Source organism: Astatotilapia calliptera, chromosome 3, assembly GCF_900246225.1.
Source record: "Astatotilapia calliptera chromosome 3, fAstCal1.2, whole genome shotgun sequence".
NCBI classification, from domain to species: domain Eukaryota; kingdom Metazoa; phylum Chordata; class Actinopteri; order Cichliformes; family Cichlidae; genus Astatotilapia; species Astatotilapia calliptera.
The window spans coordinates 25,863,104-25,924,051 of NC_039304.1; the positions used below are offsets into that span (position 1 = coordinate 25,863,104).

At 41.6% G+C, this 60,948-nt stretch overlaps 1 protein-coding gene and 2 long non-coding RNA genes across 4 annotated transcripts; 2 read left to right on the top strand and 1 right to left on the bottom strand.

Annotated features, from left to right (window-relative positions):
- Positions 1 to 24,120: 24,120 nt before the first annotated feature.
- On the top strand, positions 24,121 to 37,244 carry LOC113013843 (deleted in malignant brain tumors 1 protein-like). Its single transcript, XM_026155036.1, is given in 18 exon segments — positions 24,121 to 24,139; positions 25,511 to 25,822; positions 25,941 to 26,252; positions 26,371 to 26,682; positions 26,803 to 27,144; positions 27,218 to 27,550; positions 27,670 to 27,981; positions 29,462 to 30,205; positions 30,330 to 30,641; positions 30,762 to 31,073; positions 31,190 to 31,501; positions 31,623 to 31,934; positions 32,055 to 32,435; positions 32,485 to 32,796; positions 33,702 to 33,834; positions 35,803 to 36,062; positions 36,280 to 36,398; positions 36,914 to 37,244. Coding segments are annotated over 18 exon segments (5,448 nt in total). The 3' UTR covers positions 37,223 to 37,244.
- A 13,718-nt stretch (positions 37,245 to 50,962) lies between these two features.
- LOC113019083 (uncharacterized) lies at positions 50,963 to 56,263 on the top strand. 2 transcript variants are annotated; one of them, XR_003271935.1, is made up of 3 exons: positions 50,963 to 51,025; positions 55,627 to 55,784; positions 56,206 to 56,263. It is a non-coding gene; the product is annotated as an uncharacterized LOC113019083 (long non-coding RNA). The 2 variants fall into 2 exon arrangements; XR_003271936.1 differs by having other exon boundaries at positions 56,209 to 56,257.
- A 1,099-nt stretch (positions 56,264 to 57,362) lies between these two features.
- LOC113012828 (uncharacterized) lies at positions 57,363 to 58,830 on the bottom strand. Its single transcript, XR_003270756.1, has 3 exons — positions 58,295 to 58,830; positions 57,691 to 57,816; positions 57,363 to 57,438 (listed from the first exon to the last, which is right to left on the bottom strand). It is a non-coding gene; the product is annotated as an uncharacterized LOC113012828 (long non-coding RNA).
- Positions 58,831 to 60,948: the final 2,118 nt, after the last annotated feature.

Below are 60,948 nucleotides of genomic sequence, written 5' to 3' on the forward strand. Positions count from 1 at the left end.
TCCTGCATCCATGCTTCTATGGGTCTGACATGTTGTGGAAGCAAAACAACATATTTCCCAGTGTTTTTAGTTTTTCACATTTAACACAAAGAATATAAAGAATGTGCTCTTGGAGTGTATGAACACGGGCCTCAAGACATTTGACCTGTCGGCATTTTTTGGGACGGGGGGGGGGGGTGGGGGGTGGGGGGGTGGAGCTGAGCAAGTTTGCAGTGTTTAATACCTGTAGTCAAATGGAAACAGGGGTAGTTAGCGATGGCTCTTCAGTGGTTTGTGTGCTGTTTCTCTGTGATGATCATTTTCTTTTGCAAAGGTGAGAAAGAAATGTAAATATTATTAAACATTTGTCTTATTACTTAGCCTAAGAATGGAGGGAGTACAATGTTATTTGGAAGTTTACATTCATCTCTTTAAGCACTATGAATACTTAAAAATGTAATATTTGTATATATAATATCTTGGTACTGTCGCATGATGACACGCAAGATGAGTTTTGTAGAATGTGACACTCAATATAAAATGAGTTACCATTCCTGTACCAGGATAAGACATGTTTTTTTTTTAATTTTATATTTGTCACCTAAAGCAAATATGTTAACATGCCTGGATTGCTTGCAACCTATTATTTGAAACACCCTACATATTTTCGAATCTAACAAGCAAGTAATTGGCATCTGTTTTCTTTTTGTTTTTAATTTTAGTTATTATAACTTTGTTTATTATAACTGGTTTGTAAATCAGTAATGTTATCTGAATGATTGCTGTAAAGTTGGAATACTAAAAGTTTTCTCAATTAAGACTTGTTTAGACTTGGTTCATCTAAAATATTTCAATAGATATTATAATGCTGAAATTGGTATAATAGTAGTAATTTTAATAGAGTTTGTAAAATATTAATTAAAAAAAGGTTGCACTTTCTATTACAGCTCTGTAATAAAGAGGTAACAAAAAAAATCCCATAAAGTAATAACCACTTAATATCCATGTAATATCATGGTAGCAACACTGGTTACAGTTGAGTGATATTACCCTGATATTTATGAAATAGGATAATAAGAACCTAAAAACTGGTGGTTATAGTATAGGAATACAGCTCGGTAATAAAGTGATAATAGTTGGGTAACAAGGAAGAAAGAAAAACATCATAATATGGTAATTTTTAAAATGTTATTACCACTCAATTACCTTCTGTAACTTCTGTGTGATCAGCAGGAAAGTGCACTGCAAAGTACAAAACCGCCTGTTTCCATTTAATAACATATTAATTACCCATTAATGCTAACTTAAAGAAGTGTGGTTATTACCTGAAAATATCTCTGGTAGTTTCTGTGTAATAACCAGGAAACAGCTCTGCAAAATGCAAAAACGCCTGTTACGGCCCTTGCCGTAATTTGAGTCCTGTCTCAAGGGCAGATCTAGACAAATTTTCTTAGGGTGGCAAGGAAATCAAATGGAGTGGCAAAATCCAAGCCTTTTTTTATTTTAAACATACACAGGTGGTTTCATATGGTTAAAATGATTCAAATACAGTAAGTATACATGTTTTTCATATAAATATAGTCTATAAGTAATTATTTTGTGTAGCCAACATCATTAAACACTAGTTACATAAAACATGCAAATTCTGATTTTATGTACTGTATAGCCTGTATAATAAATAAATATGTAGCCCAATAAGTCTAAAATCTAGAAAGCTACACAACATGGGGTGGTTACTTAACAAAAACAAGTCTAATTGAAGTTTCACACTTTTGTTGTTAGAAGAAAAGTGTAAAATGCTTAAATTTACACAAAATGTCAGAAATCTTCACTGTCATAAACAAAAATTTAAACCTAATTTTTCACGATTTCTTTGCTTAACCCTCTGAGGTCCAAAATATAACTGGCCATTTTTGATTCCTTTTGATTGTACATTTGCATTTCACCTTCAAATTGTTTTATTTTATTTTATTTTTCCTTGCCTCGTTTGGTATCCTTCTTCAGCTCAGCCTCACGTGTCTGAATTTAGCTGTTTTCATTGACATACTGTGTTAACAAAACTGATCTGAAATCACACAAAAAACATAAAATCATAAAAGTATTTTTTTTGAGTAAAAGCCCACAGACATGTTGAGTAAATCATTTTTATTACTTGAAATGCAAATATAAATTGTACATTTTGAAATCGTATGCACACATTTAGTAAACATATACAACTATCTATCTAAAAATGATGCCAGTACACCTGACATTTGTTTTTTTGTTTTTTTAAATTTGGTACAGAAGAGAACAATCAGGTGTCACAATAAGATGCCCCACAAATTATTTGTGCCATTAAAAGGAGGTGTATCAGTCCTCTTATCCACCTAGAGAAAGTGTTTGCACTGCAATCTGCCTTTCTGACATTCATTGGTGCCCTCACCAACACACAAAACAAAACAACAACTACACAACACACTAACTACATAAGACAACACAACACACTAACTATACACTCCACACTAAACGTCACAAATCTCCCACATCTCAAAACTCTCTCTCACTCGCTTGCTCTGTCTCGCTGCTGTTATTGTCACTCCCAAAACCTTCCCCTCTTCCTAAACAACCAAATCCCACATGTTGACTTTTTTAAAAATTGGTTGACATGGTACATTTTTCAACCAATAGGAAAGAGGTGGCTTTTTTTCTTTCTTTACTGTTTTCACACTGTGCTTAAAAAATGCTTTCAAAACAAAACAAAGACAAAACAATAGTATTTAGAAAAAAGCATGGCTTATGTAAAAAAAAAAAAATTATCAGAACTCTGTCATTAAAATTTAAAAACTGATGTATACTGTGAAGTCTGAACTTTCAACAGGGGCTGAACAACGGCCAAGTTAAATTAAATGTTATTAAATAAAAACAGGGAGTTTTTCATTTTGCTGAGCTGTTGTTATCAAATTACATACATTTCAGCCTAATATTACTAAACTGTTACCAGTGTTGCTATAATGATATAAGTTGGATATTAAGTGGTTATTACTTTGGCAGTTGTAATAACTTAGAAATTACCACATTACTACATTCTTCCTTGTTACCCTACAATTACCCCTTTATTAGTACCAAGCTCTAATCGAAACTGCTCACAACAACAACAACAACAACAAAATCACTTTCGACAAGAGAGTAGGTCCAAGTTGAATTTTCACATATCTTTTTAAATATACTGGTTTATCATGTTTATCTTTGTGTTCCATTTTTCAGATGGTCATTCACAGAGCTCTGGTAAGCATCCAAGAACTATTTTGCAAGACTTTGCTAAATCTTGTTTGTTTCGTCTTGTATCTGTACCCATTTTTCTTTAAATTGCCTTTCTACACTACTGGGAGTGCTTATTCCTGCCTCAGTTAGACATCTCTTTTTTGTTGGAATACAATTAATGAGTAAAACAACTTGCAAAAAAATTATCACAGTGTATTGTTAGATTTGTTACAAATATAATGTTTGTTGGAATAAAATAAGAGCCAGAATGTACTTGAAAAACCATTACACCTAGCCAATATATCTGTCTAATGATCCAACTCTACAGTGTAAACAGACGTAATGTAGAGTTGTAAATTTGATTAATGACTTACTGATAGCTGCTGCATGCTTACTGCTGTTATGCAGCAGTAAGCATGCTGTTTACTGCTCTTTACTGCTGTTTTTACAGTAACTTTGTTTTTACTGTAACGTTTTTACAGCTTTTTTTCCCCCCAACGTCTACAGTAGCAAGATTTTTAGTATTTTTCATTTACTGTATTTTCATTTACAGAATTTTGAGTTTGTTAAAATACAGGGGTTTTTTTTATTTTATTTTTTTCTGGCATACTGGGCATGTACCTGGTAATAAGTGAGCACTGACATGAGCCAATTCGTTAATTTTTATTATTGAGACTGGAATTCCCAATCAAATCTCTTAATGGAAATGGCCTCTACCTTACCTTTGCTGTGCAATTAGGGTGCTCAGAAAATAGATGGCGACATACGGAAGGAAGAGATTCCATTAAAATAAATGACTACTTTGACTATGAGCTACTATTCCACCCAATGGTCACTGATGAGTGGTCTTTGATAAATTAATTGTGATCAATGCTCATGGACTCGCAGGCGATTGTTCGTCAGTGGTGCAAGTTTCAGTAATTGTGCAAGGGTACTGTTTACAAGGTTGGGCAACCTGCTGTCGTGTAAAATCTCATATAAAATTGCACCACCAGGTGAGCATGTCTTCTGAAGTTAGGTTAAAAAGAAAAGAAAAACACTGCAGTGGAGAAAAAGGTTCAGATCAAACCAGTTTTTCTGAGGAAAGACACTACCCTGAACCCTTTTACACCTCTTCAGTCTCTTCAGTCCAGCTCATCCTTGACCCTGTCCTAGTCTAAGACAGATCAACTGTCACCAACTGTCACCTCCTTTAGAACAGGATGTCTGGAGACCCTTAAGTCTTCAATGGGTTTGCTGTGAGAAGGCAATAAACCTTGTGGCCCACCCAATAACATTTTACATGCATACAACTGGTGTCAAGAGTGATTATTCTACATTGAGTTGAGAAAGCATTACTACTATTACTAAAGTGATGCGATTAATACATAAAATAAAGAGATTTCCAGTACAATTCCCCCCTTTGTGATAACAACCCCATCAAATCACAATATTAATCAAACATAGGAATTTCTTTCCCAACTTCTGTACATAACATCAACACCATTGTACTCTCAAAAGAGATTTCACAATGTGCATCATTCTATAGGTCAGGAAGGAAGAAAAAGAACCCCCCCCCCCCCCCCCCCCCACAAAAGCACAGATCAATTTCACACCTTAATGCTCATCTTCACTCTCACTAACCTCATCACTGTCCCTATCTTCAGCCTGAAATTTAGGAGTCTCATCCTCTTTTGTCAGCACAGTTGTGATCAACTTATGCACTATAGGGTGTGAAGGCACGGGATGAAACAACAGCCACAACACGTAAGTATGGCAGAAAATGTGGCTATGGACATCAACAAAGACACCACTATGGCTTTATACTTATCAAAATAATTGCAAAAAAAACCAACCAATAGTCATCCAAGGGATTATTTATACCAGAGTCCTCTATCATTTGGGTGGACAGTGTCCCCAACCCTTCCAGTGCCCTGGTTACAGAGCCGTCTGGAGCTGTGTTATTAGGGATGAAAGTACAACACAGAGGACCTGCCATAGTACAAACACCCTCCCTCTCAGCCAAAAGCATATACAAGGCCATCCTATTTTGCTGGGCCATCAGGGAAGTGGCGGCCAGCTGTTCAGATAGGTCCGCCACTGCATCCCGTGTCAAATTAGCCAGTCGCTGAATATTATAATGAACATATTTAATCCATCTACATTCTTAATAGGGGTTATCCATAGAAAAATGGACTCAAACCCTTCTGCAACCTGGTTGGCCAATTTATAGTCATCAGGAACACCTCTAGGAACACGTATAGCATCTATGTAAGTTGGGGAGTTTTTAGTTAAATCAAAATATTTTGATGTGGCTCTGTGGGTCCCACCCATATGGGGTCTCTGCAGTAGCATGAGATCACTATAGGGAGTGCCAATCTTACAATAGTACAAGCTCCTGACCAGCCACGTGGTAGGGTGTCCCTCAGAATCTTGTCACCACACCACCAGAACAGGTCACCACGAGCAACATTAATGCTGCTCATATTTGCCCATTCAGTAACATTTATCACCTTATCACACCATGACTCACCTGAATGCCTATTAGGGTAACACTTACCCTGGTCAAACATGTGTAGTTTCCGGCCCTAGGAGAAAACACAGGGGAAGTAACACTCTTCTTAACTACTGGGTAGAGGGTACTGAGACTACGTCCACACTAGCCCGGATAGATTTTCGTCTGAAAACGCTCCGCGTACACACTATCGTTTTCAGTTGTTTTCACAGAGTTGTGTGTCCACATTGACATGCTTACGTTCCAGTACTGCACATGCGTGAAGCGCAAGAAGATTCAACCTGCCCCATTTCTGTCAGCCATTTATTTATTTTCCGGCTCGTTGAAACATCGCGGCAAAAGATCGAGGAAGAGCACTGAGTTTTTTAAATGGACTAACAATGAGGTGGAGTTGTTGCTGCGAGTAACACAAAAGTACAAAGTTGCAAAAGTGTTAAAAATTAAATAATTTAAAGAAAAGCTATCTTGAGCATGTACAGACTGATATTAATCTTTAATAGGGCTGTCAAAATTGAGAGCAAAAACAAACAACTGCTGTATAATGCCCTCCAGCTATGTAATCCAGCCACACATTCTTAGCTACATAACCTGTCTCTTTTTGCACCACGTCCTCAGGTCCAGTTATGTTTAAATAAGTTACTAACTGATGTCCTGACAGCTCCACAGGTGCATGTGCTGAGGTTGCATTCTTGGTTACCTTTGCATTTGGTGTGGCCATCCCAAATTTCACACTGAACAACCCCAGTGGACCTGCACCCCTGACATCTACTGCCAAGTTGAAATAAGTCCATCCGCTGCTCTCACAACTTATGTCAAAACAAAGTTTTGTTGTGTTTGTTATTGTTAAAATCAATGGTTTTACCTTTCCTGTGGCTGCGTCTCCTCCCACCTCAGCCCTAGTCAGTGAGTAATACATCTACGCCCATGCATTGAAACTACCTACCCTGGGGGTCGCTGTCCAACCACCTGGTCCCATGCTCCAAATAACCCGATACCAGGTCGGAAACCAGTAATCAGAATTGCTAATCCTATGCTGCGGTATATGCCCGGTATTACACATATACACATTGTGGCCTCGCCAAAAACATTGGCGCTACCATAATATCCTATTACATCACACAAATCAAACTCTGCAACTGTCAATTGTTCTTTTACTGCGGTGACCACCACTTTGGTATGAGGTCTGCCGTTTCCTGCCGCTTGCGCTCGTCTGGGTTGAGAAGTCGCCTCCAGCTGCGGATCACCCCAGAGGCTCCACAACAGGGCGATCATCAGCCCAGTGAAGAGCAGCAGGGCCACTCCAATGATGAGCTGCTTCTCAGTATGATGCATTGTTGCAATTAGAGGCTGGACTGCGTACTGCCTGGATGAGGTGCGGGGATCATTCTGTTTCACCGTATGTTTCACCTGGTCGCTCTCCCGCCTCCCCAGGTGATTGCTCTGGAAACAGCTTACAGTGACTGGCGTGGATCCAGGTAACTCGTTCCCCAACCTTTACCGCTGTCTGCGTGGTCAGCAGAACTTGGAATGGACTGAGCCACCACCTTGCCTTCCAGTGCTTTCTCTTGAAATCTTTCACCAGCATCCAGTCGCCTGGCTTAAACGGGTGCAATGGTCCTTCTGCTGGTTTAGGCATGGCTGCCTTCACGTTTTGGTGTATCTGCGAGAGAGTCTTAGAGAGATTTTGACAATACACAATCATTTCACTGTCACACAGTTCTGTGGACATGGCTCACCACTTTGGAGGCTCTGCCCCCACTATAGCAGGGCACCCATACAACACCTCATAAGGGCTGAGATGTGTTGGAGGTCTGGCCCGCATGCGTATGTGCATTAACACAAGGGGGAGTGCTTTTGGCCATGAAAGTCCAGTTTCTTCACAGCACTTTGCCAATTTTGTTTTCAAAGAGCCATTCACTCTTTCCACGGCACCTCCGTATTGTGGGTGATATGCACAATGTGTTCGCAACCTAAACCTAAACTTGGAAAACATGTCCACCACCACTAAACAATACTTCTTTCCCTCTGATGGTGTTAGTTCAATAAAATCCATGTCTACATGGATGTCTACATGAGCTGTACGTCCCATATTATTGGTCATGCAAATGAGACACTTTATACAAAAAAAGTGTCCAGCTGCTGCAGAAAAGCCTTTTGTGAACCACAGCTTTGTTACTGCCTGCAGCATCCCCCCTTTGGACACATGGTCCAACCCATGTGCCCACTTAAGAAACCAAGGGAAAAAATGCTTAGGCAGGCATGGGCGGCTGTCAGAAAAATGCCAAACAGATAGCATCCGTGTGCAGCCAAATCTACACCAGAGATCTTTCTCTGCCTGAGAGGCAAAAGACTGCACTGCAGAAAGGTCAGTAAGGTCAGGAGTGGGCAATGAAGCTAAAACAAGCTGAAAAGACAGCCCCCCCCCCGAGGCAGCTGCCTTGGCATCAGCGGCAGCATTTCCCCTTGAGACACAGTCAGTATTACCTGTATGTGCTGCACACTTCACCACAGCAATGCGAGCAGGTAGAAGAAGGCATCCAGCAACGCTGCTACCTGGTCTGCATTCAGGATGGGCCATCCATTAGATTTCAGAAACTTCCTATGCCTCCACAGGGTGCCAAAGTCATGCACCACACCAAACGCATAGCGAGAATCAGTGTAGTTAGTGATAGAATGACCCTCAGCAAGTTTACAGGCTTCTGTCAATGTCAACCTCTCCAACGTGCCAGACGCCATCGAATGTGAGCATTTGCCCACACAAGTCTGTTACGGCGACGAGCTGGAGTCAGGTCAAGACCCCGATGAGGACGACGGGCATGCAGTTGAGCGTCCCTGAGACGGTTTCTGACAGTTTGTGCAGAAATTGTTTGGTTGTGCAAACCAATTGTTCCAGCAGCTGTCTGGGTGGCTGGTCTCAGACGATCTTGGAGGTGAACCTGCTGGATGTGGAGGTCCTGGGCTGGTGTGGTTACACGAGGTCTGCGGTTGTGAGGCCGGTTGGATGTGCTGCCATATTCTCTGAAATGCCTGTGGAGACGGCTTATGGTTGAGAAATGAACATTCAATGCACGGGCGACAGATCTGGTTGACATTCCTGCTGTCAGCATGCCAGTTGCATGCTCCCTCATTGCTTGTGGCATCTGTGGCATTTTGCTGTGAGACAAAACTGCACATTCCAGGGTGGCCTTTTGTTGTGGGCAGTCTGAGGTACACCTGTGCACTACTCATGATGTCAGATCAGCATCCTGATGTGGCACACCTGTGAGGTGGGATGGATTATCTCAATATAGCAGATGTGCCCACTACCACACATTTGGACTGATTTGTGACCACTGTTTGGGAGGGATGGTTATATTGTGTATCTGGAATGAATTTTAGGTCTCTACGTCCATCCCATGGGGAATGGGAGCAAAAACAAAAGTGTTGCGTTTATATTTTTGTTTAGTGTATGTACAGACATACAACTGTAAACTGCAGTAGCAAAGCAAACATTGGTCACAAGCAGAGATGAGCAGTAACGCGTTACTTGTAACGTTTTTTCAAGTAACGAGTAAAGTAAGGGATTACTATTGCAAAAACGGTAATTGGATTACCGTTACTTTCCCGTAGGCACGCTGCGTTACTAAAACCGTGATTTTTTGCGAGAATGTCTCACGACAGTGACGTAAGCGAGTGCGCCGTTAGTGACAACAGCTGTGTGCAGATCAACAATGGATCACATATAGAGTGCGGGAGAGAGTATGAGCGTGCAGCGTTTAAAGCGTGGAAGTACTGACCTTACTTTGAGTTTGATTCCATAAAAAGTGACAAAAACATTAGTGTCCATCGTGCGTGGGAAGAAAGCTTCTTTTTACAGCGAAAAAAACCCCTAAACTTCCGAGCAAGCACCGAGTGCGCAACGATGTAATGGGAAATTCACAGAGAAACTCGCGGATTCTTCCACTGACCGCATCACACCTGCACCAGGGTAAACCTCCGACTACCGCAGTCCTGCTTTACAGGTGAAAATAGAGCAACAGGACCGCTGAGTCTTTGACTTTATTTATTTTCTGCTGTGTTTTACTTGCATCTATTTGAAAGAGTGAGTGTAAACACAAAAAATATTTTATTTTATGTGCTGGAATGTGTAGAAAATAGGCTTAAATGTTAAACTAATTTATTCAAGTCAGAGAATGTTGCATATAATTAAATTTTTGTTTGATGCATAAAGTTAAAAGATTAAAACTGATAAAACAAGTTAAAAAAAAGAGACTTTTCCATTTGATTACATTTTGTATGATGGATTATGCAGAAAAAGTAGAATTGGGCTGAAAGATCTATCGCTTTATCTGTCATGGTCCTGGGTCGTTGACCCAGCGTTTTGTGTTTTGTGACTATTTCCCTCTGTTCTAGTTATTCTGTGTCCTCCCCCCTTGTGTCCGGTTCGGGTTCTAGATTTCCTGTTTTACTTTGTAGGTCTGTGTCTCGTTATGCCCATTAAGTTCCAGCTGTGTCCCCTCCTGTGTGCCATTTCCTCATTACCTGGTGTGTGTATTTATAGTTGGTGTCTGCCTGTGCTCGTCGTCGGCTCGTCTGCACTCATCCGTGTATTTCTGCGTTCATCCATGTATCACTGCGTTAATCTACATTCATCTGCGTTCTATGGTGTTCCTGTCTCTGCGTCTCTCTGCCCCGCACCCCTTTGTATGGTCCCAGGTTTGTCACTTAGTTTCTCCCAGTTTAGGTTTCCGTTTGTAATTACTCGTGCTTCATTGCCTGTTTTTGCCACTACCACCCTGTAAATAAAACGTCACTCGTATCATCAGTTTGCTGCATTTTGGGTCCTCCTCTTCCTCCACACCACACGGCTCCCTCCGCCAGCCGTGACAGTACGAGCCGACCAACATGGACCCAGCAGCATTCGCACCTACCCAGGAGTTTCGGGAGGAGGTAACCGACACGGTCGCAAGGTTGGTAAACCTGTGGCTCGAGCAGGAGGAAGAAGAGTTCCACCGCGCTGTAGAAGCCAGGCTACAGCAGCTACTCTCTGCACACTCCTGGCTGCTAGACTCGCTTCACCCGCTGGCACGGGACTTCCTCCTTCATGAGCTGCACCTTCGCCCTCCAGCCGCTACCGCTTCCCAACCCAGCCCGGCGGTGAAGATTTTGCCCGGCCCGCCGGAGGTTTTGCCCGGCCCGCCGGAGGTTTCGCCCGGGAGGAAGCGACGATCGCGCCGTTGGCGCGTCGCCCCACAACCGGAGAGTAGGACTTCGGAACTGCCGGCTGTGGTGAGTGGAAAAGACACTCCGTCTGTTTCGCCAGCTCGCATGACTGTTTATTCCGGGGCTGTGTTTGTTGAGCCAGCTGCCCAGCCGGTAGCTCGGTTAGCTGCCCTGCAGCCGCTACCTCAGTTAGCCACTCAATCTCCACCTCCATTACAGTCACAGCCAGACCTATTAGACACCTTGTTACAATCCGTGGCTCAGTCAATAGCTCAGTTGGCAAGAGACTCATCAGCGTTATTACCAGCTCAGCCACCATCTTCACCAGCTCCGCCTGTACTACAAGTCCAGTCCATCCAACCGGAAAAGCACTGTTTTTCACCTGTTCATGTCAAGCAGAGAGACACACCACATAACGCAGTAGTCAGTCCGCAACAGCTGGCCAGCCCAGAGACTGTGACGCACTCCAGGGCCTCCCCAGAGGCTGGGTCCCAGCCCCCGGCCGACTCTGGACCCCTGGAGGTTAAGAAGCCAGCTGAGGACTGCATCCGGCTGTCGCTGCCTGAGCTGAGTCGATGCTCTGTGCAGCTGCAGTCTGCTTTGTGTTTGCCAGAGGCCCGTGCGCCTGCTGGTTCTGACCCGTACCTGCCAGAGGCCCGTGCGCCTACTGGCTCTGTTCTGTGCCTGCCAGAGGCCCGTGCGCCTACTGGCTCTGTTCTGTGCCTGCCAGAGGCCCGTGCGCCTGCTGGCTCTGTTCTGTGCCTGCCAGAGGCCCGTGCGCCTGCTGGCTCTGACCTGTGTGTTCCAGGGGCCCCGGTGCCCACTGGTCCAGAGACTGTTTTCGCTGGGGGGCCCGAGGAGCCCATCCAGCCTCCTGCTTCGCCTGCTGGGGGGCCCGAGGAGCCCGTCCAGCCTCCTGTCTCGCCTGCTGGGGGGCCCGAGGAGCCCGTCCAGCCTCAAGACTCATCAGCTGGAGGTTCAGGAGAACCTAGCCAGCCTCCTGTCTCGTCAGCTGGGGGGCCCGAGGAGCCCGTCCAGCCCCAAGACCCATCATCGCCACCAGCTGCAGCCTCTGTGTCTCCATCCTCGCCAGCTGCAGCCTCTGTGTCTTCACCCACGCCTGGCCCGGCCTCTGCTTCTGCTTCACCCACGCCTGGCCCGGCCTCTGCTTCTGCTTCACCCACGCCTGGCCCGGCCTCTGCTTCTGCTTCACCCACGCCTGGCCCGGCCTCTGCTTCTGCTTCACCCACGCCTGGTCCAGCCTCTGCTTCTGCTTCATCCTCGCCTGGTCCGGCTCCAGCCTTCGTGTCTTCAGCATCGCCTGGCCCGGCTCCGGCATCCTCATCAGCATCGCCTGGTCCGGCTTCTGCTTCAGCTTCGCCTGGTCCGGCCTCTGCTTCAGCATCCTCATCAGCTGCCTCGTCTGGTCCAGCCTCTGCTTCGGTCTCGTCTGGTGCTGCGACGGCCACGCCACCTTCGGGTCCCAAACTGCCGCCTCGACATCGGCGGTCATCTGCCAGGCCGCTGGTGGAGCGTCATCGTCACTATGGATGACCTCCTAGAAGCCGCCGTTGCTGTCCGCACGGTCGGCCGCCTGAACTGTTTCCTCGTCACCGCCGTTGCTGTCCGCACGGTCGGCCGCCTGAACGGTTTCCTCGTCGCCGCCGCTGCCGTGTGCACGGTCGGCCCCCTGAACTGCCTCCGCTCCGCCACCGCTGCCTTCCACTCGGTCGGCTTTCGGAGCTGTGTCGCCGACGTGGCCGGCCTCAGAAGATAAACTGTCCTGGACTTCTGAGCTGTGAGCCTCTGGGCCGGCCTCCTGAACTGTGTTTTGTCCTGGTACTCCAGCATGTGTGTTTTTGTTTTGGACAATTCCCTCGGTCCACTGGAGCTTGTTTTGTTCGGTGTTGGTCCCTCCGTCCTGGGCCCCCGCCGCCCGCCCTGGGTTGGTCGTCTGTTTTTGTTTTGGGCTGTCTGGAGCCAGCCCTTGGAGGGGGGGTACTGTCATGGTCCTGGGTCGTTGACCCAGCGTTTTGTGTTTTGTGACTATTTCCCTCTGTTCTAGTTATTCTGTGTCCTCCCCCCTTGTGTCCGGTTCGGGTTCTAGATTTCCTGTTTTACTTTGTAGGTCTGTGTCTCGTTATGCCCATTAAGTTCCAGCTGTGTCCCCTCCTGTGTGCCATTTCCTCATTACCTGGTGTGTGTATTTATAGTTGGTGTCTGCCTGTGCTCGTCGTCGGCTCGTCTGCACTCATCCGTGTATTTCTGCGTTCATCCATGTATCACTGCGTTAATCTACATTCATCTGCGTTCTATGGTGTTCCTGTCTCTGCGTCTCTCTGCCCCGCACCCCTTTGTATGGTCCCAGGTTTGTCACTTAGTTTCTCCCAGTTTAGGTTTCCGTTTGTAATTACTCGTGCTTCATTGCCTGTTTTTGCCACTACCACCCTGTAAATAAAACGTCACTCGTATCATCAGTTTGCTGCATTTTGGGTCCTCCTTTTCCTCCACACCACACGGCTCCCTCCGCCAGCCGTGACATTATCACCTCTTCAGGTTGTAAATTGTGTTTTTAAAAAGTAACTAAGTAACTAAGTAATTAATTACTTTTGAAAATAAGTAATCAGTAAAGTAACGGGATTACTTTTTTGGGGAAGTAATCAGTAATTAGTTACTGATTACTTTTTTCAAGTAACTTGACCAACACTGGTCACAAGGCATGGGGACAGGAAAGAAAGAATAAATTTGGATGAGAAGATTTTCTAAGCTTTGACAGTTGTGGATTCAGCTTTATTTAATTTTGCAGTGGTATGTTCAAGATTAATGATACAGATAAGACATTTTATCCAGAATGATTCCATACAAACGTCAAGACTAAACCATTGCTTTGTAATTGTCCTGTTTGGGGATGTGAATCCGGTGAACATTTTGCATTTTATTTGTTTTAAGGAGATTTCAGAAGTGTCATTAAGGAGACAAAGACCAGGATTGGGAATATAAAAAACTTCCAGCACCTCAAATAACACAGAGTTAATAAAGACCCAAAAATTGGATATAACTGGACAGTCTCAAAACATGTGTAAGAATGTGCCTGGTGACAAATCATTGCATATGTGACAGTGATATGTAGCCCGTAGTTTCATCTGGAGTCTCTTATAGGGTGTAATGTAGGTTCTGTGGATGGTTTTGAAATGAATTTGTTGATGTGCCAAGTTCCCAGAAGTCAAACTCAGTTTAGACCACACTGTATCCCAGTCTATATTAAGCTGTAGTTCTCCCATTTCCTTGACCCAAATAGATTCAATGGGCAGGGGCTTTATACCATGTTCGGCTAATTTGTTGTAGATTTTGGAAACAGAGGGTCTGCCAGAGTTAGGCAAGATCCATTCCAGCATGGGATGAGAAGGGAGAGGAGAGTCCCAGGGGATACCATATGTTGTTAAAGCTGATCTGAGCTGCAGATACACAAAGTTGTTTCAGATGTGTTTCTTGAATTAGAGCAATGTCAGCCTTTTTGCGGTAAAGGTACTCAAGGACATATGTCCGCTTAATGGCGGAGTTAAGACCATTAACATTAAGTGGCAGAATAATCAATGGTAGCATCGGTGTGACAAATGTCCAAGAATGGTCCCAATGTGAAGATAGCAAGAGAGGAACGTTGATGTGCAGTAAAATATAAGGCCACCATATTCCTGCCAGATACTAGAACATAAACTTCTGATTGATTCGTGACCGGTCCTTCCACTCCAACACAAAAACTACAGTGTCAGATGTGCACACATAGTCAACAAAAATTAAGTGGGTAAGTATATGTAACCAGTATGTAACAAAATATATAAACAATGGGCAAATCAGAAGATTTCAGGAACGACAGGACCCCAGAGGATGGGTAACCACAATGAAACCACAACTGCAAATGATGAAGCAATGGTTCAACTATATTTGAAATTTGTGCACTGTATTGCATTTACAATAACAACCAAAATTGTGTGTGCGCGCACAGGTACCCAAAATAAAAAGAAAAGAATGTTAGACCAGGGTCTTTTAAAGTGTCAATAGGATCCAGATCAGGCCTGTTTGGTGATCTGGTGAGTTATTGGTGTGAGTTCAGTCCACGATCGATGTATGGTTTGCACTGTTTTGTCCTACCACAGTTCAGGCAACCAGACTTCAAGATTCAATTCCAAATGGGCTGTGGCTCGCCATCCATTGCAATGGAAAATTATTCCTTTTCTGCGGATTTCCACAAAGTCTGTAATCCAATGTTCTCCGAGGAATCTCGGCTCCTTTCTCCAACTCAAAAAAAACCTGACCTAAGAGTGAGGTCAGAATTACTTCAAATGAACATGGTTCACACTTAACTAACACTTCTGTTTAAAGTATAAATCATGAACAAAATGTGTTTCAATTTCTAATGTTGTACAACTAATCAAATTCTAAACGTTTTCATTACATGGCAATGTAGCTATCACCAATCAATAAAGCAATTCACACTGCTCATTAAAAGCAGCAAACTCAATATACTCTGCTCACTGTCAAGTAACAACAGTGGTGAATAAAAGTAACACAATAAAACATTTCAATACAACAGATAGACATACTGTTTTTTCCTTAACCTAACAACAGCTAATAAGTTCTCAACTAACGCTTAACAACGGGAGTGAGCGTTTAGCACACTCGCTAGCTATTAGCACACTCGCTAGCTACTTGCATAGTACCGTCACCATTAGCGTTTGTTTTTTGAAACAAACAACATTAACATTTCAGGATGCCGATCAGTGGCTATAACAGTTTCGTTAATCACCAGTGCAAAGCACTTCGTACTCATAAAACTAGCTTCGGCTATCCAAATCTGGCGGCTAATCAAGCAGACACCAACAGCTTTGCTGTTTCAACAGCTACCACGTTTTCCCCACAGGTACAGCTATGGCGCGTGTGTCTAAGCAGCCTTAGCAGCGCAACCAAACATGAAAACACAAGGCGGGACAAACAATCCCATTGGTTGGACTGCATTTGCATCCAGGTAAAAAAAAAAAAACCTTTGAGAAACAAAAATAAATAAATAACACAAATAATGCAATTCCATACAAAATAATTTGGATTTTTTCTTTAGAGTCTCTCTCCAATCATGAGTGTTTTTAACTGAACAGAATAAAAACCTTTAATAATAATTACAATAAACAGTCTCTAATTCCATCTGTTTGCCACTGGGCTACATATATCCTACACCCTTCCAATTGAGTGAAATTATCTTATAAAATGAGAAAATAAAATATACAAATATAGAAATAAGCAAAAAATAAAATAAAGTAATATAAACATATCCTATATATGTACAATAATATAGCAAGAAAATGTTGGACCATGATAGGCTGGTACTACACGGCGGGGTAAATGAGGAATGGTTCCAGGCCCATAGCCGTAACCTTCTTCATGACAGGAGAGAAACTCTTCCTCTTTGCTGTTGTAATCAGACTTGCTGATCTGTCCTGCCACCGTAGCAATCTGAAGATTAGGGTACGAGGCTTCTTGGTATTAGTATCGCGGCCGTCGTACACCCGATGCGCTCGTTCAATGTTGATATTGCGCCCCTCCAGTGACGGAATCCACTTGGGGAGATTATAGCCTTAATGTAGCCAACTGTATCGGAACCCTCCGTCATTGGCTGGTAAGCCAACAAGCCTGATGTTATTCCTGCGACCCCTGTCCTCAAGATCGGTGAGCTTTGTTGTGAGTAAGTCAAGTTGTTTCTTCAGATCGATAACCGATCATCTGTCCTCATGTGCGGCGTCTTGCACTGAATCCACTCGGTCTTGATTGAGTGTAGTCATTGCAGCTACTATTCGACCCGATTCTTTTATTCTTCTACTGGACAGAGACAACACGACTCAGTGTGTTCAAAGCTTTATAATTATTTTATTCAATCCTAAATATAATTAGAACTTATACAAGACTTTTCTGAATTCTTGGCAGGTATTCTACCAAAGTACGACAGTGTTTTAATCGTAGGGGATTTTAATATTCATGTTTGCTGTTTAAATATGGTAAATGGCCTATATTTGTATAGCGCTTTTCTAGGACCCCAAAGCACTTTACACAACCAGTCATCCACCCATTCACACACTGGTGATGGCAAGTGTGTACATTGTAGCCGTAGCCACATGGCGAGGCTGCCGGGCACTGGCGCCACCTGGCCCTCTGACCACCACCAGTAGGCAACGGGTGAAGTGTCTTGCCCAAGAACACAACGACCAAGACTGTCCAAGCCGGGGCTCGAACCGGCAACCTTCTGATTACAAGGCGAACTCCCAACTCTTGAGCCATGATCGCCTCGCTGACCAGTGTTTTTTTAAACCTTATAGACTCATTTAATCTTGTTCAGTCACTTCCCCTGTTCCTACAAAAATCAGTACCACTCATTCAACCACTGATAGTCTGCTTTCCCTGTTCAACTCAGCTTGTCTGGAAATACTGGATTCCAATGCTTCTTGTACCACTAGGTATGTACAACCTAAAACCCAACTGTGGTTATCAAGACATCACATATTTCCATAAGTGCTCTAATGTTTTCGGAGATGCCTCTTACCCACCAGCTGACCGGGTGGTCACTCGGGTTAAACATAATATATAATGCTGAACTCACAAAAAAATTGGCCTTTGAACTAAAACAAACGCTATTGTGACAGTGATGTACACTGTCTTGTTGGTATATATGTATGATTTGTATCACCTTCATGTTTCCCTCTCACCACATATCCAAACCAATATCATGACCAGCAGCTTTTACAGCTGTGGCTCCAGCAAACATCAGCTGATACTAGAAAGTAATATTCTAATAAATTCTAACAACAGCTTATCAAGCTTCAACGTGCTGCTGTTGTTTAGCGCAACATCCACTGGTTTCCTCTCTCTGGCGCAAAGTGGGCGATAAACAAACAAGAGAGACGATCAACTGATTATTGATCAGTTTCATGATGGAAGTAGCAACAGGAGAGAGAGGGGGAGAGAATGAGAGAAGAAGAGGCAGCTGAAAGCGTAAAGACAGAATATATCCAGCTTTGTGTCTTTTTTATTGTAGCTGAAGTCCGGGATGAATCGCGTTCCTTTTCCCCTCAATATGGATGTATTGTTATTGGTCCCGTCCAGAGTTGATCATGACCAATTGGCTAATCCTCACCTTTCATTGTTTATACCGTTACAAAGACAAACAAACAAACATAAAAATGAAAAATCACCATCGGCCCTCCGGGCAAATGTCCAGCTATGCGGTCAGCTGGTGGCTAACAGGCTACTCCGAAAACATTAGAGCACTTATGGAAATATGTGATGTCTTGATAAATCGAGTAGATATTTGAAGTTCAAACAGCACCATTCTCACATGAAAATATCTTAAAAGTTTATTTTGTGACCCAGAAAGAGTAAGGAGTATTTCAAACTCCGGCACTTTGTGTTCCTCCGCGACTACCTCGTTTGAGTTTTGAACAAAATGGATTGTAGGATATTGCATTTCATTATTTCGAGCTGATTGGAGATGAAAACAGTGATGTTTTTAATGAACACCTTTTATTTAGTGTAATGCACAAACACACCAACAGAGGGCAGTAATATCTCTTCAACACACATTGTAAAATTACTATTACAACACTCCCACTTAATTTTACCATGGAGTTCACTTACTTGACACCCATTGCTTATTTCTTTCAAAAAAAACATATGCACCTATATCACAGTGTTACTAGAAAATAAACATTTTCTCTTTTGTTTTGAACTCACAAAAAATGTACTGTGTCCATCTTAACATAAGCATAGTATAGGCATGTTAAGCATATGATAACTCTCTTAAACTGAACACAGTCCAATCTTCCCTCTGAGATACTCAAACTTTTGTCTAGGCAGCGGTTTGGTTAACATGTCAGCTTTCATGTTTTCTGTACAGCAGTACTTCATCTGGATTTGTCCATTTTGCACACATTCACGAATGTAGTGGTAACAAATGTCTATGTGCTTTGTTCTTGCATGATCGACTGGATTTTTTGCGATTGCAATTGCTCCTTGATTGTCCTCCAGGATCACTGTTGCTGTGGTCTCCATTCCAAGCTCAGTTAGTAGTCGTCTTAGCCAAACTCCTTCTTGTGCAGCTTGGCTCAAAGTAATATACTCAGCCTCTGCAGTTGAAAGTGCAACTGTTGCTTGTTTCTTGCTAAGCCAACTGACTGCACCTCCTGCAAGTAGAAAGATGTTTCCAGTTGTAGAACGTCGATCGTCCTGATCACCTGCCCAATCAGCATCTGAATACCCAACCAAGGTTCCTGTTTCTGTTCTTTGATATTTGAGCCCCAGATTTAGAGTTCCTTTCAAATATCTCAAGATTCTTTTCACAGCTGTCAGGTGCGTAGTGTTTGGGTTTGCATTGAACCTTGACACCACACTCACTGCTTGTGCAATATCTGGTCGTGTGGCCATGGCAGCATACAATAAACTTCCAACCATTGACTGATACATGCTTGGGTTTACAGGTTGACTGACATCATCACTCTTTCTCAATTTGACATTTGTGTCAGCTGGAGTTGCTACTGGATTGGCATTGTCCATTCCATATTTTTGTAGTATGTTTTCAATATACTGCCTCTGATGAAGCATAACATGGTTTTTGTCCTTGTCTTGGATCACTGAGATGCCCAGAATGTAGGATAGCTCACCCATGTCCTTCATTTTGTAGTGTTTCTTCAGAGTGTCCTTTAAGGTCTTCATGCTCTCTGCTGATTCTGTAATCAAAATCAGATCATCAACATACACATACAACTCCTGACCTGTTCTAACAAACACACACTGATCTGAAATACTCTGTGTAAAACCAATACTTTTCATGAACTCTGTAAAAGCTTTGCTCCAGCAACGTGGAGACTGCTTCAGTCCATATATTGACTTGTTTAGTTTGCACACTAGATGTTCCTGCCCAGGTTTGATGTAACCCTCTGGCTGCTCCATGTAGATTTCCTCTTCCAGGTGTCCATTCAAGAATGCAGTCACAACATCCATTTGAAGCACATTTAGATTGTTTTGCACAGCAAATGATAAAAATGTACGAATTGAACCAAATCGTACAACTGGAGAGAATGTTTCATCATAGTCTGCACCATAAATCTGTGAATAGCCTTTGGCAACAAGTCTGCACTTGTATCTTTCCACTTGTCCGTCACTGTGATGCTTAACTTTAAAGACCCACTTTGATCCAACTGCTTTGCGATCCTTTGGTAGATCCACTAAATCCCATGTGCCATTCTCCAGCAGTGATTCAAATTCCAAATCAGCTGCTTCTTTCCACTCCTTTGCATTTGGACTTGACATAGCCTCTTCCAGTGTATTTGGTTCTGTGACACAACAAATGTTTGCATAATGATCAACTGTAGCTTCATCAGCAAACTCCTCAAATCCATATCTCTTTGGAGGTCTTCTGATCCGCTGATCTCCTTTTGCTGCCTCACTGGCGACAGTCTCTTCAGTACTTGTTTGTCTTTCACCCGTGTGTAGTGTCACCTCATTCCCCAAACCGAGATCTTTTTCACTTTGTTTGCATTTAAACTCTGTTTCATTGAAGACCACATCTCGTCGTATCAGTATTTTTCCTTTTTCCGCATCCCATAGCCGGTAGCCTTTTGCATTGGTTGCATATCCCAGGAAACGAAGTTTCACTGCCTTTTTGTCCAGCTTCTTTCTCTCTGTGTCTGGAACATGAGCATAAGCAACACAAAAAAATACTTTCATATGGCTAATGTCTGTTTTTTTCCCATACCATCTCTGATAGGGTGTTTCATTCTTTAAAGCAGATGTTGGGAGCCTATTCTGTATGTAAGCTGCAGTAGCAACAGCTTCTGCCCAGAATGTGTTTAGCAACTTTGCATGTGATGGCATACTTCTAGCTGATTCCACTAGAGTTCTGTTTTTTCTCTCTGCAACACAATTTTGCTGTGGTGTATGTGGTACAGTCATTTCATGGTGGATGCCTTGAGCTTTCAAATATTCTTGAAACTCTTTAGATGTGTATTCCCCACCATTGTCAGTTCTGAGTCTTATTACTCCCTGTCCACATTCATTTGAGAAGATTCTTTCAAACTCTTTGAACTTGCTCAGGACCGTTTTTTCCCTTATAAAATAGACTTTACAACATCTGGAGTAGTGATCAATGAAAGTCACAAAGTACTTTTTTCCTCCTAGTGACTCAGTTTGAAAAGGACCACAAACGTCACTATGCACTAATTGCAACTTGCGTTTTGTTCGTATTTCTCCCACTGATTTGTAAGGTTTTCTTGATAATTTGCCCTCAACACAAGCTTCACAAAAAATGTCCTCCTCTTCATTTGTAAGGCTAACTCCTTTTATCAAGTTTTTTACTTTTTTCAGATTTGTAGTGTGACCTAGGCGCTGATGCCACATACTTGCTGGAACTGAAGCAGTTGACGCTCCATGACAGGTTGTGCAGTTTCCCTCAATATCCAGCTGATACAATCCGTCAGATCTTTGAGTTCCCATTCCATGGAGAGCTCCATTCTTTCCTCTTATGTAGCAATGAGTCCTTTTGAACTTCACTGTGTTTCCCTTCTTGGCAGCAGCTCCCACTGAGAAAAGGTTCATTGATAATTTGGGAACATACAGCACATCATACATTGTGACATCTTTTCCATTACTAACTCTGAATGACATTTTCATTGTTATGACCTAAAGCCTCAACCACTCTGCCATCACCGAGTTTCACTGTTTGTGGTTCTGAAAACTCTTGGTAGTTTTGTAGTGCTTCTTTATTCCATGTCATGTGTTTTGACGCTCCTGAATCAATTAACCATTCTTATTGTTGTGCATCACTTTTACGTGACTCATTTACAACAAAAGCTCCCTCATACCTCATATGAGTCCTCTTTGTCCTTATACACCACGCTTTTAGCCCTGTGGGCCTTGTATTTCTTTTTAATGCTTGGACAATCACGCTTGATATGTCCTTCCTTCCCACATTTGTAACATCTCCATGAGTCGGAGCTGTTTGCTCCCACTGTTTTTGATCCACTCTGTTCATTTCTATGCATCTGAGATGACATCGCTGATACACTACTGGACACAGTGGTGTTGTCAGTAAGCACTCGCTTTTGTTCCTCATTTATCAAGGCTTGTTGAACAAACTGTATTGTCAGACTGTCCATCTTTGTCTCCAAAGCAGTAACAACAGTTGCATAGCTGGGTGGCAAACTACCTAGAAGGGTGACAATTTGATCTTCCTCTTCAATTACAGAACCTATTGCCCCTAGCTGATCAGTAAGTTCCTTCATCCTTTTTAAATGACCATTGAGATGTTCTCCTTCCTTCATTTCACACCGGAAGTACTTCTTCTTCAGAAATAGCTTGTTAGCAACAGTATCTCTTTCAAACTGTGCTTTTAGCATATCCCATGCTTCTTTTGGGGTCTTACAGTTTGTTATCAAGTACAATTGGGGTGCACTTACATTCAGTACCAGCACTGAAAATGCCTTTTCTTCTTTCTGTTCAAATTCAGCTCGTGCTTGGGCATTAGCATCCGCGGCTAACTGCTCCGTCTCCGGTACCATACCCCACAGTCCTTTTGCCTTCAACAGGTGCTCCAGTTGAAATTTCCACGTTGCCCAATTCTCCGGTCCGCTCAGCTTGTCAATAAACAGTCTATCTTCCATTGTGAATCCCACAATTCTGTTTATGACTCCCAAAAGAAAACGTTTTAGCAGCTTCCCTTGGCGACCTCTGGGCCCATAACCTGATGTTTTCAACGAACACCTTTTTATTTAGTGTAATGCACAAACACACCAACAGAGGGCAGTAATATCCCTTCAACATACATTGTAAAATTACTATTACAACAAACAGCCAATCAGATTTATTTGCATTCAAGTCTGTGATTGGCTGGTTTTGTGGCACAAATATAACGGTGTACAGAAAGAGTTGAGCGCACTGGCAGAAATGTTGAGAGCACAAGCAACACATTGCGAGCGAGCGCAAATGCAAAAACTGAGCAAGAGGGGCTGCTATTATGTGTGTGTGTGGATAATAGCAAACACTAAATTACATTTTTTTGCACGCCGCAATGAATTTTGTTCACTCAAATTTATCTTTTCTTTGCTCGAAATAAATTTATCCTCAAAATGCAACACTTGCACCTGCAAACTTTTTTTACGCGCACTCAAATGTTTTTACATGTGCTCAGAATCAGTGGCGGTCCTAGCCTGTTTGGCGCCCTGGGCGAACACTCCCATTAATATTAAAATCTGTAACATAATGTATCTTTTGCTCGTTTCTCCTCCTTTTCTTTTCTCTTTTTTCTAAACTGAGCGCCTGATTGCTTTGAACTTTTTTTGTACATCTACCATTGGTTTTAATTTTGCACTCCAGTATGAACACAAATCCCCCAACCCGAGGATCACCACAACATAACCTAATAGACCTACACCTTAGTTCACAGATTCACTTTGTCTGGGTGTATTTCTGGGATTTCGCACAACCCAGGATTCAAATCATGAATATATAATGGGCTTGGATTTACATCATTATGAATGAAATGTGCTCTATTTGGAAGCAGCAGGGCCCCCTCCCATTTCGAAAGGTTGTGTGTGAGACTTTAAATCATTAAACTGTAAATTATAAATTTTAAATTGCTATTGATCCCTTTACCCCGAGTCCTAAAGTCCATATTTATTTTCTTAGTCTTCTTATATTTATTGTTTGTTTTCTTGCACTGCTGTAACTGGAGCCTCGTCGTCTCGTCTCTCTATATACTGGACTATATGAAGCGGAGATTACAATAAAGTTTACTTTGACTTTAGCAGCAAGCAGGCGCACCGAGGGCTCTCGCGCTCACTTTATAGAATTTCGAAAAAACATTGGTGCAAATTATAAGTCTGTATCATGATGTCTGGTGTTTTCGTGTTTGTTGGTTTGTTTTAATTTTGTTTTATTTTGCGAGTTGGTTATTAGATGCTGCTCCAGCCAGCCAGAGAACCCCCCGCTGCCCCGCCCTCTCCTCCCTGTGCCGCAAGCAGCAGGCGCACTTCGCAAACGGAGGGCGCCCTTACTCCCAGCAAATGAGCGGCACAAAGCCGATCGGTGCCTGGCATTACGTCGGGGCAGCATGAGTACGAGCAATTTTTTTTATTTTTCTATTTTTTTGCCGATGCCCGCCCCCCACCACAATGCCGCCCTGTGTCGCCTGTATCAAAAACCACTACTGCTCAAAATAGTGGCTCAAAAATAACGCCATAGTATTGGACCGATTCCGATATGTAATATCGGAATCGGTCCATCTCTGGGACGAGTCATTTGATGGGACGAGTCATGAGTTCTCAAAATGGGCTCATTGAATGGGCTTTCTTCTCCCATGTTATTAACATTATCCTTGCTCTCAATTCCGGTTTGTTTACTTCTGTTTCTTAATTCTATTTTCCGGTGCCAAGTTAGTGTTTTTGTTTCATGTTTGAGATTCTGGTTTGTTTTGTAATTGTAGCATGGATAAATTAACCAGCCCAGAACACAGAATATCTTTGGGGTTTATTTAATCTGAATTATAAAGTAAGCGCCCAGACGTAAATAGAAAGGTTGTAAAAATAAGGAAATAAAATTGGGACAGACAGTCCTCATCCAGTAACAGCTTTGTGCACTGGTAACCCATTGCTACTGCAGGTTATTATCCCCACTTTTCAGGGTTTGGAAGCCAAAGATGTCTAATTTCAATTTGTGACTGATATAAACCCATACAAAAACAAAAACTTAGCAATGTAAAATTAAAACATAATTAAAGCTCCTTTATAGCAATTGTGTGAATAGAGTTCACCATCATGTAGGCACCAGCTTGATAAGTGTGTCATGACCTTGAACAAAACTTATGATTAGTTTTCTTTTCTGATCTTTACAGTCATTCTCTGCTCAAGTAAGTTACAAAGTTACATCTACATACCAACAGTACACTGAGGTTAAATGAGGTGAAACACAAATTTTCGATAGCATCAGGGTGCTGTGAGCTTCCCATCATACATTGAGCATCTTTACCCTAGATGTTTATATATACCTTATATACTTTGTTAAATACCTTGTTCCTTACCATTAACTTTAATCTTCTTTCACCCATACTTGTTGTTTTTTTCTTTAAACCCTATTCTTTTCCCTTCAACCCCCAACTGTTTGCATCAGATGACTGCCTCTCCCTACCTCTTTTTTTGTTGCATGTTTCATCCTGTTAAAAGGGATTTTTTTCATTCCCACCATTGCCTAGTGCCTGATCATAGGGGATCATCGAATTGTTGCAGTTTTCTCTGTCATACGTTAGGAGCTTTACATTGCGGTATAAAGTGCAATGTGGTGATTGTTGCAGTAATCTGGGGTTGTTTGCATGAAACTGAATCGAAAGTTGAGTTGAACTGTGTTCTGTTTTCATCTGTTTACAGATGCATGAAACATTAGAATAGCTGGGCATGGATCAGCTGATGCAGAGATCAGATGCAGAGTGTTCTTGTGTCATCCATTTAGTATTGTTTTTAAATGTAAAAAACAAATAAAAACATAGTTGACTTTTTTTGTGCTTAAAAGGTGAGACCAGATTATCTGGATCTGGATCAACTCGATGCTCTGGCAGAGTTGAAATTTACTACAATAACAGCTGGGGAACAGTCTGTGATGATCGCTGGGACTTAAATGATGCTGAGGTGGTTTGCAGACAGATAAACTGTGGGTCGGCACTACAAGCTCCTCGATCAGCTCACTTTGGTGCAGGAACTGGACAGATTTGGCTTGATGACGTGAGCTGTTCAGGAAGTGAAAGTTCTTTAATTGAGTGTCAACACAGTGGATTTGGATCAAACAGATGTGAACATGGTCAGGATGCTGCTGTCATCTGTTCAGGTGAGATACATTTTTAGATAGTGAAAAATTGCAATGCAGTCTGTTCTTGTATCTTGTACATTCCTTTTTTTTATTTAAATAAACTATCAAACCATAGTTCTTGTCATTTAACTGATAGGTCCGATCAGATTAGCTGGGCCTGGATCAACTCGGTGCTCTGGCAGAGTTGAAGTTTATCACAATAACAGCTGGGGAACAGTCTGTGATTATGGCTGGGACTTAAATGATGCTGAGGTGGTTTGCAGACAGATAAACTGTGGGACAGCACTCGGGGCTCTTCATTCAGCTCACTTTGGTGCAGGAACTGGACAGATTTGGCTTGATGAGGTGACCTGTTTAGGAAGTGAAAGTTCTCTTATTGGGTGTCAACACAGTGGATTTGGATCAAACAGATGTGAACATGGTCAGGATGCTGGTGTCATCTGTTCAGGTGAGATACATTTTTAGATAGTGAAAAATTGCAATGCAGTCTGTTCTTGTATCTTGTACATTCCTTTTTTTTATTTAAATAAACTATCAAACCGTAGTTCTTGTCATTTAACTGATAGGTCCGATCAGATTAGCTGGGCCTGGATCAACTCGGTGCTCTGGCAGAGTTGAAGTTTATCACAGTAAGAGCTGGGGAACAGTCTGTGATGATGGCTGGGACTTAAATGATGCTGAGGTGGTTTGCAGACAGATAAACTGTGGGTCGGCACTGGAAGTTCCTCAATCAGCTCACTTTGGTGCAGGAACTGGACCGATTTGGCTTGATGATGTGAGCTGTTCAGGTAGTGAAAGTTCTCTTATTGGGTGTCAACACAGTGGATTTGGAACACACAACTGTGGACATGATGAGGATGCTGGTGTCATCTGTTCAGGTAAAATAACCTGAAATACTAGAAGACACTGCAGATCAGTCTTTTCTTGTGCGTTTTACATGGATTCCTATAATTAGTGCAATGGAAATTTTAAAATATCTTTCATCTGTTATGTGATAGATGCAATCAAATTAGTTGGATCTGGATCAACTCGATGCTCTGGCAGAGTTGAAATTTACTACAATAACATCTGGGGAACAGTCTGTGACAATGACTGGGACTTAAATGATGCTGAGGTGGTTTGCAGACAGATAAACTGTGGGTCGGCACTACAAGCTCCTCGATCAGCTCACTTTGGTGCAGGAACTGGACAGATTTGGCTTGATGATGTGACCTGTTCAGGAAATGAAAGTTCGCTAACTACGTGTGTACACAATCAATTTGGATCACACGACTGTGTTCACTGGGAGGATGCTGGTGTCATCTGTTCAGGTGAGATACATTTTTAGATAGTGAAAAATTGCAATGCAGTCTATTCTTGTATCTCGTACATTCCTGTTTTTTTATTTTATTTAAATAAACTATCAAACCATAGTTCTTGTCATTTAACTGATAGGTCCGATCAGATTAGCTGGGCCTGGATCAACTCGGTGCTCTGGCAGAGTTGAAGTTTATCACAGTAAGAGCTGGGGAACAGTCTGTGATGATGGCTGGGACTTAAATGATGCTGAAGTGGTTTGCAGACAGATAAACTGTGGGACAGCACTCGGGGCTCTTCATTCAGCTCACTTTGGTGCAGGAACTGGACCGATTTGGCTTGATGATGTGAGCTGTTCAGGAAGTGAAAGTTCTCTTATTGGGTGTCAACACAGTGGATTTGGAACACACGACTGTGAACATGATGAGGATGCTGGTGTCATCTGTTCAGGTAAAATAACCTGAAATACTGAAGACATTGCACTTCAGTCTTTTCTTGTGCGTTTTACATGGAGTCCTATAATTAGTGCAATGGAAATTTTAAAATATCTTTCATCTGTTATGTGATAGATGCAATCAAATTAGTTGGATCTGGATCAACTCGATGCTCTGGCAGAGTTGAAATTTACTACAATAACAGCTGGGGAACAGTCTGTGATGATGGCTGGGACTTAAATGATGCTGAGGTGGTTTGCAGACAGATAAACTGTGGGTCGGCACTACAAGCTCCTCCGTCAGCTCACTTTGGTGCAGGAACTGGACAGATTTGGCTTGATGATGTGACCTGTTCAGGAAATGAAAGTTCGCTAACTACGTGTGTACACAATCAATTTGGATCACACGACTGTGATCACAGGGAGGATGCTGGTGTCATCTGTTCAGGTGAGATACATTTTTAGATAGTGAAAAATTGCAATGCAGTCTGTTCTTGTACACTCAACAAAAATATAAACGCAACACCTTTGTTACTGCTCCCATTCCCCATGGGATGGACGTAGAGACCTAAAATTCATTCCAGATACACAATATAACCATCCCTCCCAAACAGTGGTCACAAATCAGTCCAAATGTGTGGTAGTGGGCACATCTGCCATATTGAGATAATCCATCCCACCTCACAGGTGTGACACATCAGGATGCTGATCTGACATCATGAGTAGTGCACAGGTGTACCTCAGACTGCCCACAACAAAAGGCCACCCTGGAATGTGCAGTTTTTTGCGCTATTGGGGGTCTGGGGACCCAGAACCGGTCAGTATCTGGTGTGACCACCATTTGCCTCATGCAGTGCAACACATCGTCGCATGGAGTCTATCAGATTGTCAATTGTGGCCTGTGGAATGTTGGTCCACTCCACTTCAATGGCTGTGCGAGGTTGTTGGATATTCGTGGGAACTGGTACACGCTGTCGTATACGCCGGTCAAGCACATCCCGAACATGCTCAATGGGTGATATGTCCGGTGAGTATGCTGGCCATGCAAGAACTGGGACATTCTCAGCTGCCATCTGCCCTGAACAATGTGAACCATGATTCATCCGTGAAGCGCACACCTCCCCAACGTGCCAGACGCCATCGAATGTGAGCATTTGCCCACACAAGTCTGTTACGGCGACGAGCTGGAGTCAGGTCAAGACCCCGATGAGGACGACGGGCATGCAGTTGAGCGTCCCTGAGACGGTTTCTGACAGTTTGTGCAGAAATTGTTTGGTTGTGCAAACCAATTGTTCCAGCAGCTGTCTGGGTGGCTGGTCTCAGACGATCTTGGAGGTGAACCTGCTGGATGTGGAGGTCCTGGGCTGGTGTGGTTACACGAGGTCTGCGGTTGTGAGGCCGGTTGGATGTGCTGCCATATTCTCTGAAACGCCTGTGGAGACGGCTTATGGTTGAGAAATGAACATTCAATGCACGGGCGACAGATCTGGTTGACATTCCTGCTGTCAGCATGCCAATTGCACGCTCCCTCATTGCTTGTGGCATCTGTGGCATTTTGCTGTGAGACAAAACTGCACATTCCAGGGTGGCCTTTTGTTGTGGGCAGTCTGAGGTACACCTGTGCACTACTCATGATGTCAGATCAGCATCCTGATGTGGCACACCTGTGAGGTGGGATGGATTATCTCAATATAGCAGATGTGCCCACTACCACACATTTGGACTGATTTGTGACCACTGTTTGGGAGGGATGGTTATATTGTGTATCTGGAATGAATTTTAGGTCTCTACGTCCATCCCATGGGGAATGGGAGCAGTAACAAAGGTGTTGCGTTTATATTTTTGTTGAGTGTATCTTGTACATTCCTTTTTTTTTTTTTTAATTTAAATAAACTATCAAACCATAGTTCTTGTCATTTAACTGATAGGTCCGATCAGATTAGCTGGGCCTGGATCGACTCGGTGCTCTGGCAGAGTTGAAGTTCATCACAGTAACAGATGGGGAACAGTCTGTGATTATAACTGGGATTTAAATGATGCTCAGGTGGTTTGCAGACAGATAAACTGTGGGTCTGCACTACAAGCTCCTCGATCAGCTCACTTTGGTGCAGGAACTGGACAGATTTGGCTCAGTGGTGTGAGCTGTTCAGGAAGTGAAAATTCTCTAACTGAGTGTCAGCACAGTGGATTTGGATCAAACAGATGTGAACATGGTCAGGATGCTGCTGTCATCTGTTCAGGTGAGACACACTGAAATACTAGAAGACATTGCAGATCAGTCTTTTCTTGTGCATTTTACATGGAGTCCTTTAATTAGTGCAATGGAAATTTTAAAATATCTTTCATCTGTTATGAGATAGATGCAATCAGACTAGTTGGATCTGGATCAACTCGATGCTCTGGCAGAGTTGAAGTTTATCACAATAACAGCTGGGGAACAGTCTGTGATGATCGCTGGGACTTAAATGATGCTGAGGTGGTTTGCAGACAGATAAACTGTGGGTCGGCACTGGAAGCTCCTCAATCAGCTCACTTTGGTGCAGGAACTGGACAGATTTGGCTTGATGAGGTGACCTGTTCAGGAAGTGAAAGTTCGCTAACTACGTGTGTACACAATCAATTTGGATCACACAACTGTGTTCACTGGGAGGATGCTGGTGTCATCTGTTCAGGTGAGATACATTTTTAGATAGTGAAAAATTGCAATGCAGTCTATTCTTGTATCTCGTACATTCCTGGTTTTTTATTTTATTTAAATAAACTATCAAACCATAGTTCTTTTCATTTAACTGATAGGTCCGATCAGATTAGCTGGGCCTGGATCAACTCTGTGCTCTGGCAGAGTTGAAGTTTATCACAATAACAGCTGGGGAACAGTCTGTGATTCTAACTGGGACTTAAATGATGCTGAGGTGGTTTGCAGACAGTTAAACTGTGGGTCGGCACTACAAGCTCCTCAATCAGCTTATTTTGGTGCAGGAACTGGACAGATTTGGCTTAACAATGTGACCTGTTCAAGAAGTGAAAGTTCTCTTATTGGGTGTCAACACAGTGGATTTGGATCAAACAACTGTGGACATTTTGAGGATGCTGGTGTCATCTGTTCAGGTGAGATACACTGAAATACTAGAAGACATTGCAGATCAGTCTTTTCTTGTGCGTTTTACATGGAGTCCTTTAATTAGTGCAATGGAAATTTTAAAATATCTTTCATCTGTTATGTGATAGATGCAATCAGATTAGTTGGATCTGGATCAACTCAATGCTCTGGCAGAGTTGAAATTTACTACAATAACAGCTGGGGAACAGTTTGTGATGATGGCTGGGACTTAAATGATGCTGAAGTGGTTTGCAGACAGTTAAACTGTGGGTCGGCACTCGAGGCTCTTCAATCAGCTCACTTTGGTGCAGGAACTGGACCGATTTGGCTTGATGATGTGAGCTGTTCAGGAAGTGAAAGTTCTCTTATTGGGTGTCAACACAGTGGATTTGGAACACACGACTGTGAACATGATGAGGATGCTGGTGTCATCTGTTCAGGTAAAAATAACCTGAAATACTAGAAGACATAGCACTTCAGGCTGTTCCAGTGTGTTATACACTATTTATAATGTCACTAACACATGATATGAAAGTTAATCTCCTTTCCCTCATAGATGTGATCAGATTAGTTGGATCTGGATCAACTCGATGCTCTGGCAGAGTTGAAGTTTATCACAATAACAGCTGGGGAACAGTCTGTGATGATCGCTGGGACTTAAATGATGCTGAGGTGGTTTGCAGACAGTTAAACTGTGGGTCGGCACTGGAAGTTCCTCAATCAGCTCACTTTGGTGCAGGAACTGGACAGATTTGGCTTGATCATGTGACCTGTTCAGGAAGTGAAAGTTCTCTTATTGGGTGTCAACACAGTGGATTTGGATCACACGACTGTGAACATGATGAGGATGCTGGTGTCATCTGTTCAGGTGAGATACATTTTTAGATAGTGAAAAATTGCAATGCAGTCTATTCTTGTATCTTGTACATTCCTTTTTTAAAAAATTTAAATAAACTATCAAACCATAGTTCTTGTCATTTAACTGATAGGTCCGATCAGATTAGCTGGGCCTGGATCAACTCGGTGCTCTGGCAGAGTTGAAGTTTATCACAGTAACAGCTGGGGAACAGTCTGTGATTATAACTGGGATTTAAATGATGCTGAGGTGGTTTGCAGACAGATAAACTGTGGGTCGGCACTACAAGCTCCTCGATCAGCTCACTTTGGTGCAGGAACTGGACAGATTTGGCTTGATGACGTGAGCTGTTCAGGAAGTGAAAGTTCTCTAACTGAGTGTCAGCACAGTGGATTTGGATCAAACAGATGTGAACATGGTCAGGATGCTGCTGTCATCTGTTCAGGTGAGACACACTGAAATACTAGAAGACATTGCAGATCAGTCTTTTCTTGTGCATTTTACATGGAGTCCTTCACTTAGTGCAATGGAAATTTTAAAATATCTTTCATCTGTTATGTGATAGATGCAATCAGATTAGTTGGATCTGGATCAACTCGATGTTCTGGCAGAGTTGAAATTTACTACAATAACAGCTGGGGAACAGTCTGTGATGATCGCTGGGGCTTAAATGATGCTGAGGTGGTTTGCAGACAGATAAACTGTGGGTCGGCACTGGAAGTTCCTCAATCAGCTCACTTTGGTGCAGGAACTGGACAGATTTGGCTTGATGATGTGACCTGTTCAGGAAGTGAAAGTTCTCTTATTGGGTGTCAACACAGTGGATTTGGATCACACAATTGTGGACATTTTGAGGATGCTGCTGTCATCTGTTCAGGTGAGAATGGTTTTAGATACTGAAAAAAATGCAATGCAGTCTGTTCCTTTATCTTGTACAATCCTTTTTGTAATGTAAAGAAAATATCAAATCATAGTTCTTGTCATTTAACTGATAGCTCTGATCAGATTAGCTGGGCCTGGATCAAGTCAGTGCTCTGGCAGAGTTGAAGTTTACCACAATAACAGCTGGGGAACAGTCTGTGATGATGGCTGGGACTTAAATGATGCTGAGGTGGTTTGCAGACAGATAAACTGTGGGTCGGCACTGGAAGTTCCTCAATCAGCTCACTTTGGTGCAGGAACTGGACCAATTTGGCTTGATGATGTGACCTGTTCAGGAAATGAAAATTCTCTAGCTGAGTGTCAACACAGTGGATTTGGTTCAAACACATGTGAACATGGTCAGGATGCTGCTGTCATCTGTTCAGGTGAGATACATTTTTAATCATTAAAAAACTGTGTAAATACAACTTTTTAGTTTTTCATCCAGCCTTTCATCCACCCATTTGTATACAGTTAAGCTGTACAGTAAACAGTATGTTGATAAATCCTTGCCTTATTTTTTGTAAAAATGGGTCAAATACAATAAATATCATGCTCTAAGAATTTCTTCATCTGTTAAGACAAATGTCCTCTTAAAGACATTGATATTTTTCAGTAACTGCCTGTCATACGAATCACTTTTCTAGTATTGCATGTAAAACTTGCCTGCAGGTGTGATCTTATTGTTAATTAAATTCTCATTAGATGCTGACGGGTCTTAGCTAACTCTGGTTTGGATACAAATGCAGCTTGTCAGACAAGGCTGAATCACTCATGAAAGTGATCTTGTTGAAATTTGCAACGTAATCAGTTTCAATTTTTAATCTGTTTTTAAATTGAAAATCTCCAAGTTGACTTGCAACAGAAGAAGCTGTGCAATCTTGTGCACACATTTTGAGATGCTCACATGTGCTTCTGCTTCTTGTGTTGAAATATTGTATTACAATTTTATTTATTTCAGTCCATCTATTAATTTTCTATTCATTAGACAAATATTAAAAATCCTAAACGTATTGTGTAATTGAAGTAGAGAAACTTGTATATAGATCAATTATCAACAATATCAAAACTATAATAAAACACAATAACATGCTATAGCTCAGTGTGCTTTGTTGGAACAATGTTGAGGTGGTCAGCTGTCTTGAAAATAGCATCCACATGAATGCCAGGTCAGAACTCTCCCAGCAGTACATTCAAAATGATCTGAAATTGAAAATTCCTGAGATATATCTAAATATTGTGGCTGATTAATTTACTCACTGATGAAAGGTGATTTCTTTTCTTTTGTCAGCATGTGGTAGGATTGTGAAAAACACAGGAAGTTTGCCCTGGCGGGTCATTATAGACCCCAGTGGAGAGTTTTGGTGTGAAGGGTCTCTGATTACCAACCAGTGGGTGCTGACAGCTGCTTCCTGTATATCACAGTGAGTCCCCGTGTCTCTTTCACATTGGTAATCATGTTACACGCGACTGTTGGTGCTCATTTTACATTTACTGTAATAATTTTTCTTCCACTACATTATGTCAAAGTTATTCATGAAAGCAGGAATGTTTAATTACCAGCAATTTATATTTCTAAATTTTTTTTTTCAAGGTCACAAAGAGCTCTCCACCATCTCTGTTAAGTAGTACAGCTAGGGCCGGGCAAAATGATTATTTTCCTAATTGATGAATCTAGCGATTAATTTGTCGATGCATCAATGAATCTAATGATTAATTCTTTTCCTGCTGCCAATTTGCTGTCTCACATTTTCGTCTTTCGGGATTCTCATAATCAGCCTGCGTGCATTCCGACTCATTTTGCCAGCATGGGCCACAAATAAAAACTACTAACAACGACAACAACAACTAAACAGCAGCTGCTATGTTACTGCTGAGCAGCTTAAATGTGGGGGCCATTTCCACCTTACAAAGCCAGAAAACGACTGAATCACAACCTTTTCTGTTAAAATATCCCCATACTGTAGAACTGTGTGTTCGAGTGGAGTGATTTAAGTCGACTGCGGCTGCCTCACTGATGCTGTCACCACTCGCTGCCGCCATATCTGTTTTGAAAGTGACGACATATCGACGCACATTTTTTTACATCGACGTATTTTACGTGTCGACGTAATCGATTATGTCAACGCGTCGTCCCGGCCCTAAATATAGCTGATCAAGCAGACCAATTCTGTAAGTGGTCCACATCTCTGGTTTAACTGCTGTCCACAACATATAGATGGACCATAGTCTAAAATATTCATACATCTTAAGAATATCATGTTTTCTCAGAGAACTGTGATACCTCTCAATGTTACTATGTTAAATGACAGATCCATTAAATGCAAAGTTACAGTCAGCAGCTTGTTGTCTTAGCCCTAAAAGATCTGTCATCATGTGTTGATGATGACCTAATCCTACTCTGCAATTTAGGAAAATAGAACCAACCCTGGCTAGCAGGTGCTTCCTGATATAAACTCAGATGATCTAAAGTATGACACTAAATGTGATTCAGAGCAGTGTTTTTCTTTTGTATGTATTTTCTAAAGCAGTTCAACAATATCATTATCACATAATAAAATATCTAAAAGCTTCTATGTTATTTACAGTAAGATGTATCCACAACAGACAACATAAGTTTTTTTTTTGGTTTGTTTTGATGTATGAATGGATGTAGGATTTAAATGCATAGAAGGAATGCATCTGTGTTAGGATTAAAAACTGGTATGTAGTCCTCACTTTCAACAAAATTTGAAATGGAGGCTCAGTGAGACAGCCTTTTGTTGCTATGTCATCTAATATTTGCCATGTGATTTGGACGCACCAGCACATCCATTAACTTTTTATTTTTGAAGGTTAGCATAAAAACTTTAAATAAGAAATCCTCTGCTCTGCATGAAGATAACAAAATTCAACTATGCAAACACACACGCACACACAAACACACACACTTTATATCCTTGTGGGGACATCTCATTGACACAATGCTTTCCCTAGCTGCTTACCTTAACCATAACCATCAAAAATGAATGCCTAACCCTGACACTTACCCTAAACCTAAACATAACCTAATTGTAACCCTGACACTAAAACCACATTTTGAGTCTCAAAATGCCTTCAAACTCGTGGGGGCTGGGGTTTTGGTTGCCACAGGGGCTGCCGGTCCCCACAAGTAAACTTCAAACTTTTGGTCCCCACAAAGATGTTAAAACCCATCCATACGATATCCATCACATTATTTACATTGCTCATGATAAAAGATAGTCATGATAAAAGTATTTGTGATCATTTATGCAATAAATGTGTCCATTACTGAAAACGTGTACTGAAAATATTTCTTAGTATCTATTCTGAACTGTGATAACAAGATTCCTCTTTTGTGTTTTTTTGTTAAATCTTCTTTTAAAATCAAGTGATAAACTCAGCAACAAAGAAGTCCATCTGGGCCAGCACATTCAGTCAGGTTTCAGTCAAAATGTGGTGATTCGGACAGTTGAAGAAGTAATTTGTAGTCCTGAATACAACAGCACGACATACAACAGTGACATTTGTCTGCTGAAGCTGTCAGCTCCTGTGTATTTCACAGACTACATTCAGCCGATCTGCTTAGCCTCAAAAAACAGCACTTTTCACAGTGGGATCAGCAGCTGGGTCACTGGTTGTGGTTTTGATTGTAAGTAAAAATAAAATCTATATCTATGTCTATATATATATATATATTCAAGCTCCCAGGCCTCTGGTAGAGGACCCGAGCTTGAAGGATAAACCGCCCGCAGGGGCGTGCTGGGTGTTTTTTTTTATATTACAGTCTTATGATATATTCTTTCAAAAGTTGCTATCCTGCAATCTGTTTCAAAGATAGTGACGGGTATTTCTCCAACATCCAACAGATGTTACTATTCCAATAGTAGGAGGAAATGAGTGTCAGTGCCACTATAAACATGACAAAGTGATCACAGAGAACATGATCTGTGCTGGGCCCAGAGCTGGAAGACAAGATTCATGTTGGGTAATCACAACTTTTTATTTGTTTCTTATGTAATCACTTGTTAAATGCTAGTGTGAAAAAATATTTATGTTTTTGTTTCTGCAATTATTCATATATGTATATAGTAGCATACCAGTTCTTATGGTTGTTTAATAGCTAAATCATTTTATTTGATATATTTTGAATTTTCCATAAGACAGTTCTTTCTAAAATGACAGGACTGAGCTCCTTTGTGGAACAGGTCTACCAGCTAAAGTCACATTTATCGTGAGAAATATTTGTCAGATTTCATTTTATGGATTTACTATAATAGAAAAAAAAACTCCAATGGGTTTTCAGTCTTTAATCTTTTCAGTTAAAAAGAACATGAAAACTATTAACTTCTTGAAAGTAACTCCAGTGCTATTTATGTATTATTTTTGTACAAATATACACACACTGTAAATAAATGGTGGCATTCTCCATTCTCCGTTTTGAAACTTCCATTTTTGTATTTATCTGCTACCATGTTGACTTTTACCAATTTCTTTTCTCAGTGGAAAAGAGGAGCTCCAATTATGATCAAAAAAGGATCAATCTGGGTGCAGAGTGGAGTTATGACCCTCCATGATTCCTATGGTTACCCAATGAAACTAGAAATCGGCACTCGTGTGTCCAAGTACCAGGAATGGATCAGAAACACAGTCACTGGGACACCACCAGGTTTCGTTAGCTTCACCTCTCCAGCCACAGACAGTGACTTAAAATTCACCTGCAGTGGTGAAAATCTGGTCCACTTCACCCCTTTCACCTCACTCTGTTTTCTTGCTGTGTTGCTCCATGCATATTTTGGATGTGGCATATAACTCAAGATCCTGTACTAAAACAATAACGTCAAATACTTATACTTTAGTAGAGTACTTAAATTTTTACTCTTGTCCTTATGACATTTTACAACTTTGAGGTGAAGTAGTAGTTTCTATTCTATTTATGGGACAGCTTGGGTTTGTGGTTACTTTACTAATTAAATAATATTTTTGCTTCCAAAACATAACACACACACACACACACACACACACACACACACGCACATTATTTATTCTAAACATTGTACTTTTTAAACATGTGACTAAGAGTTGAAACTATATAAACATTTTGACAAACTTTTTTTTGGCAAATATGATGATTTTTTATTATTATATTCTTTATACTATATTCTTAATCACTAAATACATTCTTTATTAATCTTTTGTTAAAGTTAGATTTTCATTAATAAATAAAATGGTGAAATTTCTTTTTTCTGTTTTTGGTTGAATCTGGTTCTTGTTTGACATCCTGACATTTCTTGTTTTGACAGGATTTTTGTATACAGTTGTGCTTAATGATTAAATAAATACATAAATAAAGCAACGTTTAAGCATTTCATTCCAGGCAGTAGAGAAATAAAAACAAAAAAACAAAAAAAAACAAAGCCAAAACCTTGAGAAATGTTTTAAAAAAATAGCTTTTCTACATCCAGGAGACAGTATATGACTATATGATTCTTCAGAGCTACGATATGAACATAGCTCTGAAAAATGATCCAATGGAGTAGTGCTAGAACCAAAACAAATTAACAGTTGCCTTAAGTCACTTTATAATCTATGGTAAAGACCCTATTATAATGCAAACAAAACAGAGAAAGACCCAACATCATAATCAAGGGCTTCGGAGACAACGGGAAGAAAAAACTAAATTTAAACAGGAAGAAAACCTCAGCAGAACCAGGCTCAAGAAGGGGTGGCAAGGGGGAAGTAAGGAAGACAGGACAGAGATATGCTGTGGAAGAGAGATTAATAATCAGTTATACTAATAATAATAATAATGATAATGATAATAATAAAAAATAATTACATGCAGAGAGGTGTATAAACACATAATGGAAAAGGTGACTGAAAAAGAAATATTCAGTGCTACATGGGAACCCCCCCCCAGCCTAAACATATTGAACTTTAGTTTAGCTTACGTGTTTCCGAACTCCATGGACAGACGATCATCAACTCCACTTGTATGGTATATATGTATCAGTCTAATAAACTTAAACCTACACCATCCTTCCCATTCTGGTATTCTAAACAGTACTTAGCCGAAACCCAAAGACTGCTTGGTCGAGTAAACCTCCTGAACACATGGTGGAAACCTGAAACTAAGACAGAGAAGACTAAAGGTGAGACATGATCATTACTGAATATTAAAAAAAACAAAAAAACTAACAGATTTAGAGATATTTTCATAAACTATTAATTTACCACATCAATAAACAGCATGGCAGGGCAAAATGTTTTTTCTAACATGGCAACCTTTAAAAACTGAAAGGAGACAGTGATAGGTTTGTAGCATAAACCTATTCGCTGGAACGTTAAGGACAATTCAACTACACAGCAAAAAGCATTAAACACCAAGTAGGCAAAGTTTTTTGTGTTACTCATGCATGAGGGAGAGAACCACGACAAGCGCCGTTCCTTCACTTGACCCCAGTCGCTCTCGTCATATACATAGGTTCATTAACATATGACGTCTACATACACACAAAGAGTACCTTGCCTGTGCGTTGTGTAAGTGTGTGTGTGTGTGTGTGTTGTGTGTGTGTGGTCAGAGTGTGACCCCATAAACGACTTCCCTAACCCTGCTGGTTTGGAAGTCCAACAGTTCATCTAAACAAAAGGCACTTAGCCTAAAACAGATATAGACACGTTTATCCTGCCATAAAACAATAAGAGAAGGTATGACCTCTTCTCATGCTCCCAGAATGTGGGTGTGAATGCCAGAACACTCTGGAATGCACACAAAGCCTTTGCAGACTATTAAGGATAACACACCCTATCACTACACAATCGATTATACACCTCTAAGCATATAAGGTTAAATATTTCTAAGCATAAATGACAATAAACAATACAAATCTAACAGACAGAAAGACAGGTGAGAAAGAATAAAATTTAATTGAATTTTTGATGGCCATCAAGAAATGATTCTTTGGGGCACTTTTAATGGTTTTTCAAAAAACCTTTTTAAAATGGTTCTTTAAATTTTTTTTTAAATCTTTCAAAATAAAATGTATCATAAATTGAATTTGAGTAGGGTAAAATAAATACGAGCACAGCATAGACATATATTAATGGTTTATTGCCGTTTCGTAATATACCAAAAGACAAAAAGGCATTTTAACCCTCAGCACCACATCACTACTAATACATGTCACATATTAGTCATTTAAACAGTAATGATTAAACATTTTTACTATACTATGAATAAATAAATATATATATAAATACTATATCTATAGATAACACAACAATTACTACATGTATTGTTTAATTAATAAAACATCAGAAAGTGATAAAAACACATTAGAAATAGCAATAGCTTCATAACAGACCAATAAATCAACACATTTTCATCAGCAGATGTTTGCATATTCAGTAAAAATATTTCAACAACAAGTTTTTGATTAAAATTATCAATGAACTTCAGCCTTACCTTATGTAAGGTAAGTTTCATGTTGGACTCATGGTCCTTTGTTAGTCCAGTTTAGGACAATGTCTCTGACGTATGTATCATATCAAATATATGTTATATCAAAACAAGGCCACACCTGCAGTTGTTTCAGTTTTTCACTGGTGTTTCCTGTTAGCTGGTAAACCTCACTCAGGTGGACATCCATATCAGCCAACCAAATGACAAGCTCCTCCCTTTGTGCTTCAAATCCCTCCCACTCTGAGACAAGGAGCTGAGAGAGAGAAAAAAAGTGTCAATTATAAAGAAGAGAGAAAAGTGAAACCCTCCTCAGAAGGTCTGACTCGCATACCTGCAATTGACCTGTGATGGACTCCTGTTTGGCGTTCACGTCATCCCAGCGGCGGCCGCACTCCCTCGCTGTTGCCAGCAGCTGAGTCTGCAGGGTGCCCTGGAAGACCTGAGTTAATGTTCGACTCCTCCTGATCAGGCTGTCCAGCTGGATGAGCCGAGGTCTCCCCTCTTGCCGCCGCCTCTGAACACACAACACAAATTGCATGTGAAGCAGGAGGTGCAGATTTTTTTTGCTATTCTTTTCTAAATCCAGGCTTGATCACGTGGAGGTATTTGGAAAACTTTTTTGGCCAGCGGACGACTGTTGTCTCGCAGAAAGTCAAATCAAATGTATGCGATACACAATCAATTCACAAGAACACATTAAAAAAGAAAGTCCCGTTCTTGCCTGATTTCAACTGAATTCTGCATCAAAACAGGGTAACAGAAGTAAAACGAGTGTTTGCAGCAAATCTGAGCACAAAGCTTCACTTTATACAAGCCTGCTACTAAAGTTCTCCTCTATGCAGATGACTTGGATCAACTTGGATCTGCTGTACAAATGTTATAGATTCACGCTAAACGAAACAGTAGTCTGCATGACTCCAGATTCTGATCCCTCATCCTAATATGGTCCAAAAAGGCTCACAAAAAAAAAACAAAGCAATAGCAATAAAGCAAATGTTGAGGCTTCTAAATACAAAGTCCATAAACCAATGGCTGACATGGGTTTTATCATAAGGGTGATAAATATACAACATATGTTCTTAAGACTAAAAGAATAATACAGATTTTAGTCTGAGAGATTTGATGTTCATTTACCTGCAGATGCACTATAATTCATTTGTGCAAACAAGAAATATCTACAGCTTTTCGGTCAGAGGTGGTCTTGTGATTTAAGCCGGGTAGATTTATGTGTTGATGCTACCTGCTTCATCATTGTGACTGGCTGCTGAGTGATATTTACAAACTTTAACCACGTGCTGAACTTTGGCCCAGCGTTGATATGTCTTGTTAGTATAATGAACTCTTCTTGGCTTAATGTATGATGGTGGATAAATTAAATGTGCAACCGTTACGAAAAAAAATCATAGCTGGACTGATGGCCAGTCTAGCTATGGCCATGCCATCAGTTAACCCTTCACGTGCCAGCTGTTTGCCAACCCCTGGCTTAAACCCGACAATAACCTGTAACCCTGACACTAAAACCACGCGACCCTGAAAGGATGGATGGACAAAGACGTCTAGACATACATACACACACAAACACACACACACACATAATGGAGGGAGAGTATAAAAAGCAGAGACCATGACGCTTGCATAAGGACCCCTAAAAGATATAAACAGCTCTGCTTGGAGCCAAATTGTTCCAATATAATTTTTGATCAAGTATATAGACTGAATCAAACACGTCTGGAAAATGAAAAGCATTCATATATTTAACTTGAAAAAAAAATTATATATATATATATACCAGGTTTGCACACACAGTAGCTGGTATTTTGGCCCATTCCTCCATGCAGATCTTCTTGAGAGCAGTGATGTTTTGGGGCTGTCGCTGAGCAACACGGACTTTCAACTCCCGCCACAGATTTTCTATGGGGTTGAGGTCTGGAGACTGGCTAGGCCACTCCAGGACTTTCAAATGCTTCTTACGGAGCCACTCCTTTGTTGCCCGGGCGGTGTGTTTTGGATCATTGTCATGTTGGAAGACCCAGCCTCGTTTCATCTTCAAAGTTCTCACTGACGGAAGGAGGTTTTGGCTCAAAATCTCACGATACATGGCCCCATTCATTCTGTCCTTAACACAGATCAGTCCTCCTGTCCCCTTGGCAGAAAAACAGCCCCATAGCATGATGTTTCCACCCCCATGCTTCACAGTAGGTATGGTGATCTTGGGATGCAACTCAGTATTCTTCTTCCTCCAAACACGACGAGTTGAGTTTATACCAAAAAGTTCTACTTTGGTTTCATCTGACCACATGACATTCTCCCAATCCTCTGCTGGATCATCCATGTGCTCTCTGGCAAACTTCAGACGGGCCTGGACATGCACTGGCTTCAGCAGCGGAACACGTCTGGCACTGCGGGATTTGATTCCCTGCCGTTGTAGTGTGTTACTGATGGTGACCTTTGTTACTTTGGTCCCAGCTCTCTGCAGGTCATTCACCAGGTCCCCCCGTGTGGTTCTGGGATCTTTGCTCACCGTTCTCATGATCATTTTGACCCCACGGGATGAGATCTTGCGTGGAGCCCCAGATCGTGGGAGATTATCAGTGGTCTTGTATGTCTTCCATTTTCTGATGATTGCTCCCACAGTTGATTTTTTCACACCAAGCTGCTTGCCTATTGTAGATTCACTCTTCCCAGTCTGGTGCAGGTCTACAATACTTTTCCTGGTGTCCTTCGAAAGCTGTTTGGTCTTGGCCATGGCGGAGTTTGGAGTCTGACTGTTTGAGGCTGTGGACAGGTAATACATATAATTTGCTGGTGCTACACTGTGCTTTGAGGGTCAATAACAGCATAACAGAACTCACTTATGGTACTGCATTCATTCTATAAAACAATAACTGTCTGTGACTTTAAACCGCAGTATAAACGCAACATTCAAGATAACAGTTAAAAGTAACGTAACCATAAACAATAAAACAATGACATCAAAACAGCAGCACATGTCCCAAGGCATGATGGGAGAGAACTAGCTGCTCCCCCAACACGCCACACAGCCCCCACCTGAGTGGTTAGCTGTCCCCAGCAACCGACAAGTCCATAGCAAAGTCTCTGAGGTGTTGGGGAAGGCGACGGCGTCTTTGAGGACATTCCATGGGGGGATCCGAAGACCAAGTCCACTGGGGTACAAAGCTCATGCCCAAACATCAAGGTCGCTGGAGTGCACTCAGTAGATTCCTGGACCGCCAAACAGTAGGACATTAGGACCAGGGGAAGGTGTTGATCCCAGTTGCGCTGCTGGCGGGAGGTCAGGATAGCAAGCTGGGTGGCTAGGGTGTCGTTGAAGTGTCGCTTTGGGATTGCAGTGGCGTCATCCAGGTCTTCCTGATACCCAGCCGCTAACAGACCTCGTACGTAGAGTCGTACGTAGTGAGGAATGTAAAATTATTAACAAGATAATCGACCACTGATGTGGTAGTGTTCAGATAGCTGCTCTGCTCGATGAGCATTGAAGATGATAACAGTGGGTGGATTATATTCTTAAACTTAGTTACAGCGCTTTCAGAAAGACCTCTAATGTGATAAAATCTACTCTCCACTGTTGTGGAGGGCGGGGCCCCGGTAACCCTATCTCGGGCAGGGTAAACTGTTCCCTCGATGTTTTCCTCATAAGGGGCCTGCTCTGGCCCCTGGAAGACAATTGACTATGGTTGCCGGTGTCTCTAACTTCACATGTCTGAGAACAGAATCACCAATTACCAGAGTTTGACCCCCGGCAGATGTGTTGCCAAGTGGGGAAACACAGTTAGACACATGAACAGGTTGATGGTGTACCTGGGGCTTCTGTTTAAGACTATGCTTCCTCGTCACCGTCACCCAGCCGCCCTCTTTCCCCAGCTGCTTGGGGTCTGCCGGGGAACAGCTAGCGGGGCCTACACTATCTTCGGCTGCACCAGCTACAGGTGCCTGGCTAGCTACGAGTGAATGAAGGTTGTGAAGCCGAGTCTCCAATTCAGTAATCCTGACCTCCAGAGCTGCAAACATGCTACATTTGTTACAAGTATCATTACTGCTAAAGGAGGCCGAGGAGTAACTAAACATCTGACACAATGAGCAGGAAAGTGCAGGAGGGACTAGTGAAGTAGCCATGGTGCTATGAGCTAAGCTAAGCTAGCAAAACAGTACAGACACAGTGAGTGAATACTTTGGCTATAAATTAGGTAGTGAGTACACAGAAAGTGTGCTTCAGATGAAGCACGTGAAGATCATACTATGAAAAAAAGAATGTATTTGAAGTTTTTTAAATTTTAATCACAACCGAGCGAACGAACACCAAGTGACAGCGCCGCCAGTGGAAGTGTGTCAGTGGAAAGTCATCTCCTTCCGGAAGAGGTGGCACTTTTTGGGGTGGAGACGAAGGCGAACCTGGCGGATAGCATGGAAAATGGCAGTCAGGTTAGTCAAGGCTTTCTCATAGTCTTTCGCATGGACGAGGAGGTCATCCAGGTAGACCACACATCGGTCGTGGGGAATGTCAGCCAGAACCCTCTCCATTAGGTGCTCGAATGTGGCTGGGGCATTGCAGAGGCCGAAGGGCATCACCTTAAACTGCCACAGTCCCTGGCCAATGGAGAAACCAGTCTTTGGGCAGGCCTCTGGCATCAGCTCCACCTGCCAGTAGCCACTGCGCAAATCAAGGGAACTCAAACAGCAGGACCCAGCAATGTCGTTGAGGGCATCGTCAATCTAGGGCAATGGGTAGAAGTCCTTGCGTGAGATGTTGTTGAGTAGACGATAGTCGAGACAAAATCACCAGGTACCATCCTTTTTCCGAACAAGCACGGCCAGGGCTGCCCAGGGGCTGTTTGAGCGTTCTATGATGCCCGCCTCTGCCATTTCCCTGATCTTCTGCTCTGCTACGGCACGCTTGGCAAGGGGAAGGTGACAAGAGCGGAGGTGGATGGGGTGTGCATCCCCAGTGTCAATGTCGTGTTGTACCAGGCTGGTTTGCATGCAGTCCTCATCCTTGGCTGCAAAGATGTCAGCAAACAAGTCAAGTAACTCCTGCAGCTGCTGTTGTTGATCAGACCCTCGCAGCTCCTCTGGTATAGGTCCTCGACAGCTTTCTTGGTCTCAGTGGACAGTTGCTGTAATGCTGATGAAGGGGAGGCCCCTTCCACCGCCAGTGGCGACAGGCCCTCAGGCTTCCTGACACTGGCTGAAAAAGTGGAGGCAGGCAGCGGGACTTCCTTGGTGGTGTGGAGCTCCACAGCCTCCTTGCCCAGGTAAAGGATTGCTCTTGACCCATCCACTGTGGCCTCCCATTTGGCCAGCACGTCCAGACCAATGATGCATTGGTCCTGGATGCTGGCTAGTGACAAAATATAAATATATATTTTTTTGTGCTTATTTTCTGATTATATTGTTTTTGTACTTTGTAATAAAGTCTGGCAGAAAGAACTAGATCAGAGGGTGACAGGTTGCCTAGCAACAGAGGCTTCAGTAAGGGGAAGTTAAGAAACAGGAAGTTGCAGAGGCATATTAATAAAATACAGGAAACCAGACAGAAAAAGCGGAACTAGTAACATACACACACATTAGTCAGACCTGAGGGAGTTGTTTTGGTCGAAGCTCTGTGTGGGTGTGTGACGTATGGCAGAACTATATATACGTATTTCGCCGGCCATGCTTTTAGAACTGGGGGGTACATGCTTGTATCTGCAGTTCTCCTTTTCTGGAAATATAAAATAAATATAATTTTTTGAACTTGACCACTCTGTGACGGAAGTCTTTCTCTGTCGCCAAAAGAATTCAAACAGAATTAAATACTAGCAAGAACCAGTGGTCCACAGTGCAGTTAGCAACAGTCACCAGAAGGGATCTTTCCCCCTTAACTCTGGCGCGCTCCCTCGTGACTGTGGTGATGTGGTGCTGAGTGTGATTCGGTGGGTTGGCCGAGGACAGATTGCTGGTGGGGGGCAGTTCCTCTGTTGTGCCACCCCGCCTTAGTTTAACGGCAGCTGAGGTGCCAGGCTTCGTGGGCTCGGTGTTGGACAGTAGCGTGCAATGTGGCCTGGTTCTCCGTGTAGCTGGTCTGGCCTTAAACTCTGATTGCCGGTAGTTCTCTGCGTTGCGTTGTGCGAAAGACCAGAGGAGTCAGCTCTCACTTTGCCAGCTGGGGTGGATTTATTCTCCCATAACTGTTTAAAATAAAAACAAAACTGTACAGCGACTTAACTTTACTGGACTTCTGCATGAACACCTCTCCTCAGCGGGGCCTCTAGGCGACTGAGGTGCAACATCACAACAAATCTAATTAACAAATAAAACTGCTAAAATACTAAAATGTATTTATAAACATATCTAACAAATTAAAATGCACTTCATTGTGACCATATAGCGACAATTACCTCATCAACAAAATTATTCTTTAGGGAGACTTCATTTACCAGTGGCAATTTTACATATTTTTTTTAGTTAAATATATCTAACAGTAAGTTCAAACAGTGAACATGCATCACAAACAAACAAAAGATATAACCAGTATACATGACACAAAAATAAAAGAGGGAGCTCACATACCTCTTTAAAAAAATACAAGTTTTGATCTCCTCCATACCCGCTTCACACCCTGGAGGACGGGGCTGTGGCCCCCCCACACTCCCTAGCAGATCATTACATGGAGAAACCTTTGGAATGCAAGCATGCTGATCCACACGGGTATGCACACATGGGTATTCACAGACGCGGACTAAAGCTTTCTTGGCTGCTGCCTCAAAGCACACTGTGCGCTGTCTATCTTGCGTGCTGCACAATATCGTTTATTACTTAGTAAATACTGATATCTATGACTAGCTAGTTTATTGTGATGGTGCTTTGTTTTCTCTATTATTATGTTGCTCTTTGTTGTTTGCTGTCTCCTCTGTTTGTTTTTGTTTGTTTGTTTGTTTGTTTTTTTTCTCCATACAGGTGACCAAAAAAATACAAAAACATCACAGCGACTTCACTTACTGGAACTTCCAACATGGAAACACCTTCAAGGGGGAGAGAAGGATAGTGGACCACATGAGAAACTGCCTGCATGCTCCTATGCTGTCATCTGAGAATGGCTAACTAGCATGTTACAATAAAGTGCTGTACTTGACAGAGAAAGAATAATTCACACTAAAACATGTAACAGAACAGTGAGACAAAGTGCACAGAGGGAACGAGCACTGTTTGAATTACTTTTAGTTACTTTAACTGTGTTTATTCGCACTGTAACTGAGAACACTAGCGTACACTCACCTCTCCTCAGCAGGGTATTAAACCCGATTCTTTGATCCCCATGATAGAACAGAGAAAACCCGACTCAGAGTGGTCAAAACATTTATAATTCTTTATTCAATCATCTTCCGGAAGAGAGAGCCCTGCACAGCCCAAAGCCAGTTGCAGAATCTCTAACATTAGAAGCTCAACATGAGTCTCATATAGGTGTTATTTTGGTACTTCACACGTCACACAGTTTCGATACAAACAACTCCTTTTACTCCGTTCCTCTTTTCTTTGTGTCTTACTTCCTGTGCAGCTTGCAATAACTTCCCCTTTCTGAGGTCTGTTGCCAGGGCAACCTGTCATCCTTCATCTGAACTTAGTTTCACTCTCTGTCTGCTCCTCATATGCTGCAAAAACATGCAGTTTCCTGTCAGCCTGCGACCTAGTCAAGTCTGGGCCTTTCATAAAACAATCTAATCAGCAAATAAGCATTAAGAATATATATTTATTTCTTAACAGGGGCCTCTAGGCAACTGAGGAAAATAGCACGCAGCTACAGCAAGTGACTTCGTGGAAAGTCAAAGGTAACACAAACAAAATAAAAGCTCCCATAATATAAATACAGAAAATAAACATGTATAAATAAACACTTATACATAACCAATACTGACAAAGCAAAGTAACACTGCAGGATGGATCTTTGGTGAAATATAAATTATTTTTTAATACACCTGTTACATCCGCATCAATGGCAGTTGTCCCTGGATTGGCCACCTGCTCGTCTACTCGCCAAGATTGCCAGGGTGGTGTGATGGTGGTTTGGAGGGCCTTCTCCTCCTGGTCACTCCCTTCGTAGTCCATTTGACACACTTTGTGACTTGTGCCAGGGCTACATGCACCTGAGCTGAGCACATGCTCCACTCTTTCTGTCTCAGTTAGAGCTGCTGCCAGGGTTTCTGGTGCATGCAGGCTGATGTGCTCTTGTAGTTGTTTTGGCTGGAGACCCTGAACAAAAGCCTGGAGAGCAAGCTCTTCCTGTGCTGCAGCATCAAAAGCAGGGTACTCTCTTCATGCATAAAGACAAAGGTCTCCAGCATAGGCACCCAGACTCTCCTCTTGTCTCCGTGGGCGGCTGGCAAGTTTATCTTAGGCATCATCTGCATGTTTACGGAGACCAAACCTGCTCTGCATTGCTCTGGCTACAGCAGGACAACTTAAACGCTCTTCTGGCTGAAGATCTGTGAGGATCTGCAGGGCCCTGCCTTCCAAGGCGAGAGCGACTTGGACAGCTGTCTCCTCTGTTGACCATCTGTTTAGCTAAACACGTTTTCACTCTCAACTCGTCAAACGTGTGATGCATGGTCAGGCTCCCTCTGCTTCACTTATGGACACGCAGGGTACCCCCCTCGCGTCGGGAATTGACGTGGAGGGTCCTCCGATTGAAGAGATTGCCGCGGAAGTGCCTGTTGTCAGTATATTTAGACATTTTCCAAATCACATTGTAGTGACGTATACAGAACACAATAAATTATATAATGTAAACAACTACCTGAAAAACAGGTAGAACGATACTTTTGTATCGTTTATTGCATTTACGGAGGGAGTGATGTATGCTGGGTAACGGCACAGCTAGCTACTGGGTGACTTTATTCACCCGCTTCGGCTGTTATCAGTCCATACAATGGGCGTTATTAGCACAAATCAGTCCCATAGATATGGACCATCTCCTGCTGGATTGTTCAGAAGGTTGTTCTCATCCATCCAGATGGAGGATCACTAACAGGAGCGTGGGAAGACTCCAGAATCCACTCTGGCTGGATATGCAGTGGATATTACCAACAGGTAAGACCATTTAAACGGACAGCATTTATAGAATGACTATTAACCCTTTACAGCCGATCGGAGCGGGCACGCTCTGTTTTGCGTAACTATTTTTAAATCCCGGTAGCTCTGCAACCACTTAAGCTAGCACAATAATTTTTTTTGCATATGAAACTGGAGGAGTTGTACTTACATCTTATGCCATCAGCTTGTCCTAGGTCACAGTTTCCTTCCACATATAGCTTTGCAAAAACTGCATAAAAATCACTTGCAGCAACAAAAACATGATATTCCAGAAACACGCTTCGCCGATCCATCAGCTGTTTGTAACACTTCCTATGTCCATCAGCGCGAACTATCACATGACCGCATGACCTGCCCGAAACCGGAAGTGACGTCATTTTGCGGAAATGTAGTTTTTTACGATCGGGCCCTTATGAGCTTGTGTTTTACTTCTTATGTGTTTTAAAAAGTTATGTTTGAGTTTATGACTTTCTGTGTCGTTTCTGGGATGCTTAGGACTCATATTGCACTGCTGGAAATAGTTTATTTTGATGCATATGCTGTTATTTTGCAAATTTGCACTATAATATTTATTTTCGTTTTTCCTGCAGTATATAAAAATTGGTGTATTTCAAAAATAAAACTATGAAGACACTCAAAATAAATTTCCTGTGGTGGGAAACTAGTTTGTGTAACTTTTTTGTATTTACAGTTTTGAGGGATAAGCCTCTTAAATTTCTCTAACTAGAAATATATGTTAAAAAAACAAAAACGATTTTCAATTTTTTTGTAGTTTATTGCACTTTTTTGCAATTTATGTAATTACTATGCACCTAATGCAGACATATTATTAAAGTTTGGGCTATAATGGTTGTATTGATGTATAGCAACTTGAAATGCTCCCAAAAATGGCTCCACAGCATGTAAAAATATAATATAAGCTCTGGCGAACTTGGTTCTATGGTAGGTCTTAAAGGGTTAAAAGTCAGCGAGTGTCAGTAATGTTAATGTGGTTATCTTAGTAATACACAGAGTGCTAATATAACAGCTTTAAGATGCATTTGTAGATATTATTACGTGTTTTACCGTCTTTATGGTGCTAGCTTAAAGTTACGGTGTAAACGTTAGCTTATATTAGTAAAGCTGTTACTGGTTAAACGATGTTAGCACAGAGATATTAGCTTCTGTCATGACTGATGAAGTTACTAGTTAATAAACTTTTCAGTAAAGTGTTTAATTGCAGCCACAGATTGACAGCAAATATCTCGATTAGCTTCAGTGCATCTATAATAAATATGTGCAAGTTTCAGTGCTTCGTTTAAACTGTATGATACTTATACTGACCCAGGGTCAGTGTAAAATACAATCCCAGCTGTGTGAACAAAGCCTGGCTCCTTTAATCCTGCATGACAAACCTCAGGATGCAGGTTATTATTACTCTTTCCTGCTGGCACACCTGTCACACCTGAGAGTCAGCTAGAAACTTACAGTGACGTGGACATCATGCAAAGACTGCCAGACTCTGTAATACTGCAAATGATCAGTGACTCAGGTTATCACTAAACTTTAAACGGCACCTCTGTGACTCTGTGTGCTGAACATCTAGGATTGAGTCAGGCTGCATTGACTGTGGGACTTTAATGTGTTAAAAGCAGGTTGAAGACGGCTCAGAAACATTTGAAGATTAAAATTTAGCATTATGGCTGCTGGTGGTTTGTAAAGCCTCTACTCAGCTGTATTTTTGTTACTAATTTATGTTTGTTGTTGTTTAACACAGATTTCAGAAGAGCAAATGTGCTTAATAGTTTAACTAGATTTCATTTGTCAGTGTGGGACTGCTGAGTCACCTGAAGAACTCATTTCATTCATTCTCCACATGATGTTCATTTACAGAAATGTATTCCTCCCAAAGGGTGAACTAGTGTGTTTCCATAGATTACCTCTGTATGAATGTACTTCTTAAATGAAGGCAAGTGTTTGTCCTTTTTTGTTCCTCAGGTACAGTACGTGATATCAAGGGCAGGTGGTCAACACTGGGGGTAGACAAGAAGCAGACGTACTTCCAAGAGGGAGCTGCAGTGAGGTCAGAGGTCAGAATCTGAAACAGCTCAGGTTTATATTTTAGAGGTTATAAAAAATCAAAATGTATTTATAAAGAAACCTTTAAATAATAGTCATAATTATGATTATTATAAGAAATATCAAACATTTAAGTGGATTTTCTGTTACACATATTGTGTTAGCCCTGCAATAAACTGGCAGCCTGTCTTTGTCCTGTATCAGCTGGGATAGGCTTCATCCTCCCGCAACCCTGAATTGGATACATTGTATTCCAATTATGTAATCTGATCATTTACAAACTCAAGGTATCTAATCAAAATGTAAGTAATAATTATAAAATGGGAAAGCAGAAATAAGTGTGACATGAATGTTGTCAGTAAAGCATAGATATGGTTCAAAGATTATTCTGTCAACTGGTTCAACAATGGTAAATGATTAATGATTGATACTTCTGATTATAACTGTGATCATAAGAATACAAAATGAAATATCTCCTGGTCACAATACCCATGCACTAAAATCAAAATGTTGATTTAATTTACTAATAAGTGACACACAATGCCCCAGCTGCTGCAATGAAGAATGCTTTACTGACAAAGGCTCAATGCTGCACACAACAAAGTCAAATATGGAATATGCTATAATAATAAGCCCACAGGGCATTTGTGTGGTCTGGGGAGCAGAGTCCGGAGCGGTTTGGTTATGAAAACGATGCCTGTGCGAGATATCCGGGGCTTAAGGCCTCGACTTAATTGTTTACTGTACACTAAAAAGAAAAGAAAACACTCTGAGCAGTGGTGCAGAGTGAAAACGAGGAATTAACAGTGTGAGTTTTATTTCAGAGCGCCACGTCATTGTGATGGAGATTTAATAAAGGAGGAACACACGGACAAAGAAGAAGAGAAGGGGGGACAGCCTTTGAGCACGATTGCCTGGGGCATTAAAGTTCTGTACTAAATTCTGGTTTCCAGTGGGAGAAAAGTCACGCAGTGCCAGTAGTAGAGCTAGGTTGAGTGATGATTCTAAATTACTGTAAGTAAGTCATCGTACACCGTTCAAGTTTCAAAACGGGGATCTAGACTTTGTTGAACCCTAGGCAATTTGAACAGGTAAAATTCGAGTGACCAAGTAGCAGTTGAATAAAAGTCATTGAATAAGTGTTGAAATAAACTGGCAGAATTAAGAGAATTAAAACATTTCAAGAGCTCAAATTACTTAATGGTTCAATTTTGTTTCACGAACGCAAAACATATAGGTTTATGAATATGAAAAGGTTGAGGTGGTGTTGATTTGACTCTGTGTAGGTTTAGGTTGGTATTTTTATTGATGGGAAGAATATTCAGTGACAAGTCCTAAGACCCGGGCGTCTGCATTTTGTTTTTGTTATTTTTCATTTTATTTTGTTTTATATTTTGAACAGTGCACTGATTTTTGTTTGTGAATCTTTTCTCTAAGCAGATCTGCACATCGGAAATTACAAGCATTACACGTCGGCGAGAAAATTGTTGTAAGTGAGTTTCTCCGCATTGAAATGGGTTCTGGAGGAAACACTTGTGGGGACAATTAGAAACGGGAGTCCCTGTTTAAAAAAGGATTCAGCGAGGTAATCCAAATTCAAGTTCTTGTTTTCTTTTTGAGATGACGTCATTTTGCTGAGGGCGGAAATCTAAAGGCGGCAATGGTTTCCACAATCAGCAAAGAAAGAAAGAATGGATGAAAGACTGGAAATAAAAACAAACGGACTGACTGGTAAAAGATGACAAGACTAGACCATGACTCAAGGTTAACCACCTCCACCTAGATAGGATAAAAGGGTGGATGAATTTATGTGTGTTTCTTTTTACAGGAGTAGAAGGATGACAAAATATTCGAGGATGAGTGAACCTGTAAATGCCATTTTTGTGTCTTGTGTTGCTTACAGAGGTAACTGCGCAGCGTTACCATTTACATTTTCTTCCCTACAGGGTTACAGTTTTAATGTTTTTCTATTACAGGATTTCTGGGCGGATGTGTGAAGAAACGGTGTTTATGGGTTAGGAGTGGGGGATGCTATTACACTGTATTCTGGTGAGAGTGTTGGGGGAGACACACCCTGTCTTGAAAACTGTGATTCTTTTACAGGAAATGTTTTTATAGCACCTATGGAATGAGGATGGCTGACTACGGTCAATGTGCTGCTGATGTTTGCTTTGCTTTGGTGAGAAGGGTGCAGTAGAAAACAGACAAGTGACATGATAACAAGTAATAATAACAAATAACAAATTTGGGGACAGTTTGACCTAGAGCCCACTAACTGGCCATTAGGGGCTCTCTCTCTTGGAATAACATTGCCCAAAGGGTGAATAAAGCAAATTGTGGCAATAATAGTGATTTAATGATTGGAGAAACCTGAACATTATACTTGTCTGTTGTGCTGAACCGTTTATTACTCTTATGATTTGCAGGTGGTTGTAAATAAGCTGTTTACTTTAACAGGTTTGCTTTTTAGCTGAATTGCAAAATACAACTAGAACGATTAATTGAGACTAATCGCTACTAACCTGAAACTGAGGAGGTTCTATATAAGGAGGAATTAAAACAGGTATAAAATGCATCTGATCTTTAATTGCAGGTGGGACCATGAAGATTTTTTGGTACAGATTGCAGGTTGTTGCTCATTATTGAAGTGTGCTCATAAAGGCAAAAAGCTATATAGGGGTCTATCATTTGGTCTGTGTTTTAATAATTTAGGTATGGCAAAATTAAAGGTTTCTAGACAATTTAGGGAACGAGTGAGAAGCATAATTAGATGATCAGAAACTGAGTATTACACTCAAGTTAGAATTAAGAATGCCCAATTTGTTTGAGGTCTGTTGTTCATTTTTATACACACCTTGCAAATGTGCTTATAAGGAGCTGGCACGTAGTCTGTGAAGGTCAAAAGCTTCATCCGACAACGGATCGGATTGATATATTGGAGCTATTGACTTCACGTGCAGAGGGTTGAATGCATGCACGCTTACACACATAACCATGGCATAGGATTGGAATAAACAAAGTCAACAACATTAGGTTAGGAGAGCCAGCGCAGGAGAGGTGTTGGCTTTCTGTCTCTTGCAGAGAAGGGAACAGACACCAGACGGGGACACGGAGATATGGGGATCCTTCACAGCAACTGGGGTCAAGTGTCATGGCCTTGGGGCTCCTTGAGAAGATGGATCCCATAACCACAGCGATAACCAGGAAGGGGTTGGCGAAAACTAGGAACACCAGAGACCAACGAGATCTGTGTAACGACTGAAGGGTGGTATAACCCCGGAAGTCGAAGAAAGAAGAATCCGAGGGCGTTTCTTCACTCCAAGAGGAGGTGGTAAAGGGGCCTGAAGCGTGTCAGGCTGAAACTCGAGTCCGAAGCTAAAAGAACAGCTGGGTTGTGGGAAAATTGGAAAACAACGGAGGCGTTGGGATTGATAAGTGTCATAACGTGTTTGTTTGGTTTGGAAATAAATCCTGGTGTGAGTTGGGCTGGCAAGCCAGCCCAAAGAGGAGGAATGTGACCAGGAGATATTTTATTTTGTATTCTTATGATCACAGTTATAATCAGAAGTATCAATCATTAATCATTTACCATTGTTGAACCAGTTGACAGAATAATCTTTGAACCATATCTATGTTAACATTAATCTACACAGATTATCAGTACTTTAATCAGTCTATTGTTGTTCTCTACTATTCATGTTATTTGCTTAAAGCTGTTTCACAGTTCGGTAATCACTCAGAAGCCTGTGGGGCCTGCTGGACCCTGCCTTGGTTCTATGTTCAGTTCTGCACGTACACAGGCCTTGAAAGTACATGCACGCTCTTATATAACACATGCATGTGTACACACACACTTAGTAAGAATAGGACAGTTTTCTGATAGATATACTTTCACAATAGACACGAATAGATATACACACAACACACACTGGTTTTCTCTGAGTGCTGGGCTGAGTGGAAACATCTGGAGGCCTTATAAGGAGAACTTGTGGAGTGAGGGGAACTTCCTGAGTTCTGAGAACTGACTGATACTTATCATGTGACTTGACGTCATCATTGTAATAAAAGCTTTGTGAGATGCTTGCTCGGGGGAGATCGGCTCTAAAAAGGCTTGTGATGCTCATCTTCCCCATATGTACATATGTATAATAAAAATCACTATTCTGACATCTACTGAGACCATGCAGTCGTTTGTCTCTTCCTCAAATTCGAACCCTGACAATGTAAATGTGTGAGCTGACATAGAGGACAGCTACATGTAGTCTGAAAAACCTTTGTTGTCAAGTTTGCAGGTATATCAGCACGAGACATTCTTACATAGAAGAGACTGTTAAAGTCTCTAACTCAGTGAAGCATTATTGGTGGTCCCGTCTGTTTGGATAAATATAATAACCTGATGTATGTCCATTTATTGACACATTTTCTTAAGTGCTTATCCAGTTCAGGATCACAGTGGAGCTGCAGCTGGATATGTTCACTAAATAAACCTTACAAAAGTTAACAATAAACCTGCATCCATGTACGTTGTTGTCCACAGGATGAGAAAATCAAACTGGAAGACTGTGGAACATGTTAATAAATGTTTGTGTGTTTATCCCTGTGTCTTTCACAGGAGGCGCTGGAAGGTTTCCCTAATAGTTCCTGGTGAATCAAAGCAGAACCATAAAGGTTGCTGGACTGCATGATGGCCTTACCCCTGAGCCGTCATCCTGTTAAAGGATGAACCAGTTAGAAGCTGTTTTCAAAGTAGCTGAGCAGATTTCATCTCAAGTAAGCAATTAACTGTTTGTTCATCTGTTCTGCCACTTAAAGAGCATTTAAGGACGTCGTTTGAGTGTCCAGTTGAATTAATTCTACTGGCTCTCATGGTCATTTGTTATTATAGACATATTTTTCATGTTCATCCAGCTATTTAGTAAATTCTATCTATTTAGTAATATCCGTCAGCTATAAAATGTAATATAAATATAAGAATATCTAAATATCTCCTGCCCTTTATGTTTTAATGATGTAAGTCTGTTATCGTGTTACATTAGCATTCCTCACATATCAATGAGATGCTGTACAGTACTACTGACGCAGCAGAGGGATAACGACGGCTATTCAACATCGTTACACGACACATTCGAGCTGCATGATGCAGACAAAGTGACTAAATCATCTTTTTTGTGGTTTATTGTCTTCAAACCAGCAGACAAAGCCGATTGCAGAAGATGTCAGAGAAGAACTTCAGGCCGTGGACTGAAAAGGTATTTTTTTCTTGTTATCAAAGGCATTTGGAGTGACGGCTTCTACAACTGGTTGTGCTAAAGTAAAGCTTACAGTCTAAGAAATCACAGTGTTGATATTCAGCACAAAGAGAAAAGCTCACTTGTTTGAATTTATTTACAATCATAGTTTTATAAATTCTGACTGTAAACAGCGTTTACAGCTTTGATATTGTTTGACACTCGATATCAGGTGATAGGGTTTAATTTAAAGGTTTCTGTGTCCCAATGAGCCATTTACACTGATCAGTGTCAGTTTAACTGTAACACATTCATTATTTAGATTCAACAAAGAAATAACTGAATGTAAAAATGGCAGCCCTCAGGCAGGTTTATGCATATATATGCATGCATTATGAAATTTATGTATCCCAGATAATTGTTATTCATCTAGTCATGGCAGACCCACCTCTTCCTCCCAAGTTAACTGCAACCCAAAAGAACTAGTGGGGCTATTTACACACTCACAACCAGTGTGGGGTAAAAAGAGCCACCAAAAAGCTGTCAGCCACAGATGTGCTAGAAGAGTTAGAAACTCTACTTATGGAGAAACTTTCTAAGTTTAACAGGGGACAGGTACTCCTGCCCAAATAACATGATATAACCCCACATACAGCCCAGCCATAAAATGAACCAAGTCATTTAGTTAAAGACAGCATGGGACCAAATGCATGTAACCAGCCTGCACCAACCTGACATTTCTTCCTCCTGAATTAAATGAATGAATGGATGAAAGTTAAATGACTACAAACCTAAAGCCACTAGTTCCCACACTGGAGCTCCCTGACACTGTGTGTTAACTGTATTTAGCTTGTATCAACAGTTGTAACAGGCTGTTGCTCTGGGTCTAAACAGAGCGCGTTGTGTGTGACGTCTTCTTTTGCGCATGCGGGCCGCTTTGAGCGTTCACACTAGAACACGTTTGCTGTCGCATTTTATTTGTAGTGTGAACGAGCAGACAAAAAAATCGGATTTGATCAAAAAATCGGAATTGAGCATTAAGACCTGCAGTGTGAACATAGCCTAACATTTAAGGATGACTTGGATCGTCTCCTGAAGCCTGGGACTCCTAGTGTTAAAGGGGAGACAAGTGTATCCACTGATCCACGTCACTTTACCTGGATGATGACTCCTCTCCCCCTCACTCAGAAACACTCCTAATATAACCAAGCAAATAAATAATATTGAAGATTTACTTACATCATTACAAAAACAGCAAAAACATCTCCCTTTGATTCCATTTCTCCATTCCTGCTGAACATCAGGCAACAAATATCTCAATAAATCACAGTAAAATGTAAAGCACATGTTTTCTCTGCTTTGTCTAACCTCTGCAGAGCCTCTGTCAAGAACAACATAACTGTAAGCATAAAACAAATATACATTTCATAACACGTCACTGGACAAACCTCGGTCAGTTGATTTCCTCTGTGCAGTGCAGACGAACATCAGTCAGCAAGTGACTCTGCTGGTTCTTCTGAGGAAACACCACCGTCTCTCCACGCCGTCACCATCTGTGAGCACAAACTGCTGCTCTGCCAGCATGTAGGAAATCACATATCACACACACAGGGGTGAAGAAACATTAGAGCTCAACTTTGGATACTTTAGATCTAAACAGATCAAAGTAGCTCTTAGTTTCAGCAATCAGACAAACAATGATACCAAACTGATTCTGTATGAATACAATATGGTATTTTCAATGCAGGTGTCAAATTAATTTACTAAAACTAATACAGATATATGTTTGTTTGTTTTTTGATAAATTCGTTTGCTAAATTATAAGAATATATATTTTTTTTCATTTAACAATTGCAACTGAAAGAAATTAAATATTGAACAAAAATATATTGTCACATTCTGAGCATGCTCAGCACGCTGACAGACTTGAAGTTGCTACAGATTGTAAGAAGTGATAATTATAGGGAAGAAACTTCTCTTTTTCATCCGTTTAATCAAACATTTGATGCCTCAGCTGTCTCAGTCCTATAGCGTTCTGCAACTACAACTAACCTGAGGCTTGGATTTGGCTGCAGGTGCCCCTGTACATCCTTCTCAGCAGCACACATGTGGGTACCATTTAATCCCACTTCTTCCTGAGCTTTGCTTCATCACAAGACCAAAGGTGGCATCCCGTGTCACAGTCTTATCATCATCCAGAAGAAACATTTGAAGAAACATCATGGAGAAGAAACATTTACGCGCCTCCTGGTTTTGTTTTCTGATCCTGCAAAAAGACTGAGGACAACAAAGCCCAGAGAACACGAGATACACAACATCCAACATTCAGACTCAACAGCCTCCATAAATGAAGAGCACCAGGTTGGTTCAGTTATAGTAGATATGAGCATACTTCACATTACTGGGTATGAATAATAATGAGGAGGCAAACTTTGAAGATGCAGAGCATGATGTCCCATCATCAGACTGTAAACAAACATCCACCAGGCTTCTTTGTTGCCAAAATTGATGATTCTCCCATCAGGGATCAGTAGCGTGTATTAACCTGTGGTATAAGCAGCAGTCACTGAAATATTACTGTTTCAGATAAGAAATCTAGGACATAAAAGCCAGGGTGGGAGGGATCTTAAAGAAGGCCCAACAGCGTCTCCACTTTCTGAGAATCCTCAGAAAAATGGTCCTGAAGAAGGAGCTGCTGACCGTCTTCTACCGCTGCTCCATTGAAAGTGTGCTGACATATTGCATCGGTGTGTGGTTCTCCAGCTGCACCACAGCACACAGAAAGGCACTCCAGAGGGTCATCAACATGGCCCAAAAGATCATTGGACATCCTCTTCCCTCCCTGAAGGACCTGTACAGCACTCGCTGTCTCAAGAGGGCACGCAGCATCCTACGGGACTGCACACACCCAGGACACCGGGTGTTTAAGCTGCTGCCGTCTGGCAGGAGGTTCAGGCTGCTGAGGTCCCGAACAAATAGACTCAAGGACAGCTTTTACAACAGGGCAATAGCCCTGATCAATGTAAATAGCTGACCTGACTGGATACCTCCCTGGACTTTTTAGGGGGAGGTAACAATGTTTAAAACGATAACAATAATATTTATATTTATAACAAGGTGCAATAATAATTAATGTGCAATAATAACAGTGTGCAATACACATACACTTATTCTTCTTTTTTATACTAAGTTAATATACTGTGTTGTGTTGTTTGTTACGTTGTGATGTGTCATATCGTGTCGTGTTGTGTTATATGTAGTGCCGACGTAGGACAGTTTTTCCAATTTCATTGTACTACTGTACTATGTATGACTGTGCAATGACAATAAAGAGTTATCTTATCTTATCTTATCTTATCTTATCTTTGCAAACTGACTTAACTCTGCAAGTGTGAAGCTCAACAAAAATCTGACTCTCCAGTCACAGACCAACAAAAACCTCCAGCTGGGAGATCGAAAACGCTGTCTGGGTCTTGCTGGATGTTGCTGGTCAAAGTCCACACATTAGCAGAGTGCTTCTTGGTCCCACTGACCCATGTGGACAGTGACTGTGGAGAACTGTTCTGGAAAACAGAGAAGAGAATTAAAATAACAAAAAGCCAAACAGGATTTCCACAAAGACTCTCTTGGAATCAGCAATCAAAAAAATCACTGGTTCATATTTCAATTAAATATGAACAGGTTCCTTAAATGTACGCAGTTCAGATCTGATTTAATTTAATTTCCTTCACACAGCACATTCGTCCAGGATGACAGGTAAACATAGAATTAATCTCAGGTAACATGACTCATAGTAGAGATTCAGTAAGAAAGATTGCAGGCTCTAATATTATTACCACACAATCCAAGGACACACCAACAGCTCAGATTTGTAGAACTATTTAAACAAATGTCTTCTGAATATTCAATTCAGGTTCACAGTGGGAGGGTGGGGAGGTGTCGTGGAATTTTTTAAATAAAGTCTGCAACACAGAAAGAGCTGTGATCAAGCTATTTATTACTGCGCCAACACACATCAAACATCACAGTTCAGTCATGTCAGCGCTGCCACAGAAGTTGTGCTCCTCCTCCTTTAAGCATTCCAAGGAAGAGGGAGGAAGTTACAAACTGATCACACCACACTTCACGTGTCTCGCTATGAAACCTAACCGATCAATGGTTATGCTGTTTTGTGCCCTTGGCCTTATCAGCACCTGTAAAGGGAGTTGTTTTCTCAAACTCCTGACGCTGAAGTAAGTTCATCTAGTTTTAGAAACTTTCACTGAACAGTCTATAACAGTGTCACAACTAAGCACATGCATAAGCACTTAAATACTTTAAATGAGAATAACAGAAAATTTCTATTACAGAGGCTAGAGCCTGTCCCAGTAGTCATAGGTAGAGCACACCTGGACAAGTCAGCAGTCTGTCAGAGGACTAACACAGAGACAGACATCAGAGTAACAAATCTATTTAAAATTAATGTAAGTTTGCTGCAGCTGTATGTATGAACATGTGTTTCTGTGCTCACAGTCCACCTCTCAGGAACCTGCAGTTCATTTTTAGTCAACTTTAAACAGACCTCACAAAAGGCTGATGTGGCTGGATCAGTAGTCTGTGGCTGGATCAGTAGTCTGATTTAAGTACGATACCTTTGGCCAGGGATTACTCTGGTGCATCGCTTCACTGCAGTGTTACGTATTTTCCCCACACCTGAATAAAAAATA